Genomic DNA, 60,948 nt, shown 5'->3' with positions numbered 1-60,948 from the left:
TTTGGAGACGAATGGACTTATTTGAGTTTATAATCTCTCCAGCTGCTTTCCTGATATGTTTACTCTGCAACAAGAAACTGTTAAACACTGTCAAACCAAGTTGGAAAGCCGAAGTCAGTTTCTCGTTCGCCAGCTTCTTGCTGAAATTTTCTGACTCCGCCTTTAGAGGTGCGGCAGTTACATTCTGGATCCTCTGGCACCGTTTCAGGTGGAACAGGAACATTTGAATAAGAAGCTGGCGAATGAGGAGCTGACTTCGGCCTAAGTTGAACGTTGAGAGACGTTTTACAAGAAACTGTTCTGCTTTTGAGGAAGTTTCCTGTCCCAGATGCAAGAGAAACTGCTATAGCTGAGCTGAAGCTTATAGCTGAGCAAAGTAAGTCTGCATTTTCATTTATATTATATTTTTTAGCCTTTACTAGTACATTAGCCCATACTGAGACATATTTACAGCCAAGATGGTAAAATGGACATAAAATGTTGTGGCTCCAAAGATGGTTTAATTTTTGTTGAAAGGACAAAATTCTAAAACATTTAACTGTATTAGAACAATTGAACAGAACAAACCAACAGTGAAACTTTTTTTAGCAGACAGGCACTGTAGACTAATAACCTTTAAAAAGGTGTTCAACTGTGAGCAAAAATGTACATATTTTAGGAGGTCCTAAGCACATTAAACAAAAAATGAAGATATTAAAATTCTTTTAGCGTTTACATGCCAAATAATGCCATATCTGAGTAGGGTAACATATGGCACATGTGACTGTCTTGTGTAAATACTTTATAATTGTGACTGTACCTGACCAAAATGCCAAAACAATGACACTATTACACTATTATAATTACACACTTGATTTGAATTTGAATCAAGATTTCTTCTAATTGCCTTTCAAGCCAAACGAAGTTGTAACACAAAAATAGTCCTATACACACTAAACACTATTTCATTCATCACTAATAACTGAAAACAGAAATGGGCCAACATTTTTATTTATTCAAGGGCTATTTGTGCACCAAATGTTTGCGTCTGCAGTGGCTTGCCTCAAAATTCCTAGCAGTAGGAGGCCCAACACTGTCCTGGTCAGTAATGCCTCCCTGGCGATAAATTGTTTGCTTGGTTTATGTTGGGATTTTTTTGTACTCTGTTTGATGGAATTCAAATGATTTGTGTTTATGATTGTTGAATGTTCTAGATGTATGGATGGTGCCCATGATGCAGTCAGAAAAGCAAGTCATAATTTAATTTATCCCAATAATGATGACATATCGTCATGTTTACCAGCCCCTTAGATCTTTAAGAGCTTTTTTGCAGTATTTCTCCTCAAAGGCATGAGTGGTTTAGAGCGGGGCAGTAAGCCTTGGTCAGCAGAAAGCTGTCACAGAGTCATCAGTGGAACATGCTTTGTGTTAGCCGCAGTGACAAGTCAGTTGCACCAGGCAAGCTTGACTTCCTCCACCATCTGAGGACAGCAGTAAGGAGAAAACTACAAATGACCATATCAGTCTACATTATGATCTTAATTATCTTAATTGTTTATTTGCATTAACATTTACTTTTACAGCATTTAGCAGAAGCTTACTGCTGAGTGATTTACCATCTACATATCCCAGTCCAAACAGGCTAGAGTCCAGTAATGTCCTCAAGCTTCATCTGGCTTTGCACAGTGAAACTTTGTGATTTGCCTGCAAGACTGACTTGATGCAACTTGACAGTTACATGAAACACCAAAGTAGCAGCTTTATTTGTTTCCTCAAAAAATGAAAAATTTGGATACAGATATGTCGACATTAAACATTAAACTGTGTTGTCTACACATCACACCCACAGGAGCTTTTATGAATCCCATTCTAAATTCATAGGCATTAACATGGAGTTGGTCTATAACTGCTTCCACTCTTCTGGGAAGCTTTCTACAAAATTTTGATGTGTGTTTGTGGGAATTTGTGGCCATTCATCCAAAAGAGCATTTGTGAGGTCAGACACTGATGTTGGACGAGAGGGCCTGGCTCACAATCTGTTCATCCAAAAGATGCTTGATGGTGTTGAGGTCAGGGCTCTGAGTGGGCCAGTCAAGTTCTTCCACACCACCCTACCCAGTCATACCTTTATGGACCTTGCTTGATTAAGATTTCCCTTCACTGGAACTAAGGGTCTTAGGCCAACCCCTGAAAAACAACCCCATAGCATTATCCCTCCTCCACCAAACTTTATAATTGGCACAATGCAGTCGCGAAAATAATGTTCTCCTGCCATTTGCCAAACCCAGACCCATCCATCAGATTGACAGATAAAGTAGTGTGATTCATCACTCCCTATGTGCTTTACACCACTCCATCCGACACTTGGCGTAGTGTTTGGTGATGTGATAGGCTTACATGCAGATGCTCGGTCATGAAAAACCACACCGTGAAGCTCCCGGTGCAGTTCTTGTGCTGATGTTGATGCCAGAGGAGGTTCGGAACCCTGCAGTTGTTTACTTAACAGAGCATTGGTGACTCTTATGCACTATGTGCCTCAGCACTCGGCGGCCTGCTTTGTAACTTTACGTGGTCTGACACATTGTGGCTGAGTTGCTATGGTTCCTAAATGCTTCCACTTTCCAATAAAACCCACAGTCGCAATGAGACTGAATTAAACACCTGAATTCAATGATTAAGAGAGGTGTCCCAATACTTCTGTCCATAGTGTATGCATGACCAGTTCCACTAGGAAACAAGAAGAGCTATCATTTAAGAAGTTGACTGTCTTCTAACATTGCAGAAGTTTGTTTGACACGTGAACAAGCAGTTTCAGCGCTTTTGATTGGACGAGTGTTCAGTAGACCTGCCCTCCTGCCTGTAATAATGCTGCAAGACAAGCATAATTCACAGCATAAAAGGATGCAGTTTTAATAAGTTACATCCACTCAGCACAGCTTGAATGAAGTAAAGGATTTGCTGAAGGGTATGAGGGGAACCATTTTTATGTACTTTTAAAAAAACCTTTTTCTAATTTGATGTGCTTTTTATGCCATTTTCTAATTACAGTGAAGTAAACACATGAAGCTGAAGATGAATAGAGAGATAAACAGTGAAGAGTGGATGGATATTAGCTGAGAAAAGCTGGTCATCTACCATGTAGCTGAGGCTTATTTTACAACCAGTGCTGTATTACATTACTGCTTTTTTGTTTCAGATCACTGTAACATTGAAGACTGAAGAAATCCACCGACTCTGCATTTCCGTATGTACATTTTACTTTTGGATTTGAATGTTTGGCATCATTTTAGCCTATAATAAGTGGAGCACACAACTTGCCATGTACTGTATGAAGCAAAACCCCAGAAAAGCATTCCTTACATGAGCTTAACTGAGTTATGGAAAGCATTTCCACGCAATTACATGGCTTTCTATCAAAATAAGGCAATTTTGTTTATCCAGCATAATTTACTTAAATTAACTAATGTTGATCCAACTTGTCTTATTAGAGTTAAGTGGTCACTGGAGTGTCCAGTCAGTTAGGAGACACACTAAGCAGTGGAGAATGTAGTTGAGGCAACAATAATGAAGCTAAGCAATCAATTGTATTATAAAATTTGATCATAGACCTGAGGGAATAGTAAGTAAAACATGAGGAAAGACATGCCCAGTATTCAAATAATGAGCCAGAAGCCAAAAAAAGTTTTGAAATTTATCAAAAAAAAATCTTACAACTCAAAATAGTTGAGTAATTGAGTAAATTAGGATAATATATCCTATTGTATGCATAACAGACTTAATTTATTAGGGTTTGGGTCTCGTGATATCAGGTGGAAATCCCATCAGACTCAAATAGCACAATTCATCATTGTTTATTTGACATAGTTGAATTTTTCTTTTTAAAGATTAGCATTTCTGCTCATTATTTTCTATGGATAGTAATACTTTAAGTGCATGTTAGAAATGGGTTAATTCAATTAATATCAACTTGATTTGTTTGAGTTTGTCTTAACACAGACAAGCCATTTTCAGTTATTTACAAGAAACATTAAGATTAAGATTAAGTGACCCTTATTAGTCCCACAACGGGGAAATTCCACCTCCGCATTTAACCCATTCGTGAAGTGAAACACCACATACACTCTAGTGAGCACACACAGACTAGGGGGCAGTGAGCACACTTGCCCGGAGCGGTGGGCAGCCCAATCCGCAGCGCCCGGGGGGCAGTTGGGGGTTAGGTGTCTTGCTCAAGGACACCTCAGTCATGTGCTGTCAGCACTGGGGATCGAACCCTAACCTCCAGCCCATGACTCCCCCAACATGAAAACGAACGAACAAACAAACAAAAAACCTTATCCTCAAGGCAAACCTAGGGAAGGACTCAAGGGCCATGGATTCACAGGTTGTTTTACTCCAATTTTCCATGATAATTAGTTATTTTCATTTGTTATTACAAAATCTTGTGAAATTTATCTCACTATCATGGCAAAATGAATACTGTTTTCTCGAGATCTTGAGTTATTTGTATCATCACAACATGGTGGGCATTGTTTTCTGGAGATAACATTTGCTATGTCGTGATAATGGCATACATATCTGCAGATCTTGAGAAAACAGCATTCGTTGTGTTGTGATAATGACATAAATAATGTGAGATCTTGAAAAAAAAACAAAAACTTGTTTTCCCTTTCATATAAACCTGTATCGCAGTTTATTAGCACAAATTTTACACAAATTTTTTTTTCACAAATTAACCATTCTCCTCAGATTAGTAATAATGATATTATAGATATAGTAACCTGAATTATGTGTGAATGTATTGACTGTGATTGTTATTAATTTAGAATTATTAGAATTATTTATGAACAAATTCAATTGTTTAACAGTCGCATTTAATTATTAGTTCATGTTCCAAGAATTAAGCGTTTCATTTCAGCGAGCTGGAGGCAGGAGGATGGTACATGTAGCATTACTTTAGTTGAGCTTCTTTTTCCAGTCATGTTCAGTGGTTAAATTCACAGGTGAAAGGTAGAGTAGTAGAGTAATTATGAGCAAAGGGGACAGGATATCCATCCATCCATCCATCCATTTTCTAAGCCGCTTCTCCGTCAGGGTCGCGGGGGGATGCTGGAGCCTATCCCAGCAGTCTTCGGGCGGAAGGCAGGATACACCCTGGACAGGTCGCCAATCCATCACAGGGCAGACAGACACAGACAATCACTCACACACTCACACCTAGGGGCAATTTAGCATGTCCAATTGGCTTGACTGCATGTCTTTGGACTGTGGGAGGAAACCGGAAAACCCGGAGGAAACCCACGCAGACACGGGGAGAACATGCAAACTCCACACAGAGAGGACCCTGGCCGCCCGGCCGGGGAATCGAACCCAGGCCCTCCTCGCTGTGAGGCAATAGCGCTACCCACCACGCCACCGTGCCGCCCGGGGACAGGATATAAGAGCCTCAAATCCAGAAACTAGCAGTGAGGCTCAGTAGGTCTCAGGCTGAGGTCATAACAAGCGAGAACTGCATGGTAGAGCACAATGTGCTGAGATGATGTGTCCAGCTGTAAAATGCATCACAATTTTAATGTCAGTGTTTGTCAGTGGTCAGTGGTTGTTAGGCCCAGCGCTAAGAGGAGGCACATGAGGGGACGAGACCTCCATAGATGGAATTCTATGCCTGCAGTTTTGTGTTTGTACCATTTGTCCTGCAGCTTGGACTTTTCACCGATCAGGCGTAACATTTATGACCACCTCGTTGTTTTACGGTCCATCCATCCATCCATCCATCCATCCATCCATCCATCCATCCATCCATCCATCCATCCATCCATCATCTTCCGCTTCTCCGGGGTTCGGGTCGCGGGGGCAGCATCCTGAGCAATGAAGCCCAGACCTCCCTTTCCCCAGCCACTTCCACTAGCTCCCTGGGAGGGATTCCGAGGCGCTCCCAGGCCAGCTGGGCGATATAGTCACGCCAGCGTGTCCTGGGTCTTCCCCGGGGTCTCCTCCCCGGTGTACTTGCCTGTGACACCTCCCAAGGGAGGCGTCCAGGAGGCATCCTAACAAGATGCCCGAACCACCTCAACTGGCTCCTCTCGACGTGAAGAAGCAGTGGCTCTACTCTGAGTCCTTCCCGGATGACCGAACTTCTCACCCTATCTCTAAGGGAGAGTCCAGACACCCTGCGGAGGAAACTCATTTCGGCCGCTTGTATTCGCGATCTCGTTCTTTCGGTCATTACCCAAAGCTCATGACCATAGGTGAGGGTGGGAACGTAGATCGACCAGTAAATTGAGAGCCTTGCCTTATGGCTCAGCTCTTTCTTTACCACAACAGACCGGTAAAGAGCCCGCATCACTGCTGACCCAGCACCAATCCGTCTGTCAATCTCCCGCTCCCTTGTACCATCACTCGTGAACAAGACCCCGAGATACTTAAACTCCTCCACTTGAGGCAAGAGCTCATCCCCGACCCAGAGAGGGCTCTCCACCCTTTGGAGATACTGGATTTGGAGGTACTGGAGGTACTGATCCTCATCCTGGCCACTTCACACTCGGCTGCAAACCGATCCAGTGAAAGCTGAAGTTCACGGCCTGATGTCCCCAATAGGACCACATCATCTGCAAACAGCAGAGATGTGACCCTGAGGTCACCAAACCGGACACCCTCCATCCCCTGACTGCGCCTAGAAATTCTATCCATAAAAATTATGAATAGAATCGGTGACAAAGGGCAGCCCTGACGGAGTCCAACTCTCACTGGGAAAAAGTCTGACTTACTGCCGGCCATGCGAACCAAACTCCTGCTTTGTTTGTACAGGGCCTGAATGGCTCGTAGCAAAGAGCCATGTACCCCGTACTCCCGAAGCACCTCCCACAGAATACCCCGGGGAACACAGTCGAATGCCTTCTCCAGATCCACAAAGCACATGTGGACTGGTTGGGCAAACTCCCATGAACCCTCCAGAATCCTGGAGAGGGTGAAGAGTTGGTCCAGTTTTCCACGACCAGGGCGGAACCCACACTGTTCCTCCTGGATCCGAGGTTCGACTATAAGCCGGACTCTCTTCTCCAGTACCCCTGCATAGACCTTGCCAGGGAGGCTGAGGAGTGTGATTCCCCTGTAGTTGGAACACACCCTCCGGTCCCCTTTTTTAAAAAGAGGCACCACCACCCCAGTCTGCCAATCCAGTGGCACCGCCCCCGATGTCCACGCAATGTTGAAAAGGCGTGTCAGCCAAGACAGCCCCACAACATCCAGAGCCTTGAGGAACTCAGGGCGGATCTCATCCACCCCTGGAGCCTTGCCACCAAGGAGCTTCTTAACTACCTTAGCGACTTCGGCCTCAGTAATGGACAAGCCTATTCCCATGTCCCCAGACTCAGCCTCCTCACTGGAGAACGTGTTGGTGGGATTGAGAAGGTCCTCAAAGTATTCCTTCCACCGCCCAATGATGTCTTCAGTCGAAGTCAGCAGAACACCATCTCCACTATATACAGTGCTAGTGGCACACTGCTTTCCCCTTCTGAGTCGCCTGACGGTTTGCCAGAATCTTTTCGGAGCTGACTTAAAGTCACTTTCCAAGGCCTCACCGAACTCTTCCCACACCCGGGTTTTTGCCTTGGCAATGACTGAAGCCGCAGATCGCTTGGCCTGTCGATACCTGCCAGCTGCCTCTGGTGTCTTACAGGCCAACCATGTCCGGTAGGACTCCTTCTTCAGCTTGACGGCATCTCTCACCTGGGGTGTCCACCACCGGGTTCGAGGATTACCGCCCCGACACGCACCAACTACCTTGCGACCACAGCTACAGTCAGCCGCTTCAACAATGGAGGAGCGGAACATAGCCCATTCTGAGTCAATGTCCCCCACCTCCCCCGATATCTGGTTGAAGTTCTGACGGAGGTGTGAGTTGAAGATCAATCTGACAGGTTCTTCTGCCAGACGTTCCCAGCAAACCCTCACTATACGTTTGGGTTTGCCTGGTCTGACTGGCATCTTCCCCCACCACCTGATCCAACTCACCACCAGGTGGTGATCAGTTGACAGCTCAGCTCCTCTCTTTACCCGAGTGTCCAGTACACATGGCCGCAAGTCCGCTGACACGACAACAAAGTCAATCATTGAACTGCGGCCTAGGGTGTCCTGGTGCCATGTGCACTTATGGACATCCTTGTGTTCAAACATAGTGTTCGTTATGGACAAACTGTGGTTTGCACAGAAGTCCAAAAACTGAACACCACTCGGGTTCAGATCAGAGAGGCCATTCCTCCCAATCACACCCCTCCAGGTCTTACTGTCATTGCCCACGTGAGCATTAAAGTCCCCCAGTAGGACAATCGAGTCTCCAGGAGGAGCACTTTCAAGCACCCCTTCCAAGGACTCTATGAAAGCTGGGTATTCTGAACTGCTGTTCGGTGCATAAGCACAGACAACAGTCAGGACCCGTTCCCCAACCCGAAGGCGTAGGGAAGCTACCCTCTCGTCCACCGGGGAAAACCCCAACATACAGGCGCCGAGTCGAGGGGCTATGAGAAAGCCCACACCTGCCCGCCGCCTCTCACCATGGGCAACTCCAGAAAAGAAAAAAGTCCAGCCCCTCTCAAGGAGATTGGACCCAGAGCCCAAGCTGTGTGTTGAGGTGAGCCCGACTATATCTAGCCGGTATCTCTCAACCTTGCGCACCAACTCAGGCTCCTTCCCCGCCAGTGAGGTAACGTTCCAAGTTCCAAAAGCCAGTTTCAGCAACCGAGGATCAGAACGCCAAGGCCCACGCCTACGGACACTGCCCGATCCACAATGCACCGCACCCCTACTACTGCCCCTCCCATCGGTGGTGGTCATTGTCCATTTTATCAGCTCCACTTACTGTATAGCTCCACTTTGTAGTTCTACAGTTACAGACTGTAGTCCATCTGTTTCTCTGATACTTTGTTGCCCTGTTCTTCAGTGGTCAGGACCCCCATAGACCCTCAAAGAGCAGGTACTATTTGGGTGGTGGATCATTCTCAGCACTGCAGTAACACTGATGTGGTAGTGGAGTGTTAGTGTGTGTTGTGTGGTGCGAGTGGATCAGACACAGCAGTGGTGCTGGGTAAAGCACAGTTTACTGTTTCATTTGGTTTCCATGTATGGTTGGTGTGGGTTTGCTGTTGGGTGTTAAAGTTAAAGTTAATATTTTTATTGTAATATTTGATTTTCTTGGGTTGTGTTGTCTTGTAATGGTGATGCTGAAGAAAAGCAATAATTGTGTGTTGACAGTTATTGTCCACGGTTCATTAAATAAGGGGAGTCATGCCCCTCTCAGTCTTTTCTTTCTGCCCGCTTTCCTAACTCAGTTGGCCTGTGTTGTGTGGACACCGTGTTGTGTGTCACCGCTGCTCTGCTGAAGATGCTATACAGCACATGTGTCAGGCTTCAGTCCTTGTAGGACAAAACAGTGCAGATTTTAGCACAGTGCTTCATTAAACACACCTGATTCAGCTCTTCATCTAATTAGCAAGGCCTTCATGAACTGAACTGAACTGAACTGAGCATTAGATGAACGTAAATGCTAATCTTGGCAGCAATTTGTCCCGGAAGGTCCCCAGTTTGACATGCCTGGTGTAGAGTTAACACCCAAGATTTTTTGAGTGTAAACTCTTGATTGTGCTTCTATATCCACCTCATATGGTGGAAGGAACACGACACAATCACCCAAAAACATTTTGGGTAAATTTTTCCAATCATAGTATAAACAATCTAAACGCACCCCAACAATGGTCTTAAGGTCCAACTTAAGGTCCAGGCAGCTTTGGTCATCAGCTGCGAGAATTTGCATGTTGTATATGTGATCAGTTGCTTCACAACTCTTTAGAATTACTTAATTCATTTGAGCTGTTTTATCGTTATCATTTTATATTGTGTGTGTGTGTGTGCGTAGTGGTTGGTTAGTGTAGTGGTTAACACCTCTGCCTTCTACACTGTAGGCTGGGGTTCAATCCCCACCTGGGATGCACCCTACACTATACCAATAAGAGTCCTTGGGGAAGACTCCTAACACCGCCTTGGCCTACCTGTATAAAATAATTCAATTGTAAGTCGCTCTGGATAAGAGCATCAGCCGAATGCCATAAATGTGTGTGTGCAGCAGCTGGGCTAGCTCTCCGCTTACCTGAACATTATGCTGCTACTCTGTACCTGCACTGTACACTTTATATACAGACCACTGTTTACACTACTAGTACTTCTGCATTTACTGTACTGTACTGCAATTCACCAGCACATTCCTGTCTATATACCTGATACAATTGAATATCTGACTATGCACTAACTGTCTATACATCCAATACACCTATAACACTTGCCTACGCACATCTTGTCTACATTTGACACCTGTACCTACTGACTCTGCACATTTTGTCTGTCTTTTACTGACTTTTGTCTTTGCACTGTTTACTATGCATCTTTTATTACTGCACTGGAAAAGTAGCCCGATAGTGTTTCGTTATACTGTACTGTATTGTATAATGACAATAAAGTTGAATTGAATATATATATATATATATATATATATATATATATATATGTATATATATATATTTGTTAGGGTGTAAAGTCCATCCTAAACCATATGCTGAGAGTAGTCCGTTTAAAACTCGTGACACACAGAATTTCAGTTGCATCACAGACACTTACAGAAAACATTACATACATAATCTCAAAACAGTGAAATCACCCGCCTCTCTTTCTCTCTTTCATTACTACATTTACGAGGTAGGTCTGGTCATATTAGTAGTTTTTGAAACGAGACTGTGAGACTGTGTTTTACAACATTAAACTAATCAATATTATTAGCTGCTATTTGCCATTGTTTTATCCATTTAACTCATTCTGTGTCACTATTTGGCATTAATCATTGTCGTGGCTGTTACTGATTGGTCCAGAAGAGGGCTCTTTTCTGGACCAGGTTCTAGCTTCAACCTTTTTTCCTGGCTTCAACTAAACGGCGACTCTGGATTGAACTGTCTGAGAAGTAAACATTCCACTGCTCAGAGTAGAATGTGCTGGATGCAGAAGCTGATTTCTTTGGTGAGTTTCTCTGCAGGGTGGATGAATAATATACTGAAAAAACAAGATTATAACAGTAAGGCAAGTCTGCAAAATAAGGAGGTAGCATGTATATTATGAAATAGACTCCTAAACCCACCAATACAACAATGCTTGTGCTTGTAGCTACAGCCAATGAGAGTTAGCCAAGTAGTTAGCATCATCTACAGTAGCTGAAAACGCATAGTGAGCACAGGTGGTGTGAAGCTGTGATGATAGCCAGGCAGATTAGAAATAAACCCATGTTTTAAATAACCTTAATCATAAACAACCAGCATGGCAACCAACAAATAGCTGTAAAAGTGAATATATATATATATATATATATGATACCTGATCATGGATGCCTCTTTATAGTTAACTAAATTGAACACACCAAGCAACATTGTGCAAAAAAAAATCTTTATTTTCAGTATCAGTTAATGTAAAAAGATTGTATTTATATAATTTAGTCATTTTGGACCATGGCTGTTGGTCCAATCATAATAATCAATAAATGACAAAAATGGATATACAAGGTTTTGTCCAAACAGTGATTTTATATACACACAAACACCGGCACACACCCACACATACACACACACACACACACACACATATATATATATATATATATATGCATTTCTGTCAGAACAAAACCTTGTATCTCAATTTTTGTTGTTCTTATCTGTAAACTGTGTGTAAATTTCATGATAAATGGACCAAAAGAAATGGTCTAAAATGATTTTGGAAAAAAGTCTGATTCCTTTGACATTAAGTGTAAAATATGTTTTTTCCTTCTCCTGTAAAGTTAGCATTTTTCAGATTCAAGGTTTTATATATATATATATATATATATATATATATATATATATATATATAAAGTTAAAGATTTGAAAAGCTGAAAGAAGGTTAGTGTTTAAATATACTGTACAAATTGTACTTGAAATGTAAATAAATGGTTATCAGGGCCACTTTAATCATTGGGAACAGCCAGTTTAATCCAACTCCCACAAACAATTCATTGTTTTCTCAACATAACAACTGTTTCTATGTTATTTCAATGCAAGTTTTTTTCCTTACAGGTTTTCCTCTCAGAGCAGAGCACAATCTCAAGTCATCAGAGTAACACACAGACACCGAAAATGGGCAATGACTCCTCATGCGATGATCAGGTGAGACGGGCACAAGAGGAGACGCGTCAGCAGGAGAGGGCACGTCTGGAGGAGCTGCAGCGTCAGTGGGAGTCGCAGCGTCTGCAGTTGGAACGTCAGCGGGAGTTGGAGCGTCAGCAGGAACGGGAGCGGGAGCTTCAGCAGGAGCGGGAGCGTCAGCAGGAGCGGGAGTGTCAGCTGCAGCGGGAGCGTCAGTGGGAGAGAGAGCGCTGGAATTTGGAACAAGAGCAGCGGAGACTGCAGCAAGAGAAAGAAATGATAGAAAGATTGCAAAGCGAGCGAGAGGAGGAGCAGAGGAAAGTGATAGAGCAGCAGCGAGCAACAGAACAGAAGGAAAAGGAGAGAATCCAGAAGAAATTAAGTGCTTAAGACAGGGCTCGGCAACCCAAATGTTAAGAGCCATTTTGTCCTTTCAATAAAAAAATCAAACCACATTTAATGTCCCTTTTACCATCTTGGCTGTAAATATGTCTCAGTATGTGCTGATGTGCTAGTAAAAGGCTAAAAAATATAAAATAAACGAGAGTTACTTTGCTCTGCTTTAAGCTTTAGGTTAGCTATAGCTGCTTTTCTCGCATCTCTGGCAGGAAACTTTTGCAAAGGTAGAACATTTAACATTAAAGTTCGACTTTTTACGAGGCTGAAGACGCTTCTTATTTGCCACCTTCTTGCTCTAATTTTTCGTTGCACCTTAAATGGTGCTTGAGGTGCTAGGATGTGACTGCTGCACCATTTAAGGTGGAACAAGAAAATTCCAACAAGCAGCTGAGTTTTTTTAGTGTTCTGCAGTTTCTCAGTGCAGATTAAACGTATCAGGAAACCAGCTGGAGTGGTTATAAAAGCTTATAAAAGTCTATTTGTCACCAATTGATCAATGTTCATCTTAAATCTCTCTCTTTGCCATTTTATTAAATAGCTAGCTGAGACTGTTGTCTGAGTTGCTGTGGTGACCAGCAGTCTGGGCGCCAACCCTCAGGGTTATTGGGTGAATCGGCAGTTCTACATTAACTCCAGCGTTTAAGACCATTTATTGTTAAAACTGCATTGAAGGATCAGCAAAGCTTTATTTTACTGTAAAGGTGGATTATTTTAATTTTACATATAAGCTAATTGTGCTGTAGAGCTGCAACAGTGCAGTAAAAGAGCCTCATGTGGCTCTGGAGCCATATGTTGCAGACCCCTGATTGATTATTTTTTTTATATTATGTATAATATACAATGGCTAAGATTTGCGCAGTCCTTCAGAGTGGTTTGGCATGAAACACTCCATTCTACACAAACTCGATGAGTCAGAATTGTTCACAGTGGTGGTGATAGGAACCAGACGTCTATAGAATTTAATGCTAAGATTCAAAAATTCAGAAAAGTTTAGATGTTGTAAAAACATTTTTTTAAGATTCTTTGCTATTTTACCATCAATATTACAGATACAGTCTCAGAAGTCACATGTATGTTCACTGGTAGTTTTGGATAGTAAAGAAAATGGCTATGTTTGTGTTATAGTATCATGGAGAGGGTCCACATCCTCTCCATTGCAGGCTCTACTCTGGTGTCCCACAAGGCTTGGTGCTGGGTTCTCTTCTATTTTTACTTTATACTCGCTCTCTTGATGATGTAATTTCCTCTCATAGCTTCTCTTATCACTGCTATATGCTATGCTGATGGCACGACACCTTCTGACACCCAGGTTTCCAGTCCCATCTCGGCATGTCTGACTGGCATCTCTTCATGGATGGCAGCTCACCACCCAAAGCTCAATCCTAGCAAGACTGAGCTGCTATTCATCCCTGCAACTGCCCTTGTGACCCTTGTTCCTCTCGGTTTCTCAACAATGAACCATTTCACATCAAACCGCTCAGAATGATCTCGACTATTGAATGATTCAGACCAAATCTGACAAATCGCCCTTAAATGATTGCTCTGTGTTGTAAAGTTTTGCTGTTTTTCAGCACTGCTGTCCACCTACTCAACAAAAACGCAATAAACATTTACTTTTACATTCATAAACGTTGAAGTGTGATTTATTGTGGCAAATGTCCAGCATTAAGGTCTACTTGTTGTGTGAAGCGTCCAGACATACACGAATAAAAATGATGGTTCTTCCAGGGTTCTTTAGTAAAGAAAATGGTCCCATTGCATGATTAAATGGTTCTTGGCATCATGAAAGCGCTCTTGGGATTGATGGAGAATGTTCTGTAGATGGTTCTATATAGCACCAAAAAGGGTTCTACTATTGTAACAAGCTTGACATTGTAACAATAGAAGAACCCTTTATGGTGCTACAGAGAACCCTTTTCAAGAAGGTTCTTTATAGACTCATCTACAGCACATTCTCCATCTATCTGAAGAACCTTTTCATGATGCAAAGAACCCTTAAAATCATGGAAAGGAACCATTTTCATTACTAAAGAACACTACTGCAAAAAATGCATCTTAGCAAGTGAAATGATCTTAATTCTAGTCAATATATCTCATATTTCCCATTTTGGGATTGTTGGGCACTTGATATAAGATTATTGAGCTTATTTCTAGACACTTTTTACTTGTTTCAGGTAATTTTATTAAGAAAAATGATCTCACTAAACTGGCAGATCATTTTGCTGGTTTCAAGTACATTTCTCTCTATATTGGCAGATCACTGCCAATATAGGTTTTACTTAATACAATTACTTAAAACAAATGAAAATGTGTCTACTAATAAGTTAATTAATCTTCAATTAAGCTTACAACAAGCTTTATATATATTAGAGAAATATTAGATTTATTGACTATATGTAAGAATGCCATTTTTTTTGGCAGTGTTGAAGAACTATCATTTTTAACCATGTAGTCGAGAGGTTTAGCTGCTGTTGGACCAAACATCAGAAAGGGCAGCTTTCACCATGATGTGATTACTAGCAGGGTGGTTCTCGACCTTTTCAGGAAGGCTTCATGCCAAATCCATGCTTCCTGAAATAAACTGAGTTCCTCAAAGTTTGCCATCAGTTTCTTTTTTGCTTTTACTGCGTCAATAGTAAACAACCGGAAAACTGTCAGTCTTTTACTGCCCTTCATTTTGTAACGTCATGTCCATTACTTGTTGTGTGAATGTGCAGATTCCTTTCCATAGCATTTTAATTTTAAACAGATTTGACCCCATTATCTTTACCACAGGCCTACCAGCCACACAATCACACACCAGCTACACAAAACATATTTTCTCATAGTGTTTCTCCTCCATGCAATCAAAATAATCACTCTGTTCAGGAGATTTGTGTGTTTTGTCAGAGAACGGTCGATAGTTGCTTTACTCAGCATCCATTTTAGTAGCCAACGTACTTGGTTTTATTTGATGGGGCGACATTTATTAATAAGACCAATAATGCTTATCTGGTATTGGTTGTTTCAGTGACGTCCCTCTGCAGTGTGTAGCAAAATAAAAACGTTTGCACCCATAAAACCACAGCAAAGGCAAAAGTGAGTCTGGAGCTGACTCGTGAGACTGGACAGAACATGGTACATGTTCTTTTGTGTATGAATTTTTAAAGTATATACATAAAATCTTCAGGGAGCGCCTGCCCCTGTCACAAAAGAGGCAAAAAATGGAAAAAACAGAGATCCCAAAATCCCAGCGAATAAATGAATAAATAAATAAATACATGAGTAAATAAATAAACAAGACAATATAAGTGGTATGGGGAGGATCCAGGATTTAAAACTGACCAGAGTGATGCCTGGATATTTAATGTAGTTGCAGATGCTGCTAGAGGTAAAATTTCACATAGTGCACCAAATAGGATTTTCTCTTAACCTTATAACCTTATTGTCTTTCTTATTGTGTTGAGAGTAGCTCTGGAGTTTGAAAAGTGAGTGAATGTGCCCCTGAATGAAACCAAGGATGATAGAGGGGGATGTGTTGGTTCGGTGAAAGGTCACAGCAGGTCTTTCCTTAAGCATTTCTACAGTAGCAAAAGGAACTTTAGCAAAGCAGAGCCAACAGCCACTGGTGGATGAAGTACACAAACCTTGTACGTGAGTTAAAGTAGAGATACCCAAGGTCAAATATTACTCCAGTAAAAGTAGAAGCTCCTCCCTTTAGACCTCCACTTGAGTATAAGTACTAAAGTATTTGCCTTCAAAAGTACTTAAGTATCAAAAGTAAAAGTAATTATGGCTCTGATCTGGTCCTCTTATCATTTTTATAACAGGACTCGCTTCATGAACTCATTTTAGATGAAAATACTCCAGTGTCTCTCTTGCAACACATATATTTGAATAGAATGTCATTAATTAGTGATGCTGATGTCTATTAAAATGATCAAAAGAACTGATGATTAGTGTTCTTGCTTCACTCTTCTTTCGTTCTGACGTTACGTTTTTATGCACACATAAGCCAAAAGGAACGACAGATTTCGCATAATGTAGTGGACTAAAAAGTAAGATATTTGATTTACTGAAACTGGTAACTGAAATGTAATGGAGTGAAAGTAAGAAGTAGCCAAAAATTGAAATACTTCAGCAGAGGTACATCCATCCATCCATTTTCCAAGCCGCTTCTCCGTCAGGGTCACGGGGAGTAGAGATACACGAAAAATCAATTTAAGTACAGGAATTACATTTACTTCGTTACTGTCCACCACTGTCAACAGCTGATCAGAGGAGGGTACGAATAGCAGTTCCACGAAAATACACTGATAATAAAGATTGTTTCTGAATTACAGATCTGTAAAATGCTTGTTATTCATAGCATGGCATTTTCTGTCAATCAACCCAAGTACCTAGTAACAAAGCAAAGCTCTGTACAATTATACCTGAGACAATCCTCCTCTGTTAGGGCATGCTAGCCAGTTAGGTTCAGTGAGGCCTCAAAGCTGTGGGTATGCAGTTTCAGTTTGAATCAATAGAGTAGGATTAAAGTTGTGTTTATTAATTTAATGACATCTTTTCCAGTTGTGTTTCAATAATATAATGCTGACTAATCTAATGTTTCAGGTCTTTGTAGCTAATCTGCTATTTGACCCAAAAGATGTCCGACTCAAAGACCTTTGAATTAGCTGTTCTTGGCCGACCTTTCCAGTTGGGAATGCTGTATGACTGCCGCAGAGATGCCCTCATTCCAGGTACAGAAAAGCATCCATTCTCCATTAAAATCCCTGTTTAAATAAGAGTACTGTTACTGTGGTGATACTTATGTACAAGTAAAAACATTAATAAAGTACAACCCCAATTCCAATGAAGTTGGGACGCTGTGTAAAACAGAAATAAAAACAGAATGATGATGATTTGCAAATCCTTTTCAACCTATATTCGATTAAATACACTACAAAGACAAGATATTTAATGTTCGAACGGATAAACTTTATTGTTTTTTGCAAATAATTCACTCATTTTGAATTTGATGCCTGCAACACCACTTCTTCCAAAGAAGTTGGGACAGGGGCGTGTTTACCACTGTGTTACATCACCTTTCCTTTTAACAGCACTCAATAAGTGTTTGGGAACTGATGACACTAATTGTTGAAGCTTTGTAGGTGGAATTCTTTCCCATTCTTGCTTGATGTACAACTTCAGTTGCTCAACAGTCCGGGGTCTACTTTGTCGTATTTTGTGCTTCATAATGCGCCACGCATTTTCAATGGGAGACAGGTCTGGACTGCAGGCAGGCCAGTCTAGTACCCGCGCTCTTTTACTATGAAGCCACGCTGTTGTAACACGTGCAGAATGTGGCTTGGCGTTGTCATGCTGTAATAAGCAGGACGTCCCTGAAAAAGACGTTGCTTGGATGGCAGCATATGTTGCTCCAAAACCTGTATGTACCTTTCAGCACTAATGGGGCCTTCACAGATGTGTCAGTTACCCATGCCATGGGCACTAACACACCCCCACACCATCAGAGATGCTGGCTTTTGAACTTTGCATTGATAAAAATCTGGACAGTCCTTTTCCTCTTTGGCCCGGAGGACACGACGTCCATGATTTCCAAAAACAATTTGAAATGTGGACGCGTCAGACCACAGGACACTTTTCCACTTTGCGTCAGTCCATCTCAGATGAGCTCGGGCCCAGAGAAGCCGGCGGCATTTCTGGGTGGTGTTGATATGTGGCTTTCGCTTTGCATGGCAGAGTTTTAACTTGCACTTGTAGATGGAGCGACGAACTGTGTTCACTGACAGTGGTTTTCTGAAGTGTTCCTGAGCCCATGTGGGAATATCCGTTACAGAATGATGTCGGTTTTTAATGCAGTGCTGCCTGAGGGATCGAAGCTCACAGGTATTCAATGTTGGTTTTCTGCCTTGCTGCTTACTTGCAGAGATTTCTCCAGATTCTCTGAATCTTTTGATGATATTATGGACTGTAGATGATGAAACCCCTAAATTCCTTGCAATTGCATGTTGAGAAATGTTGTTCTTAAACTGTTGGACTATTTGCTCATGCAGTTGTTCACAAAGTGGTGAACCTCGCCCCGTCCTTGCTTGTTGCCTTTCAGGGATGCTCCCTTTATCCCCAGTCATGACACTCATCTGTTTTAACCTGTTCACCTGTGGAATGTTTTTTGAGCATTCCTCAACTTTCCCAGTCTTTTGTTGCCCCTGTCCCAACTTCTTTGGAATGTGTTGCAGGCATAAAATTCAAAATGAGTGAATATTTGCAAAAAAAATAAATAAAGTTGAACCATTTGAACATTAAATATCTCGTGTTTGAAGTGTATTCAATTGAATATAGGTTGAAAAGGATTTGAAAATCATCGTATTCTGTTTTTATTTATGTTTTACACAATGTCCCAACTTCATTGGAATTGGGGTTGTATAAGAGTAAATATTTTCAACAAAACTAAAGCCAAATCTGATATTACATGAGACTGATCACAGTATGCCCTGCTTGTACATATTAACACATCACATATAAGCTTCACAGTTTGCATTGAACTAAACCACTATGACAACTAAACACCATTCCTATGTGAACTTGTTGGACAGTCAATTATAAAACCATGAGCACTAATATAGAGTTGCCCCCCTTTTCTGCTAAACAATGCATTGTACAATAATGCTTAAAAAAATTGCTTCTCAAAAATTTGCCCTATATTTTTTTTTGTTTGTCTCTTTGTGAATGTTTCGTATCATTTCTTTATCACAGGGATCACACTCTGGGATTCGGAGACGCTGATGAGAAATGTAAATGTGCGTCCACAGCCCAACACTGAATTCAAAATCATTGCATCAGATTCCTCTGAAGAAAAGTTGTCAGCTCTGAATGTGAATGCGTCTCTTGAGGCTAGCTTTCTGTGTGGGTTAGTCAGTGTGAAAGGTTCAGCTCAATATTTGAATGATAAAAAAAAATCAACGCGCCAGTCTCGAGTCACCCTACAGTACAAATCTACTACACGCTTTGAGCAGCTGACCATGGAGCATCTTGGGATAGGAAACGTTAAGCATTGTAATGTATTTGAGGAGGGCTCCGCCACACATGTGGTCACTGCCTTGCTGTATGGAGCCCAGGCATTTTTTGTTTTTGACCAAGAGGTTTCGTCCAATGAAAGTCACCAAGAAATACACGGGAACCTACAGGCATGTATCAAAAACATTCCAACAATATCAATTGAAGGTCAGGCTTCTTTGGACATGACTGATGATGAAAATCAGCGCACCAATAAATTTACCTGTACCTTTCATGGAGATTTTGCTCTGGAAAGTAATCCAGTTTCTTACCAAGAAGCCATTAAGGTATACTCCCAAATCCCAAAGCTTTTGGGGGAAAATGGAGAACATGCAGTGCCTGTATCTGCATGGCTCTACCCCCTGAGGAAACTGGACACAGCAGCGGCCCAGATGGTCAGGGAGATAAGCGTTGGTCTGGTACGGGGTGCCCAGCGCATCATGGATGAACTGGATGATGCTGATATGCAGTGTCAGGACCTGATGAAAGTTGACATGGCTATTCAGTTTCCAGAAATCAAGGCAAAGCTCAGGAAATTCAAAAGCTTGAGTTCGGAGTATAAACTGGTGTTCCAGAAAAAGCTCAGCAAACTTCTTCCATCTATAAGAGGTGGAGGTAAGGAGGAACAAGATTTGGTGACCTTACTAACCTCGAAGGAAAGATCCCCATTCCAAAGTGTCCTGATGTCTGCTTACCTAAATGACAGAGAACGGGAAATGAATATCATCAGATCCTACTTGGAGATCATGAGAGAAGTCCCAGTCCTTTCCTCCAGCAAGGATTTGGACAAAGCAGTGCTGAAGGCCAACACTGACTATGTAGTGGCTTTTGCATTCTCCTCTCTAAAAGAAGAAGAATCATACCTTTTGGACCTGGAGAACTATCTAAAGGAAGTGTCAAGGAGTGGTGAGGAACACTTTTCCTATGAGGCAACTGCCCCAAAAAAGTCTGAACAATGGTTTTGCTCAAAGGATGTGTCTGCACTTACCAGGCAGAACATCCAGCTATTTCTAGACTTCAAAAGATCCAACAATGGAAGACAAAATATAGATTTCTTCATTGTTTCCATTCCAGACAATCATGTTACAGCCTCATCAATCCATGTTTATGAGAAAGGCATATGCCTCAGCTCTGAGTTTGAACTTCCATCTGAGCCCCATGTGCCCTCTTTCTTGAGAGCTGAGCATGACCAAATCCACTTGCAAATCAAGCCCCCAGCTCACGGCATTAGTAGTGTGGAGTCCTATTGTGTCTCCCATCAGACGGTGCAAAGCTCAGACTGGACTGAGGTGACCACTGAGGGGAATTCTCTCAGTGTTACAATCAAGCAGCTGGAGCCAAATGAAGAGTATCGCTTCAAATGCAAGGCTGTGTGCCGACCAGGGGTGAGCCTCAGTAGCGAGGAAACTGCATTTTTCAAAACTCATCCATGCGGGCCTCCTGGACCACTCAAATTGAAATCTAAGGAGTCTGATAAAATAACAATCACATGGGACATGCCTACATCTATTGGAAAGGACATCCAGGTCATCGGGTATGTGGTGGAATTCCAGGAGCAACCGAAAAAAGAGCAGATAGCCGAAGTGTGGGAGTCTATAAGGATTGCGAACAGACAGTGCACAATTCAGGGACTGAGAGCAGACACCGATTATAGGATCAGGGTTTTGGCCAACTGTGCTCCTGCAGGAATGAGCCTTCCCACCCCTGAATCTATGTTTACGACTACTAAACTGTCTGACAAATCGGTGCAGATGAAGTCAGCTGAGGCCAGTAGTCAGCTATTTTTGGAGAAATCCTTTCTCCTGAAGAAAGGCAATCCTTCCATCTATGTTCTGAACCAGGAAAAAAAATTTCGTGAGAATGAGCAATTTAATCAGTATGCCTTTGGAAGAAAAGTAGAGCAAGGGCAAAACAAAGTGCTCCTGCTGTTAGGGTCTACTGGTGCTGGTAAAACTACGCTTGTAAATGCTATGGTCAATTACATTCTTGGCGTGAAGTGGCAGGAACATCATCGCTTCAAACTGATCCATGAAGTCACCAATCGCACACAAGCAGAAAGTCAGACATCTGAGGTGACATCATATGAGCTGTATAATCAACCAGGCTTCCAGGTCCCCTACTCTCTGACCATTGTGGACACTCCAGGATTTGGAGACACACGTGGAATGGACCAGGATAAACTTATCATTGAGAAGATGAAGAGTTTCCTTTGCAGTCCTTTGGGGATCAACCATATTAATGCCGTCTGCTTTGTCGTTCAAGCCTCCCTTGCCCGCCTTAGTGCTGCCCAGAAGTACATCTTTGACTCTGTCCTCTCGATCTTTGGCAAAGATGTTGCAGAGAACATAATAATACTGGTGACATTTGCAGATGGGAAAGATATCCCAGTCCTTCAGGCCATCAAGGCAGCAGGTTTGCCATGCCACAAAGATAGCAAGGGCTCTCCCACTCACTTTAGGTTCAACAACTCAGTAATATACACCCAGAAGAAGGTGAAAAATACCTCTGAAAGTGATTCGGGTGAAGATGATGCGGAGGAGGAAGACGATGAGAAGCTGAAGGAGATTGTTTGGACCTCCAACTTCAAACAAATGAGCAAGTTTTTCATTAAAACTCTTGGAGTCCTCAACAGCAAGGATCTGACATTGACTAAAGAGGTCTTGGAGGAGCGAGAGCGTCTCGAAAAAGCCATGGCTGACCTGACCCCACAAATCACTGCTGGTCTTTCTATGCTAAATCGGATCAAAGCTTTCAAAGAGGGCTTGAAGAGCGAGAGCTCAAACATGAAGCAAAATGAGAACTTTGAGCAAGAGGTGCCAGTTCTCAAGGCAAAGAGAACACCAGTTAATTGCTACACCGTGAACTGCAGCAAATGCCTGTTCACATGTCACTCTAACTGCTTCCTCCCTGAAGATGATCCTTTAAGCACTTGTGCCGCAATGGACGAGGCTGGACACTGCACCGTCTGTTCTGGCTTATGCAATCATTCTGCTCACATAAAGGAAAAAGCCTTGTGGACTTACGAAACAAAAATGGAGAAGCAAACCATCGATGAGCTGAAGGAGAACTTCATGAAAGCTAAAGGGAAATTCATGAACACCAAGCAAATGCTGGATGAGCTTGAATCTGAATTTGATGTAATTGAGGAAAAGCTCAGGCAGCTCATTAAACTGTCCTCCAGTTGCCTTCAGAGGCTAAATGCGATCGCGCTGAAGCCAACATCCCTGTCCACAAGGGAGTACATTGAAATTCTCATTAAGACAGAAAAGGAGGAGAAGAAGCCTGGATTCGAGGACCGCATACTTGGGCTGGAAAAAATTAAGCAAGAGTGTATCATTTTGGACAAAATTGCAAAGGGAGAGGATCTGCTGGAAAGTGAGCAACAAGTCATTGCGGAGAGAAAGAGACGTCTGAAGACGGTCGCAATGAAGGCTAAAAAAATCAAGGATGTTGTAAGACAGTGGGAGAAGGTAACTAAGCCCGAGTAAAACACAGGGTGATCTGTAAGGGTGCAGTGGTGAAAGAGTGGAAATAATCATTCATTTGCATATTCATACAGTGTCTGAAAATGTAAGCAGCAAATGAACCTTGCTTGTAATTTCTTGCTTGTGAAACGTCCTTGCAAATTGGGAAATTCTTGTAAATCACTATTTTCTGAGATTATTAGCTGGTACTGGAAGGACTTACACGTTCAAGATATTTTTTCATATGTTCATTGCTAGGAGGGGGATTTATATATCGCTGCTGTCGGAACAAAATAGTTTTTGTCGTTTTCACTTTTTTGACATAATTTAAAAATGCTTGTTTCCCTTTATATTGTGTGCAAATTTCATGATGAAGTGACCTAGAGAAATGGCCCAGAATAACTTGGAACAAATTCTGGTTCCACTGACTTACATTAAAAGTAAAGTGTATTTTTTCCTTTTCCTGTGAAATTACCATTATGGAGATATGAGGTTTTGTTCCGACAGCAATGACATCCAGGAAATATCAATGCTATACCATTTGCTATGTATGTTTGATTAAGCACAATTGTAAGACATTTATATGAACTTCTTTGGATGAATAAAGTCCAATTGATCTGAACCTGTTTGAAAATTCTGTTCATATCACAAAAACATCAAAATTTCAGCCGTAGCTCTGACCAAGAATATGATTTTGGCTTTTTGTTTAGTATGTAAGCATACCAACATAATTGAATAATTTCTGATACATTTCCAGCACTTCCGGTTTGTCAGATCAACCTAAAAGCATACTTTATGTAGTAACAAACAATTGAACTAGTTTTATTCAAAGCTGAAAATAAATATCTCAACAACAATATCTGAGTCTGAGTCCAGACTGAGACAAGTCCAAATGATGTCCAGACTGTTAATTCTAGCTCTCTAGCTAACAGAGACTGGAGTGCTACAACTCCGCCTCCATTTTTTAAGCCTTACATTGTGCTTGTGTACATTGTGTTCTGCCAAATGCGACACCTCGAAAACAAAACTATAAGTCATACTTCCTCTGAAATGAAAACTCAGGAAAGAATAATCAGATGTCAGTGCATTTATTTGTTTGTTTGTTTGTTTATAATTAAACCATGGTTAATTCTGTAACACTTCCGATTCGGCATTAAAAAAGTCTTGTTTGAACAGCTGCAATGTATTCTAAATATCATTGAATCTCAAACAGCTGGAAACATCACAGGTGAATCTTCGCTTATTATAAAAGTGGTATATTTTCACTGCATTTTAAAGTCTTAATGAAAGTGTTCTGTGATGGCACTGATTGATTTTCCCATTTAAATTTAGAATTTAGACAATAATAAAAAATAATAAAGTCATCAAACCAAATTAACTGTTAATGTGATCTGCACAGTATGACTTCAGTTTCTCCAGTTCTTCTTGAATGTCTGTGAACAGAAAGAAAACACTTTTAGCTTGTACAATATGCAAATTCTCTGGTCATATGTTTTTTTTTTTTTTTTAAATCTTGATCTCAGCATACGTTAGCTTAGGTTTGTGCTGGATTACATACTAAAAACAGACCTAATATATTGCTACATGACCATTTTCCAGCCCCTCTTAATCCTTTGGAGCAAGGATGTCCAGAAATCTTAACCCTAAAAGGACAGCAGGTTTTCCAACAAAGCAGGAGAAGACGTCTGAAAACTGAGATCTTACGTTAAGATAAGATTTTCACAAAATTTGTATTAGACAAGTAAATCATTTCTTAATTTAGGGATTTTATCTTATCTTACAGAATTATCTTATTTCACATTAGGAAATCCTGAACTACTCAAAGTCGAAAATCACATCTGTTACCTAGCAACTGATCAAAACTTCATCAAATGCTTCATCAAAATAACTTTAAAAATGCAAGTTGCAGCTACTGTTACCATGTAAAAAGGGTAAAAAAAACAAAACAAAAAAAAACATATGCCAATAAAATGTAAGTTCTGAATATTGTGTGAGCGCCCTGTGCTGTTTATTTGCTGAGCATTGTCGCTCCTCAGTTTCAGTTTCCATTTCTCAAATGCTTTAGCTATGGTTATTCTTCCTAATAAACAGACACACGTTCAGCGGTCTCCTCATTATTCATCACTGTCCCTGTAATATTTAATCTGACAAGTTTTCATCAACATTAACACACAACAGTAATTGGAGGGGATGGTGAGGTAATTGGAGGGGATTTTAATATGTGAGTTAGAAATCTCACCATTGAAACCACCATTCATTATGCTAGTAGTGAACTATGTTGCCTGTAACAATCTAAAAGTGATAGAAAAAAACAGAACTTAGGTCATGATTAGGGTTGTCCTAATGTTTTCACAGTATTTAGGAGATTTAGTCTAGTTGAATTCTAAACGTGATACTTGTGCAGCTTAGCTGAAATATATGAACTGAGTGGGTATGCTTCAAAACTATAACAGTGAATGTGCTTACATGTGCTCAATAATCTGATCATAACCAGATTTCTGAAGTTATCTAAGTGGTCAACTGCACACTCTGATTTCTTTTCTCTAGAAATATGACTAAGAAATCCAATAAAGGGAGCTGGACTCAGCAGTCAGATTTCTCAGTGCGTATAAACTCTTACTCTGATTTATTCTGGATTTCTGAGTCTGCAAATGTACGAAAACTGCGGTACCAGAAATAAGCACACAGAGTAGCCACGAGCTGCAGCAAAACACTTTTGTAGCAACGCTGAAACTGACTACATGCTTGACGAAATGAAGGATTCAGATATTCTTCTAGAAAAAGTGTTGCACTACATTAACTAGATTCAAGTGATTCCTTCATTTCCGCACGAATAAATAATATTACATCAACACAGTCTTGTCTTTGAGTTGACTTACTGTAGAAGTGGTGTACAGATCTGAATCACTTAACTCTAACGCATCACTTTTACCTCCTTCTTGTCTGCCTTCAGATACAGCCAAAAAGAGTAAATACCATCTAAATGTAATAAATGTAATCTATAATATTTGAACAGCTTTACCTCCATTTGATGATCTTCTCCCCATCAGTCCAACAAACATCTCTCCTTTATTTCCTGACAACAAATAACAGATAAACTAAAGCTGAACAGACCAGAGGAAACAAGAACAAAGCAGCTGGGAAAAAAGAGAGAGGGGGAGAGAGGGGGAGAGAGAGAGAGATAGTGAAGATATGAGAAAGAAAGACAGACAGAACAAATGAGGAGAAAAGAGAGAGATAGAAAGATGAAAAGAGAAAAGAGACTAAAAGAGAAAAGTGGAGGAAAAACATGAGAAAGAAAAGAAAAACTGGCAGAAAGAGTGTGTGTGTGTGTGTGTGTGTGTGTGTGTGTGTGTGTGTGTGTGTGTGTGTGAGCATGTGTGTGTGTGAGAGAGAGGCGGGGGGGGAGAAGAGAAAGAGACAAATATGAAGAGAGAGAGGAAAAAAGAAAGAGACCAGAGAGAGAGACAAAAAAGACAGGAAAGCGATAGAGAATAGAGAGAAAGAAAAAGAGGAAAGAGAGAAGAAACGAACAGAAAAGAAGGAGGAAGAGAGTGAATGAATGAGACAAGAGAAAAAGATCAGTATAGTATAGTATATATAAAATAGAGAAAGAAAAAAGATAACAGAGAGAGTAAGAAAATAGAGAGAGAGAGAAAGAAATAAAAACACAGAAGAGACAGACATGGAGAAAAAAAAAGAGAGAGAGAGAGAGAAAGAAATAAAAAAAAAAACAGAAGAGACAGACATGGAGAAAAAAAGAACAGAGAGAAAGATGGACTGAGACATAGAAAGAGAAGGGCTGAGACAGATGGGGGGAGAGAGAGAGAGAGAGAGAGAGAGAGAGAGAGAAGGAGAGAGAGAGAGAGAGAGAGAGAGAGAGAGAGAGAGAGCTTACTTTTCCTACCGAGTCGTGGAGGCTGAGAGAGTCCTGAGTGAAAATAAAGTGGAGTTAATTTAATGAGGTGTTTAGATTAAACAGAATGAAATATGAAGGTGGGAGTGCAGCGCTGGAGGGGTGTCTCTCCAGAGGTCATCCTCACCTGAGCTCCGGCCCATCAACCCGTGGAACTGCTGTGATTTGGAACGCTTCAGCAGGTCAGTGAAGTGCAAAGTTAAGCCGCTGTCCTCTGGCTCATCCTGAAAGAGCAGAGCGTGAGCTGCTGTAGGCTTATCTGGACGGAGATCTATGGTCAAAGTAAAGTGAGAGTGAAAGGCTCACCTGCCAGTTATCCATGGACCACATGGTCCTGTCCTCGCTGGGAGCAGACACAGTGGCATCCATCTGAGCGTAGAAGACCACCACCAGCACACACAGCCTTAAAAGCACCATCATGGAATCGGAGATAGAAGACAAGGACAAACAGAACTTATTTCCTCTGGTCTGCTGGACGGTATCGGAGCTAAACCTGTTGCTGAACCTGATCACAGGGTTTATTTTATACACCAGAGCCCCTCCCACCCCACCACCCACCACCCCACGCTCCTTTTATTACAGCACAGAGCTGCTATACCCTCTCACATACACATACATTTATGTCTGCTTTGTTTACAGTGTGAATGACATCTGTTAGAAATGGATTTTACCGTAAATCTCTTCCTGATATCAGAAGCCACTTTTCCCTTCATTCCATGTATAATCAAAACAGCAATAACTTTTCAACAGATGTGTTTCTGAGAAGATTAGATATAACAACCCATATGCATAAGGAAGGGAAAAGCCAAAGGAAAACAAGTAAAGAAAAAAGTTTGATTGAAAACAGAAAAGTTCTGTTTTGAAGGTAAATGGTGGACATACATATAAATACTGAAAAATACAGATTATATAGATTACAGTTGTCAAGGTGTCTGTGTATTTTTTTTGGATAAATATAAGTTTTCTGCTTTTTCTCCGATACTGAAAATGAATAAATTATACAGCTGTGTTGAGTGGAGATTATATTAATGAAAGTAGGGTCAATTCAGTAATTTGGGCTTTAAGGGAAAGGTTCAGCTAAAAAAACTTTCAAGCAGCTCATCTGAGGACGTAACCACTTTTGCTCCTGTTGCCTTGTCCTTAGTTATGAGGTATGAAGTTCTTTTATAAATTAAACACTCTGATTAACCAGTCACTTTCAGTTCACTGTGGCAAGATAATGTTGAATGACTGTCGCGGTGAAATTAAAACAGTAAAAAATGTGTATGCCTTCCAAATGTTCTTTAAAAGGTTTGAAAATGCCAACTTTTATAATCCAAAATTACTTTGAATAATATCTGGTTACATTCATTTAGATTAAGCCCCTAAACCCCCAGGCATATTTCATCGGAAGGCTTTTTAGATCTGAAGGACCTCATAGACCTGGCAACCAACAAACCCACTCGCCATTCACTCAACTCACTCACTGAATCACTCACTCATTCGCTCACGATGAACAAGATTGCCCACAAGGGGGAGCTACTAGTACTTTAGTAGGGTGAAAACAGACTTGTGTTAGCTGAAATGGCTGTAGAGTGTATTGAGCATTGTGGATGAGATGTGGGTGGTCTCTAGGTCTTTAGGGGTACTTCATGCTGGTGCTTTGCATCAACAGCTACGTTTGCATGCAGCCTAATAATCTGTTAATAATGTGGCAAATAGCTCAATTGGAACAGAATATATCCATGTATACACCTCAATCGGAATTGACTAGTCCGATTGAGGCCATTCGGGAATACAGTCTCTATCCGATTGATTGAGGCGGGTAATCCTGTAAATAATCCTTTAAATAGAAGAATAATAACCAGTATCTGATAACATTCCCAATAGGAACGTTATTGAAAGTAATTAGTCTCATGCTGACTGGACTCACGTGATGCTTGATGTCATGGTAACGTCTACACTAAGTGGTACTGGACACATGTGCAGTATTGGACGTATTGGACTACATGTAGTTTGCCTGAATACTGAGATTTATCACTATGTTGAGTCGAATGTATATAAACACCCCAAGACTGGCAAAAATCTCTGCATGTAATCACAGCCAGTGACTATTCTTCAGTTATTGGAGCAAGGAATGAAAGTCTGGACTTACTGGGGTGTCCTAGACATTCAGGTGTTTAATACTGCATTTATATTGCAAAACCCATTAAATTCTAAGACAAGAAACATACTTTCCAACTACACAAACACAAATGCTTGGAGTTATGTGCTGAAAACTAAGTATATGAGATGAATAAGTTTCAGAGCCAAGCTCAATCCAGCCCCAAGTCCCAGCAAACCACTACCCATCCTATCCAATCAGCCCAGTCCAGTGCTGCAGAAGCCTAAAGTGTTCCTGTCCAGTCCTCCTTCTGTCCAGATGAGGTGATGCCCCTCTGATGCAAACAATTCCATCCTCACTGACCGTCCACACTCAAAAAGGACAAGAGGTCAGTCGTGAGGGGTTTTTCAATCTAAAATGCTATTACGTACACCTCCAGCAATCTAGGCTGAAGAACCCTTATTACACATCATACAGTACTGTACAAATAGGCTGGACTTCAGGTGGCCTTATTTAGATCTTTCAGCTGCATTCAGAGAGTGAGCTTCTGTTTCCTGCACAGTCTCAGACTAAATAGCAGCATCAAGTGGAAATTCTACATTAAAAATATACGCCTTAACAGTGTTAATGTTAGTATTTTTAATCTTTATAAGAAAGTGCTTCAATAACTTTCATATCCTAATAAGTCAGTCATCGACTGCAGAACATTCAAAAGCATACAATCTCAAAAGAAGATGCTTCTTAGTAAAGGCAGTGGTTGTATTTAGAACCATGAGTTGTAAATCGAACCATTTCATGCTTAAATTATTATTTGCATGGTGAAAGTGTTCTTCGGATTGACGGACAATGTGTTGTGTATGGCTCTAGGTTCTTGGTTCTATACAGTACCATTATTGGTTCTGTTATTGTTACACTGAGTGTGTTTACATGCACTCAATAATCTGATCATAACTGGTTTCCTGCAGTTATCTGATTATTCAAATGGTCATGTAAACACCATACTCCCATCTAGATATCCGATTAAGAAATCTGATAAAGAGAACTGGATTTTAGCTCAGTAGTCAGATTTCTCAGTCCAGTTAAAAGGACTGCTGTACCAGAAAGAAGCAAGCAGTGTTGCTGCGGGATACAGCAAAACACATTTTGCAACCAAATGCATGCGTGACGAAATACTACTAGATGATGTATGTTCATATTTTCAGGTAAAGAGCCTCAATATTTATAAAAAAGCCACAGCATGAAGTTTCAGTTTTCCATTACATTTACATCACGTCTTCTTCTGTGAGTTTATTGGCTGGCTGTAAAGTAGAAATCTGATTACTGTCTGACTCATGTAGACTGGGAGTTTCCCCATTATCTGAATACCCAAGTGCATGTAAATGTTTTGATTGGATTGCTGCCAAAATCAGATTTTGTTGCAGTTATCGGATGATGAATTAATAATAATAATTAAATGAATGATAAAATAATGATAATCTAATAATTGCATGTAAACACACTCTATTTTAAGCTTGTGGCAACAGAAGAACCCTTCTAGGTGCTGTATAGAATCACTGTTCAAGATTCAAACTCTGTTTTCACGCTTTAATGTGTTTCAACAGTCTGAAGGCACTTTTCGTTTAGCCAAGCTACCAAGCCTTGTAAAGAGCTTGTTGCTGAGCTTGGGCACAAAAACATTTTTATTGCTTATCCCACATTCATCAGCTGCATTGACTGGCTGATGCAGATAACCAAATCAGTGTGCCATTTTCAAGAAGGAACCTTTTAAATTTTCTACAAATACAGACTATTTGCTGCTTGTCTTTAATCACCACAGCAACAATGAACAGCATTAAGTGACTTATTATACACACATAACTCCACACAAATGCCACAGAAATGTAAAATGGAACCTTATAATTCTAAGAGCATGATGTACAAACCCAAGTGGGTGAAACGCTAATAAAAACAGAAAGAACTAATGAGTAAATCACTGTTATCGGTGCAAAACCTTGTATCTCCACTTTTGTTTTCCAGTTTTTGACATAATTTGAAATATCTGTTGTCCCTTATATTGTAAGGGATACAAAATTATGTATATTGTATGTACAAAAACAGTACAAAAACTTTTAACCCCCTTTTCCCCTCATTTTATGCCTGTAATATGTTCCAAAAAATGTGCCAGGAGTACGTTTACCACTGTGTTACATCACCTTTACTTTTAGCAGGACTTAATAATGGTTTGGGGACTGAAGACACCAACTGATCCAGTTTTAAAAGGCTTCTGTTATACAAGTCTCTGTTATACATGTCTTCGTTTGTGTTGTTAGTCCTCAGGTGAAAGGACGCTGCCCATAGGAGGCTTTTGGCCGGATAGTTTTGGTTGGTGGACTATCCTCAGTCCAGCAGCGACAATGAGGTGTTTAAAAAGTCCAGCAGCACTGCTGTATCTGATCCACTCGTGCCAGCGCAACACATGGTAACCCACCACCACCACCATGTCAGTGTTACTGCAGTGCTGAGAGTGATCCACCACCCAAATAGTACTTGCTCTGTGGGGTTCCTGAAAGGGGGCTAACAGATGGACTACAGTCTGTAATTGTAGAGTTACAAAGTGCACCTACACAGTAGGTGGAGCTCATAAAATTTGTTATGGCTGATCGGTGTAAATAAACAAATGAATCTTCTAGAAAGAATCTACTTTTTCTAACTTAAGCCATATTCAACAGATTTAATGTGGAGTTACATCAGCAGTATTTGCAATTTTACACTCCACCAACTGAAGGGACTGCAAAAATTAGCTTTCAATTAAGGCGAATTAAAGGTTTATCATCACCTTCTTGTTGAATGAGAGCTTTTTATAATGTTTACAGATTAATGGAAGTCTCATGCATGATCACCGTGGTCAGTGCACTTTGGTTTAGGACCATGTATTGAATCCTGAATGGCTTTTATAAAATATTTAAGCAAACCGGGTTAGGAAAGAATGCCATTAACTCATGAAGGAATGCAATAAATTGCTTTGTATAGCCATTAGGGAGAACAGGCTGTTAGGGTGTTTACTACTGGGCTCTGTTCAGCGTAAATTAGTGAACCATTTTCAGTGAAGTGGCTCCTTGTTGAATGCGTTCAGGGTGGGAATAAAAGGTGGGCAATTCATTTCAGAGTAAACGGCTGCTTTTATTAAAGGCTGTCTGATTAAACACTGCAATATTATCCTGCTCTGTGTTTATTTATAAAGGCACTCTACTTTCTGCTCATCAAAGTGTAATTAAGTTTGGCTTTTAAGCCGTTTGTTCACCCACCAACATCATCATCTTCGTTATCATTATCATCATTTAAAGACACAGTGTAGGATTGTGGAAATTTGAACTCCGCAACAAAAGAAGTACTCCCCTCTCTCCAGTGCTCCTTCAGGAGCTCTGCCCCCCAAAATTCATGGTCAGTGTCAAGCCAAACCACACTCGGCCTTCATGACCATAAAACCCTTCGCAAACAAATACCATGATATAACGTTAGAGCAAATGACGCTGCTGCAAGTAATGTAACTAGCATTAGAGAGGTTGGGGGTTAGAAAGCTGGCACTATATTGCCACTGTGAAGCTAACAGGTTGATCACAAACATTAGGAAACGGGATAAAACAATACTGATGTACTGGTTCTGTGAAACAGCAAGTCTTTTAAGTTAATGTTACCAATCTGTCAAGCAGAAACAGAGCAACCTCCTCACTCCATTTCAAGCCTTTCAACTCTTGATGAGGAAGAAGTCAGCTTCTTTTTCACCAGCATTGTGCTCAAATGTTCCCGTTCCACCTTAAATGATGCAGCAGTCACATGTAGGTGCCTCCAGTGTCAGCCTGGAACTGCTGTATGATTTAAGGTGGAACTGAAAATGCAAATAGGAAGCCAACTTCAGCCTCATGAACCGATGTTAATACAGATCTTCTCCCTTGCTTGATAACTTTTCTCAATCTTTGTTCTTAAGATTGTCTCCTCTTTGACTGCTTGACTGACTGACCCATCTCTCCTTCCTGCGTGGAGCACAGCACTTTGCCCCTCCCCTTATCCCTGTCCTGTGTACAAGAACAAATGCCCCCTGCTGCTGATTAGCTGGAACAGTGTTGTCCAAGACACGTTCTTTATTTCCCATTTACAGAACCAGGGTTGTGTATGAACACTGGATTTTTGTCCAGCACACAAAGAACAGATTGCCATTAGTTAATCTACCAAAAATTTAATTGAATTAAAATCATATACTTCACTTTTACAGCAAAGCACAACCTCAGTGCCGACAAGCTGATGAAATGATGATGCAAGTTCTCGAATTCTTGTTATATAACTGTATCAGCAGTGTTTATGCAAGTTAGTAAAAATTAGTAGTTACTTACAGTTACTAGGTACTTCTTTCAAAAGTAATTGAACTACTTTTCCAATTACTCCCCATTAATGTAATTCATTACTGGGGAAAGTAGTTTTTACATCACTTTTAAAAGTTTGCTTCAGTTCTCTTATTGATGCATACATAGCTACAGGATAAATGTCTTCAAAAACATGCCTGGCAGTCCATCTGTTTAGTTCTGGCTGGCTTATAGACTGCAGACCAATTCTTATGTTTAAAATCAGCCTTGACTGTATGGAAGTAGTGGCTCCTCGGTTAGCGGCACAGGCATCTTTCACGATTAGCTTTTACCAGGTGCTTCAAAAGAAGTTCTTGCACCTGCACATAGACTTGAAAAATAACGGCAACACATGCCAACCAACCCCAGGAAGTATATTCCTTAAAAAAAAAAACACATTCTTAATTCACAGAGATGTAATTATAATGATTAGGGGGGAATTTTTATATCATGGGAAGATCTTTTACGTATTAAGAATACTGCCTTTGAATATTTAATAGCAGATGTCCTGGTTTTTGCTGAGGTCTTATCACAGTATATCTACAGAGCGACTGAACACTTCATCATCTCTCACCTGCTTCCACCTGGTGAGATTCTGCACAGATGGAGCTTCTTTCACCACCTGTCGGATGCTCCAGCCAGGTACATACTCCCCGACTCAGCCAATGGGCTTCTGAAAAGGTTAATGGTGTGAATATGGACTGATCTGCGCTATCACGGCTTCTGATGTGTTAATTGCCTCTTAATTCCATCCTGCTACCAATGATATGACACCATTAATCAGCCTGAGCTGCAGCCTGGAGCACTAGAAGAGAACATTAAACAGAAAGCACTTCAGTAAATGAGCCAATCATACACACAGAGTACAGATAGACATGCTAATATAAATTTAATATGCTGTATTAGCATTATTCTTCAGCTCTTTTCCAATGTAGACTTTCATGTGCACTCACATATAGCATGACCCATAAAGTGTCTCAGATCTTAAACAATTTTCCTGTAGAATTAAAAGCCTGTTAGACTGAATCTGTGTACACGATTAGAGATGATTTTGAACACTTTCAACAGTTCTGTTCCTCTCACCTCTAGAGAGGCAGCAAAAATTGCTTGTCATTCAAATTAATTAGCTTTGGGCTTTTGGAATTACTAAAATGCATTCAAATCCACTACGAATAATCAGCATGGACATCTACTGCACCTCCACAGTTCTTAGAAAGCTAAGTTTATATAAGCAGCTTTCTTCATATATGGGCTCAGAACAGAGACTCTAGTGCAGCCACTCGTCATACAAAACACCTATATGATGCCAGTGGTGAACCTTCAGGGCATTCTAGGCCTTCAGAGAAGGCCTAGTGATATTTTGGAACTTAGAAAATACATGTCTATAATATTCAGGTTTTTTTCCCCCCCAATAGATTAATGTTTTAAATTATGCAAAAAATAAGTCCCGCACCAACAAATATTATGCAAATCTCTACTTCACATGACCATGTTTAAGTACAACTCTTGTTAAATTAGGTTTTGGATAGAAACAAAAGGGTTATTTTCTTGAAATGCCTGGTGGAAGGTTGGCCAGTCCTGTAGTATCTGTGTGACACAGCTGAGCGAGCTCTCCTATTGGTTAGGAGTTCAGGAGCTGAAAAGAAGTCCTAATGTGTTAGATTAACCATTAGCATGTTTATGAAGTGAAGTTTCAGCCAATCATGTTTTGGTTCCCAACAGACGGGACGAATTTCATGAGGTGAAAAGCATCATTTTAGGCCTGGAAGTTGTAGACATGTTCAAACTGAGCACCTAGGCCTGCAGACTACTTCTACAAACATTAGTGAAAGAATGGGTCGTTCTCTGGAGCGGAATTCCAGCGTGGTACCAGTCATGAAATTTCCTCACAACTAAATATTCCACAGTCATCTGTCAGTGGGATTACAACAAAGTGGAAGTGATTGGGAATGACAGCATCTCGGCCATGAAGTGGTAGGCCAAGTAAAATGACAGGGTGGGGTCAGCGGATGCTGAAGTGCATAGTGTGCAGAGGTTGCCAATTTTCTGCAGAGTCAATCGCTACAGACCTCTAAACTTCATGTGGCCTTCAAATTAGCTCAAGAACAGCGTAGAAAGCTTCACGGAACGGGTTTCCTAGGCCGAGCAGCTGCATCCAAGCTTTTCATCACCAAACGCAATACAAAGTGTTGAATGCAGTGGTATGAAGCGCTGCCACTGGACTCCAGAGCTGTGGAGAAGTGCTCTCTAGAGTGATGAATCACGCTTCTCCATCTGGCAATCTGATGGATGCCTCTGGTTTTGGCAGGAGAACGGTACTTGTCTGACTGCATTGTGCCAAGTGTAAAGTTTGGTGGAGGGGGGATGATGGTGTGGGGTTGTTTTTCAGAAGTTGGGCTCAGCCCCTTAGTTCCAGTGAAAGGAACTCAATGCTTCAGCACCAAGAGATTTTGGGCAATTTCATGCTCCCAACTTTGTGGGAACAGTTTGGGGACGGCCCCTTCTTGTTCGAACATGACTGAGCACCAGTACACAAAGTGAGGTCCATAAAGACATGGATGAGTGGGTCCTGATCTCAACCCAATGGAACACCTTTGGGATGAATTAGAGTGGAGACTGTGAGCCAGGCCTTCTCGTCCAACATCAGTGTCTGACCTCACAAATGCACTTCTGGAAGAATGGTCAAAAAAATTCCTATAAATATATATCACTGCTGTCAAAAGAAAACCTTGTATCTCCAAAATGCTAACATTACAGGAAAAGGAAAAAACATACTTTACTTTTAATGTAAGTCAATGGAACCAGACTTTTTAGGTTGTTTCTTCTGGTCCATTCTTCCTGAAATTCACACACAATGTCAAAAGAAACAACTTTCAAATGTCAAAAACTGAAAAATACACAAAAATAGAGAAAAAGGTTTTCTTCTGACAGCAGCAATGTATTCTTTTTCTATTCATTGGGAATGAGAGTTGGCTCAGGGGTTTTAAACAGAGATGACTAGTTTCCTGTTGAACACCTTCTGATGTTAAAAAACCATCAGGAACCAACAGAAGCACAATGGTTTATATGTTTTTTTTTTAGTGGGGAGGTTGGAATTCCAGCTCCTTAGTGGATTTCATGTTACTCTAACACAACTAAGGGTCTGAAATAACTCAGATAATAACTCCGTTCATGTGCTCAGTGGTTGGTACCCCTCATGGCATAAATTCATAAAATATTAATAAAACATGGCCAAATCATCTATACAACAGCACTAGCTCTGATGATCTACAGTGTGGTCCAGAGGGGGCACCTTCAATACCCTTTAAATATTAATGGCACACAATTACACACTCACATCTCTCTGTAAGAGGTTTATTAAAGTCATGTATTACCGTCTGGTGTAAACGAACCCAGCAGAAACACTGTTTACGCAAACTGAAGCGCCACAGAGTCAAACTGCAGCTGATCTCATCTGTACAGAATAACCTCATAACAGTTTAATCACTCAGAATAAACAAAGAGTCTTTTCTTTACACAATTATTTTGCTTTGCTTCATTCTATCCAAAGTATTTATTTGGGAATAAAACTATTTAGTCCTCAGAGATCTTTTGCTGCAAAATTGTTGAAAGCTCTCATTTCTGACCGAATGTCACTAAAGCAGTCTGCACTCCAACCTTCATCATAGCATCATTAGTAGTGAAAACATTTAATAATCTGAAACTCACAGCACACCAGCATCAGAACGCTTGCCTCCTACTAGTGTCCTTGCTGTGTCTTGGAGCTAACTTAGCAATCTTTTAAATTAGTGTTTGAAATATGTACATCAAAATAATATAGATTGAAACTGAGGCATTTAGTAAAAATGAATGTTGTAACTACTGAAGTAACGGCTCCATCCATCCATCCATCGATAGATATGTCCTTCCAATTCCCTTGACCATGCATACACCATCCAGCCTCACGCTGATAAAAAGGTTTTGAAATTGAAACATAGATGACAAAACTGAACCAAAACAACTTAAGAAGGGAGGGTAACAATACTGTTTTAACCTAACCACCAAAAACAATAAGACATCAAATTTAATCTAACCCCTTAACCAACTCAATAACCAGGAGAAAACATAGAAAACAAACTGTCCTCCCTCCCTAAACTGAGGAAGTAGAGATACTGCAGTGATTAGGCCTCACAGACTTTGATGGAGAACATACAAACTTAAAAGGATAACATCCAGACCATATGAGCTGAAGCACATATTAAAGTTTCAACACCATTTGAAACACAGGTTTTACATACCACACTGAAAACCTTAACACCTTGTAAAACTACTCCCCACACAAGTAAGACAGCCATCCCAGCCTACAAGTTACTCTAAGGAAACACGAGCATGACCTCTCACTGCCACCTGGCTGTAATTCAGCTTTTATAGGTTGAGCCCCCTGCTGGATTGGAGTCATCATGACACTGCAATACATAAAAACAAAGAACAAAACATCATGACCCCTAGGGTCATAACAGGTGTTGTGGTGCAGGGAATATATTACAGTGCTAGGTTTTGGTCTTTCCTATTGTAAACCCAATTCCGGATAAGTTGGGACAGTAGGTAATAAATGAAAAAGATTCAAGAGTTTTATTGTCATGTGCACAGCAGAACAGGCAGTTGCACTGTACAATGAAATTCTTACTTTGCTGTTCCTCCATTCACCGAATATAATCTTAAGAGAATAAAAAAAAGAAAATAAGAATAACTCAAAAAACAGTAGTAAAAAAGTAAAGGCACAAGTAAAAATGTACAGTATGTGCAAAGTTGAAATAAAATTAGTTACACGTGCGTATGTGCAAATATGTAGAACAGCTGTTCATAAAGTGCATCAAGTAACAGATGTAAACAGATGTAAACAGTAAATAATATTGTTCTGTGCAAGTAATAGATGTAAACATTATTGTTCTAACAGCAGCAGTACAGTACAAACACAAAGCAGTGATTCTAAATCTACTTTGGCTTGTATTTTAATAAAAACAGTACAAAGCCGTTGTTTTTCTCTAGGGTAAGTGGAGCTGATAATATAGGCACTGAGTGTAGATACAAGGATGTGGACTTCATACATACATACAAGTGAAGTGCCCAGTACATTCATACTGAAATATAGAATAAATCAACTGTTTATATGAAAATAATACAAACTCACATCACACTGAGAACGTTCTCCATTCTTTAAAAGCCATAGCTACAATAGTGCAGAAATAAAGCATACCGCGATTGGACTCTGGACCAGTGGAAACGTATTCTATGGAGTGATGTTTCTCTATCTGTCAGTCTGATGGACGAGTCTGGATTTGACGAATGCCAGGAGAACCTCACCTGTCTGACTGCATTGTGCCAACTGTAAAGTTTGGTGGAGGAGGGATAATGCTATGGGGTTATTTTTCAGGGCCTAAGCCCCTTAGTTCCAGCAAAGGGAAATCTTATTGCTTCAGCAGACTGAGACATCTTGGACCATTCTATGCTTCTAACTTTGTGGAACAGTTTGGGGAAGAACCTTTTGTGTTCCAGCATGACTGAACCCCAGTGCATAGAGCAAGGTCCATAATGGCATGACTGGGTAAGTTGGGTGTGGAAGAACTTGACTGGCCTTCACAGAGTCCTGACCTCAACTCCAACAATTTTGGGAAGAACTAGAATGGAGATTGTGAGCCAGACCCTCTCGTCCGACATCAGTGTCACAAATGCTCTTTTGGATGAATGGGCAAATATTCCCACAGACACTCTCCAAAGTCTTGTAGAAAGCTTCACAGAAGAGTGGAAGCTGTTTTAGCTGCAAAGGGGGACCAACTCCATATTAATGCCTATGGATTTACAGTGGGATGTCATAAAAGCTCCCGTGGGTTTGATATGTAGGTGTCCCAACACTTTTGTCCATATAGTGTATGTAAGTTTGGAAACTCTTACTGCATCCAGATTGGTGGTCCGAATTGAATCGGTTTATATTTTGTTCCCCGCGTTGAAATTTCACAAGAATTTGGGGTCATGCATCACAGTGATGAGGAGCACTGCACGTAATGTACTGTCAGCAGGAAGTTTTTAAACTGAATGAAGATAAAAAGCTGCAGACAGGATAAACACTCCCCTCAGCGTCCCCCCCCAGGGCACAAATAACTTCCCATCTAACTTCCTCTAACTCCATTTTTACACAGAAGTGAAGCATGGGGTAAATTACTACAGCACAGGATGGGGGGCTTGGGGTGGGGGGTTACACCTGCAACAGTTTACTTCACAAACAGCCAAATCTCAAAAGTATAGCCTGCTAGAACCTTATGGGTCCCGGTCAATAAACAAAAATATATGCAACACGGCTTGCTTTGAGTTTTTCCGAAGAAACCTGCAAGGATATTTTTCCATACCTCCAAAGTTCAGTCTTAGAAGTTGGTTGCATTCCTGCTTCTCACAATTCATGTACATTCACATCCAATAAAGTTAAGGCCTGGACTCTGGGGTGATCAGTCCATTGGTCTGAGAACACCAACAGCTTCTGTGTTTGATTTGTAAATGTTCTCCTTTCCTCAGTGAGGTTCTTCTTGACAGCTACACATCCTTTCAGACCCACAGCACAGAGTGGTCTTCTCACAGTGGAAGGATGGACAGAAACACCTGTGGATGTTTTCAGATCTGAAGCAGCTTGATTTTCTCCTCCCTCTCAAAGATGAAAGCTTTAAGTGCTGTTTATCTGATGGGGCCGTTTTGGTGGCCGACCAGATCCTGGTCCTCTACACCATGTCCCCAGTGTGATTGCCCGCCCCACTCCCTCAAGTAGTTACGCCACTGGTTTATATGAATTATGGATGACCACATGATGGAGCTCAGATATACATCAAGCACTAAAGCTGGGAAAAGCAGCGATAATCCAATATGAATTCATAATTCAAAATGCAGCTCAGGTAAGAGAATGACCAGCAGAGGGCAGCAGATTTCTTAGAACTGATTGTTCTAGAAAGTGCATGCTGTCTGATTGCTGGTTATTTGATAGGAATATTCCTATTTAAATATATTAAGATTTATATAATTCACATAATTCTCCACTCAAAACTAATGTGTCCTATTTTTATAATTAGAGTTCATTTTCCACCATGGCTATTATAAATCTCCCATCCAGTCATACATGTACTTCAGTAAGTGCTGCTTAAGAGGGAAAAGCTGCTAAGTGTTTTGTTTTGTGCGGCGAGATGCAGCTGGCTGTATTATCTGGGACTAAATGGAGGCAGATTTTTTGTTTTACCAATTGAAAGTCTTGGCTGAAACAGCTGGAGGGTTTGTTCACGGCCAGAGCAGCTGAAGAGGTTTCTCCGTCATTATGAATCTCCTGCAGGAACTGAAATCACTGACAGACGTGTTCTGGCACTGCCGCAAGTTTGGCAAGTGTGGAATAATGCTCCGATGATCACTGAGAGGACGTAAACAAAACAAGCTTAGCATTATTCACATCTGTTTCACTCCTGCTGAGATTAGTGACACTGAGGGTGTTTGTACATTTTACAAAAAAGGCCTGAAAAAACTGAGGCACTGAACTGACTCAGTTCAAATCTGTGCATCATTCACATATGAATAAAAAAAAAGTACACTGAAAGACAACATCACGCTGATATACAGGACTGTGCACTAAAGTCCGAGACTACAATTTCATTTGTTTAATTTCTAATCAAAATCATTTTTTATTCATTTGTATTTTCAGGTTTTGAGCCCACTATTTCTGACACAGGAGGGATTCTGGATTGAACTATTGAACTTCATTCACTTTTATGCCAGCTGTAAATTTAAGATTAAGAGACCCTTATTAATCCCACAACAGAGAAATTTCACCTCCTCATTTAACCCATCTGTGAAGTGAACCACCACAAACACACTAGTGAGCACACTTGCCCGGAGCAGTGGGCAGCCCTATCAGCAGCACCCGGGGAGCAGTTGGAGGTAAGACACCTTGCTCAGGGGCACCTCAGTCACCTACTGTGAGCTCTGGGGATTGAATCGGCAACCTTCCGGTCACAGGGCTAGTTCCCTAACCTCCAGCCCATGACTACCCAAGGTGAACACCTCCGATTTTCCAAAATTATTTCATTCAAAACTGTCATCATTCAAACTGTTCGGAGCAGAAATGCACCTCTCTAGAGAAATTCAAAATTGTTTACTGTTGTAGTACTGAGAACCAGTATGTCTACACTATGAATATCATAATTTTATCTGCAATTCAAAATAACTCCTGAACTTACATGTGTCTTATAAGGTTTTATATATCATGCTAATAATGGTAAAATAGTGCTAAATTCGGAAAAATAAAAGTGTTTTTGGGTACTATTTTTTCCTTACAGTGCCCTTCATGTACACCTCCGCCCTGAGTTTTGGATTGTTTATATACTTTATAATGAAACATGTTTAGGCCAACACCTTCTAACAAAACTATAACAAAACAATGTCTCAGGTGTCAAGCAACGCATTCATAACCATTTTGTGTAGTAACTTAACAGGATGTAACTTTCAGAGCCATTCAATTCTTTGGATGTCTGGTTCCTAGTACGATGATGGTGAACAATTCTGACTTGTTAACTTTCTCTAGAAAGGCACATTTCACACCAACCCACTCTGAATGATTTGTTTACATCTAAACCACTAAACGATTGAGTCATTTTGCAAAATCGGTGGAGTTCTCCTTCAAATTCCAAACGTATTGCCTCAAATACATTAAGTAAGGTTACTGAACAGGTTCAAGCTTATACAAATATGTATGAGTCAGAGTTACTGTCGAATTTTCACACTTCTGCAAGTAAGGTTGACTCAAAAGCCCAAAAATTGGTTTTCCACTGAGCTGACAGCGCTCTACTTTTTCAAGTTCTGTTTACTCCTGACTTAATTACATTAATAGGAAGCATTTATTGTTCTTTGTGTGATGTATTGGCATCAATTAAACTCCATTATATTGACACAGCATGACATAATATCGCTGCTATCGGGACAATTTCTCATTTTTCTCTTTTTTGACATAATTTGCAAAGGCCAATTTGCTCTTTATACTGGTTCAAAATTTCATGATGAACGGACCAACAGAAATGGTCCAAAAGTACTTGGAAAAATTATTAGTGAACACCATTGTTATTCGATTTACATTCTTCTTCTTATTATTATTATTTTTTGGGTTTTTGACAACTAATTTGTCCTGCACTTTTTGAGGTATTGACACCGGCCCAACTCTGAAATGTTCAGTATGAACAAGAATGGGGTGCTTGTGTACAGCTTTTTGATCCAACATACGGTTTACGTACAATCTTCGTTGAGTTTTTTTGCCATAGGAATGAATGGGTTGAAAAATTGCCCGCCCATCTTCTGTACTTCTGCTCGACTGAAAGCCAGCATTTTGCATATGCTAATTCAGGGCAGGGCCCCGAGCACGAATTCAATATTGTTCTGACCCACACTTGTCTGTTGTTCTTTCCTTTTTTTTTCCCTCATCCCTCATTTCTACCATAGACTCCCATTCATTTTTTAAACAAGCACAGTTATTTAATTGCCTCACAGCCTCCAAACTGCAGGTGTTCATTCAGGGCAGGCCCTCAAACTCAACTGTCGTAGCCATACTGACCTGCACTCATCTATGTGTCTTTTTCATCCTTCATTGCTCCTTTAATGTCCTATTCCTTTTTACATCTTCACATTTTTACAGTTCTGAGTGTCCTTAGAAAAATGTTACCAGCATTAAAACAATAATCAGGATATCCTGAGAGCCTAAACCAGTTTATCAGCGGTGAGCAGTGATTATTAAGCTGAGTCTGTACTGGATGAGCCCGAGTGCAGGTATGTTTGTAGATCAAATCAAGCTAAAAGGAGAGATCTATCATGTTTCAGTGAGCATCAGATGAAGAACAGAGAACTGCAGGGAAACTTACACTGTTCACTGCCACTGTAACCCATTTAAAGAGGCTGCCAGTTTAATGACGTGAATTCAGTGCGAAGTAACTTTAGCTCACATGTAGCAATATTCATATTTCAACTCTTTAGCAACCTCATAATTCAGAGGATCCAGTGGTATTTGAGAGAACAATGTTCACAGGACAAAACGTATCAGGTTCTGAACATTTGTATTGAACACAGGGTGCAATAGAGGCGACTATTTGAAAACCCTATTCATTCTACCCATAGAGAAGTGAAGCTTAGACCTGGAGATCCTAATATGGGCATAACAACATGGCACCGACTACAAAATGACGACACAACTGCAGTGGTCTACAGGTGAAACAGGAAAATTTGAACATGACGCTGGAGAATAGCTGTCTTCAGCTTCATATCAGTGAAGAATTACAGTGGGTGGTAATAAATAATTGTCCAACCCCCCATTTTTTAAGGCATATAATGCATATCATGGTTGTCGGGAAGAAAACGTAATCCAAAATTCTAACTTTACAGGAGAAGGAACAGACCTACTTTACTTTTAATGTAAGTCAATGGACCCAGACTTTTTTCGAAGTAATATTAAGCCGTTTCTTTTAGCCTATTCATCATGAAATTTATATATAATGTAACAGGTAACAGATACATTCAAAATATGTAAAAAACTGAAAAACGTTAAAAATGGAGATACAAGGTTTTCTTCCAACAACAGCAATCTAAAGGGCAAACTAATATATTTAAGATCAGAAATATCTCAGTTAAGAAGAGTTTAGATAGTTGCTTGTGTGAGTGTTATTGTCTTTTTTGAAGGGAACATAATGGTAGTAACTCCTTTGGGATGCTCCGGCTGGGAGGACTCAACTCAAACTTTTTGGTTTTAAGACTGAAGGAATGGGGAAGGCAGTAAAAGAGCACATGAATATAAAGAGTGGACGATTTAAACGCTGACAGATTTGATTTTATATTGAATCTTGTGTCATTTTTTCTTAAATGTTTCCTCCTTTTTCCCCCCTGAATAACTTGCACTGGATGTCTATTTTGATTTGATCTGACTTTTGCACGGCACTCTTTGTCTAATTAAAGTGGAGATTTCCATTGAGTTGATTCAGTGCAGCACTTTGTTTGGTACAGTCTAGACCATTTGGATCCATGTGCTTCAGCTAGAATTCACAGTTTCGATGTTGTTTTGTTTCGAGCTCAATCTCATCACATCGCACATTAGAGTGAAAAACCTTTGCACGGCCTGATGTAAGAGATATGAACAAAGCCTGCTGCAGTACTTGAAGCACACGCTGACACGGAGCCTCAAAGAGAGCTGCGCTAGCGCACATGCTGGAGCAATCAGCCAGATCAGAATCAGATCAGAGCACTCCAGGGGCATGCTGGGAAAGGCACAGGGCCAAAGCCATGTCATACACTCTCTGGTGGCTGCAATGGCTGTGTCCTGAGGGGAGTGATGGAGCTTTTGTAGGCCCTCTCCTCTCAAGTAGCCCCATCGCTCGATTAACTCTCTCTGATAACAGAAAACTGGAGGCCTCTATATTTCACTCCTTTTATTTGATCTTCTTTTTGATCTACAACGTTAATCAAGATGTTTAGATCAAACACTAGGGGCCAAGAAGTGTATGATTTCCAAAAATAGATGGGAAAAGGTGGAATTCGTACGTTTACAAGAAATTATTACATTACCGATTTTATCAGCTTTTTGTGCAAAATTCAGAGACCATCTTTCATTTATTTCCCATCAAAATGTCAATAAGCTATGTTATTAATTTTTCAGGAGATATTAGGGAATTAGATATAAGATAATCCACTTGCATAAAGAAGGAAAAAGTCAAATTAGAACTAGTTTACAAAACTATATTTTTAAAAAAATTATAAAGAGGAAAACGTACTCCGAACAACCACACAAGACCTGGCAGAGCACCAAAACTGTCACCGTCAAAAATTTGCACTAAAATACTGAAATTAAAACGCGGAGATAGCGTTTATGGAGTGATAATTCTCTAATGAGTCTAAAAACTCATTTATAATATTAAATTTGTAATTGTGACTGGACTTTGCAAAATTTGCAAATCAAACTAAGAAGTTGTTGGTGTTCTCAGAACACCAGACTGTCCACTCTAGAGTCCAGACCTCAGCATCATTGAATATGTTTGGATTTACTTGGAGGGTGAACACCCGACAATGTAGCCAACTCCTAAGGCCCAATCCCCTGGCCCCTACCAATTAACCCTTACTCCTCTGTTTTGTGCATTCACGATTAGGGCTAGAGTGTCCCGATTTTCATTTAGATAGAGGGGTAGGGCGAGGCGTTTGGGCTACATGCTGCACCATTAAAGGTGGAACAAAAATTTGCTGGTGTATAGCCGACTTCAGCTTCATATCACAGAAGAATTAATATTCTTATCCCCTAAATGTAACTAAAGCCCAGCAGTGAGGAGCTGAACTTCACCCTCCTCTGCTGTCACTGCAGACTGGCAGGGTTGCCTACAGAGCAGCGCTAGTAGCTGTTAATGAAGTAATGCTCTTTTTAACTTGAGGGTCCCATTTTGTAGGGGAAGATTACAACCACTACCTCCCGTAATACAATTCCAAGGTGCAAAGTGACACTCGAAAGCAAGAGGTAGGGGTAAAAATTAGTAATGAGATTGGGCCTAAGACTGAACTTTGGAGGTATGGAAAGGTATTGCTGCAGATTTCTTGAAAAAAAAAAATGAAAGCAAGTCTCTTGAAGTCAACTGAAAAATGTGACAATTAGCTACTGAGGCTTTTGCTTTTTTCCGATATATTGAGATTATGTATGTAACTTTATGAGCAGCACTTTGCTCACTATTGTTATTAAATGTGCTTTATAAATGAACTTGACTTGCATATTAGTACAGTCCGCTACTCTGCAAGAACACACACTGTTGCACTGCAGGGTTGGAAAAAATTAAGAACCATTCCTTGCTTCAGTGCTTAGATGCTCTATGATAATTTGCTCCATAATGTGGTGGGTCAACCGCAATTGGGAAGCAGCATGGCAGCTGTTGCAAATTTTGCAAGCTGGAGAACACTTATCTGTCATGGTCAAGCGCAAATAATGGTTAACTGTTGTGGCACATTAGGTTTGTGTGGTACACGCCGCTTCCTGATTTCAACTCGGCCTCAGCAAACCAAGCTGCTTCTCCATGTCAGCTAAAAGTGAAGCTTTGCCCACAAATGAGCTCCTTTGCTCCACTGCAGTTTTTCTGACAGCACCATGTGCATCTTACATAGGGCAGTATGTTTATTTTTTTAGGTGTTGGTACTGGAGCTAGCAGGCTAAAAATACAGCAACACAAGCAAGGACAATTTCTGAGGCTACAGATGAGCTAACACTAGAGGTAACACTAGAGCTAACACCAGCTGTGCCTAGGAATAACATTAGAGCTAACACCAGAGTTAACATTAAAGCTACCAATGGGGCTGACATAGGGCTAGCACTAGAGCTAACATTAGGACAGACTCAAGAGATAACATTAGAGTTAACACTAGAGCTAAGATGAGAAATAACATCACAGCTGATTCTATAGTTAACATTAGAGCTACCTCAAGAGATAACATTAGACCTAACACTAGAGCTCAGACTAGAAATAACATTAGACCTAACACTAGAGCTCAGACTAGAAATAACATTAGACCTAACACTAGAGCTCAGACTAGAAATAACATTAGACTTAACACTAGAGCTCAGACTAGAATTAACATTAGACCTAACACTAGAGCTCAAACTAGAAATAACATTAGACCTAACACTAGAGCTCAGACTAGAAATAACATTAGACCTAACACTAGAGCTCAGACTAGAATTAACATTAGACCTAACACTAGAGCTCAAACTAGAAATAACATTAGACCTAACACTAGAGCTCAGACTAGAAATAACATTAGACCTAACACTAGAGCTCAGACTAGAAATAACATTAGACCTAACACTAGAGCTCAGACTAGAAATAACATTAGACTTAACACTAGAGCTCAGACTAGAAATAACATTAGATCTAACACTAGAGCTCAGACTGGAAATAACATTAGAGCTAACACTAGAGCTCAGACTAGAAATAACATTAGACCTAACACTAGAGCTCAGACTAGAAATAACATTAGACCTAACACTAGAGTTAACAATAGAGCTACCAATGAAGGTTTCATGATAAGTGGACAAATAGAAGTTGTCCAAAATTATTTGTAGAAAACAGTTTTTCCTTTAACTTCCATTGAAAGTTAAAAACATTTTATTGTTGTCCTGTAAAGTTTTTGGGGCTATGATTGGGGTCTGAATGGTTTTATTCTGACAGTGACAATATGTTGTGTTTTGGTTGCTGATATGCTTGTTAACCAGCATGACCATACTGGGTGACCAGTTAACCAGCACCCGACCAGCACTAGACCTGTATATACCAGCATAAATCAGTTTAGGCCAGCACGGGAGGCTAAAGTTAACAAGATTATACTTACACTCTAGGTGCAATTAAGTTGTTCTATCTGGACATTTACCTCAATTTGGGTCTTTCTCTGGCCGAAAGGGTAAAACCATTCTGCGTCTCTTGAGTCCATTTTTTTGGATGAATAAAAAATAGAATCACTGTTTTTTGTCTGATGACTCAGGTAAAAGTTACATTATTGCTAGCTTGGGTGTCTTTACTAGCCTATAGATCAGTGGCTAGGTTAACAGTCAGGATTGGTTGTCACCACAAGGATTCCTAATAGCTGTTTGATGCATAGTAGTGTAGTGAGAGAGCCATGAATGAAGACTTGAAAACTATTTAAAAACATGAATTCTGTCAAAACTATGTCAGATTAAATGATAAATACACATTCAATTTTAGTTTTGGGCCACAGTGCCTCTTTAATAAAGCAGCATGCAGAAATTGAGGCCTCCCAGGAAGGGAGCCTGAGACATACGTGTTAAGGTAGTAGTGTTTTGTAGTAGCAAAATAACAAAATCAGAAAATCAGACATAATATGGTGTCTTGTAGACATAATATGGTGTCTAGCTGCAGGGTAGCTCATGTTTGCTGCTTTCGCTGACTTACCAAAAGCAACAGCAATATAAAGGATTTATTTTAGCGTCGAATATTTTTTTTATTATGAACATGTAAAAACAGCCACGCTCTGGTCTTTCTGCTGCAACCGCTGTCAGCCATTAGCAAGTCTTACAATGATGGGGCCATTTATCTTAGTGACTGTGGTGTGACCGAACTTGGACCAGCCAATACCAACCAATGGTGGCAGTGAGGTCAGAGGGCACACAGGTTGCAAGTTTTTCGGGTATGGTAGACTTCCTGGGGAACATTTGCAGGTGTTGGAGTAGGGAAAATGAGAGAGAGTGTGTGTGTGTGTGTCTGTGTGTGTGTGTGTGTGTGTGTGTGTGTGTGTGTGCATGTGTGTGTGTGTTTTACTTCAGTCTGTCCATCTGCTGAGGGCTATTAGTGAGCCTGAGTGTCGGCTCCAACAAAGAGAGTGCTATTCTAGAATGGAAAGCAGAGCAGGGCAAGAAAATAACCCAAAAGTGATCCTTTAGACAGAAAATCAGCACCAACTGACAAAAAAAACCCTTTTCTTCTGGAACAAAATCATTGTCTAATTTTCGAAGTATCTGGAAAGCCACAATGCAGGACAATCAGATGGTAATTTAGCATCAACTTTTAGTGACCATAAAAATTAATGTGTTTTTTTTAACGGCCATGTGATTTCGATTCAGCAAATCTATGGATGTTATAATGGGCTGTCTCCTGGTTAGTGACCCAAAATGGTTCAAGTGAATAAATTTGTAGGTATACTGTGGTGTGCAAAAGTGTTGGCACCCCTGGTCAAATTACAGGCCTCGTTGATTTTCTAAGGGAAAATAAATGAACACGTTCTCTACAGACAACACACTTCCACGCATTTGAATGCACAGTTGCTGGTTAGAAAATTTAGATCTAAATTTGTAACTGGGATCACTTCGATGATCATGAGAACCAGGAAATGCGACCAACTTTCAAGAGTGAACTTTGGAGGTGTAGAAATATATCCCTGAAGATTTCTTTGAAAAGCTGAAAGTGAGTCATCTGAAAAGAACACAAGCTGTAATTATGACAAAGAATGGGCACAGTTAATAGTGAAAAAAGTTGTATATTACAGTCATGTGCAAAAGTGCCCCAGGCAAATTGTTTTGTTGATTTTCTAAGTGAAAATAAGTAAACAGATCCTTTGACGCATGGTGAATTTAACATGTGCTGAATTTAACATACTGGGAAAATTGAAAGATAAAATGTGGCCTGTACAAAAGTTATGGCATAGTTTTAATTAGGTGTTTAATAATATGTTCAATAATATGTTATATGTTATAATATGTTAAACTCAGCAAATAAATAGAAATGGTGCACTGAAATGCACTGCAATTCACAGGAAAATGCTGTTTTTAGTTTAAGTTTGTTCCCTGGAGAGAATAATTTTACTTCGCAAATGATGCAATTTGACCAGGGGCGTTAAAATGGTTGCATACAACTGCACATGAGCTTTAACTAGTGCCAACATTACTGAAGAATTATTTACAGATTGTAAGACTGATTATTCGTAATCATCACTAATCTACTTGCCTAAATTTGCAGTCTGATGTAATTTTACAGATTTTTCCAAAATTGTCATTAAAAAAAAAGAAAAAGTTTCTATTGTTCCAATAATTGTGAAATTTTCACACAGTGTAAAGAACAGCTGCTGAACTCAAATTATACATAAAACTAAAAATGGCCAAAAAATTGCGCTATTTTTAATTTTAGGCAACAGTGTCTTATATTATGCAATGTTAGGGGTGGGAAATGCTTAAGCAATTGTGCTCATTTACTATATTTAAATATTACTTTGGAGAATATGCATGTTACATGTTATAACTGAATGCTTATATTTTTTCCTGAATTATATTTCTAAGAAAACATTACATTTTATATTCTCATCTAGACCCTTTAAACATTTGCTATATTTGTTGTCTCAAAGGCTGAAGATTCTTCTCTTTTTCTCGTATCAATGAATCAAGTTGCTGTGCATTCAAATTTTTTGTGTTCCAACCAAATCTAGATTGGGGCAAAATTTAACCGCCCATAACTAAGTTCATGTGAGTGCTGGATTAGTACTGATTAGTCACCAGGCCACACACCAGCTTTATGACTTAATTTATCGGTAAGAAAGTCGACATTTTATTTTTAATCATTTTATGTGTATTTAAGAACATTACGTGTGCAAAATCAGAGATTGTGATTTATCATTTAATGTCCGGTCAAAGCAGACTTTCAGAATATTACACAAAAGCCTCAACAACTAAGCATAATATCAAACTTTCAGCATTTATTGTGTCCACTCTACTTTTGTTACAGATTCCATTCTTTTCAGGATGCCTGCTTTCAGAAATCTGCACAAAGTTCAGTCTTAGAAGTTGGTTTAGCTTTTTCTGCTTCTCACTTCCAATGAATCCAAACGCATTCAGTAATGTTGAGGTCTGGACTCTAGGCTGGTCAGTCCATTATTCTAAGAACTCCAGCAGCTTCCTTGTTTGATTCATCTCTATCTTTTTCTTAGTAATGTCTTCTTAACAGCTACACATCCTTTCAGACCCACAGCACGGAGTTGTCTTCTCACAACGAAAGGTTGGCTACAGATATTTTTCAGATCTGAAGCAGCTTGATTTTCTCCTCTCTCTCTAAGATGAAAGCTTTTAGTGCTGTTTGTCTGACGGGGACAGTTTTGGTGGTCTACCAGGTCTTTTTCTTTGACATTCCCCTGCCTTTTTCAAGTAGATTATCCTATATCTCCTAAACACTTCCAATTTTTCTTTTAAAAATGTAATATCTTATCAGTGATGTGTATCATTAAATTGAGTGTTGTATAATAGCTCTTTTGTATTTTATGTCTACCATTGTTTCTGTTGCACTGTATTATTAAGTGTAAATATTGTTTACTTCTATTTACATGTAGCATCCAGGACAGGAGGGATGAAGCAATGTGGTTTGTTGTACTTGATGATAAATATATTCTATTCTTTTCAATTTTAAATGTCCGTTGGACTGGAAATACAAAAGGACTTAAACACAGAATCTAAACGGTGGTTTTCTCAACTGGATTATTGACTAAATCATCACTGAAATCTCCACAAAGCCACTCTGTGCACGCAAGGTAAGACCTGCTGAGCTGTGATGTGTGAATTGCATCACTGCGTTAATAAAAGAAGGCTGGTCTTTGACTTTTGAGCCGTGCTTTATATTTTCCATATTTCTATGTTTAATTGTGTGAAAATTTCACAAAGTATTCACATTTTTTTCTCTCAGCTACAGTTTCTTAGTTCTTTCCACCCCTGTGCAGCGCTTCTTCTTTTTTTGTGGTGTTATTTCTTACACCAGCGTCTGCGAGGCTCGGTTTTAGCTGCAGGTGAATGCCTGAGGCTATAATTATGTGCTATTAACTGAACGCTAGTGTGTGGTGTGCATGTGTGTGTGCGGTTGGTTGGGTGTGAGCGTGTCCTTTTGTGCATGCATTTGGCAACAACAAACTTTTTAAAGCATTCTGATTACAAATTAGCATGTTCTGTTTGTTGGTTTCCTACATATTACAGCTTGATCAGATTTATTAAGACGGAAATGTATTTCACATGGATCACTTTGTGCTGCACACACTTTCTTTATATGAATGTCTGTAAAATACACACAGCAGTTAGAGCTGTTTCAGGTGTGTTTTTTATATACAGTTGTGTAAAATGATAAATGCTTACCTCTATCACACCTGAGCTGCTTAGTCTTTTATATGTTGAGATATGGCATACAGATAAAGAAAGCCTGCTCCTTTATTGAGAAACTTATTTTATTCCTTTATTTCTTTATTTATTTGCCACATTTTTCAAATGAAGGTACCATAGAAGAACCCTTTGTGGGTCTGTTTGAAAGAAATATAGGTTTTAGATTGAAGAACTTATTAAGGGGTTTTTGATGTAATGAAAATATTTCTACACTTAAAAATCACTTAATCATTCATCAAATTGGTTCTTAGAATTTAAAACACATATCAGATTTTTCACTGAGTTGGACTTTTTGACTAAAATCCTTTTACCTTGACTGACCCTGTACCTTAATATGCTTACTTTATTAAAACAAATGACTGAATAGTCCATTCGTTCTCTACATAACACTTAACCAAGCTACCAAATGTCTCAGTCATGACTGTTTTGTCTGTGTGTGTGTGTGTGTGTGTGTGTGTGTGTGTAATATCTTTGTCTCTGTGATTTTGCATACAGAATTCAACACCTCTTTTCTAAAATAACTGTAACGTATGACTGCACAGTTATTTTATATTGTCACAGCAATAATAATCTGCCACCTTAATGAAGAACCGGATCCGAGCAGGTTGAGAGAAGTTGAGCGAAGAGGGATGAATTTTTGTTCAGACTTCAGTGACTTCTGACTTCTAGCGTTTGTCATCAACATCAGCCTCATAGCTCCAGTTCTAAACTAAAGAAGCATTTTACAAATTGTATGAATTGTATGAATTGTATGAATGTGAATTTCATTTTTCAACCCTTCCCTTTGAGAGTGTAGGTCTCCCAGATCTTTGACGGCTGTGTGGGTGCTTGTGTTTGCAGGTGGACCTTCACTATTCAGAAGGCCATGGTCAAAGTCTTTGAGAGAGGTCAGGGGTCGTGATCCCCGAGCTTATCCCACAGTTTATTTTTAGTCCAAACAAGGCTGCTATTTAAAGCATCACATGGAGGAGGTGTCCTAGTAATTACAGCCATTCAATTCAGCCCACCTTCTCTGCTCAATTGCAGCCATGTGTGGACCAGTGAGGGTATGGGGTCCACACGCGCACACATATGTTTATGTATATGCTTATCCCACACAGCGGGCTACATGTTTGTCCAACGCGCAGCCTTATTTGAAACCTGTCCGTCATGTGCAAAAAAGCAGAACAAAATATTTTCTCTGGGCCGTCTTCTTCATTATTCCGATGACGGCCTTTCAGGAGTGCTTAAGGCTCTGTGCCCATCTTCTCCTTCCAGCTTTTGCAGAACCCTGGAGTGCTGTATAATCCCACAATCTGCAGGTCATTCATTACGGTCTCCAATAAACTCCAACTCTCCGAGTTACAGACTGCCCTTCGTGGGCTTGAAAGTCTGTGATTAGGACGAAAATGACCGGAGTGGTACCGGGACAGCTCACCCACTGAGCAGCATGAATGCTGGATCCCAAATACCCGCGTTCCCCACACGAAACTGAGCGATGACGTCTGTGATGTGTTTGCTAGACAGTGCTTTGAAGCGTCTTAAATGCTATTCTTTTCCATCACACCATAAAACATTTCATTACGGCCTAATTAAAACCCCTGCTGGTTCTGAAATGCACCCCCACCACACCAATCATCCTCTGTCACCATGCCTCGGTGACAATGTTCTTTCCATTGGTGTAGAAAAAAGAAAAGGTACCTCGAGCTGTATGGCTGCAATGTGGAGGAATCTAACTCCATCTAACTCTGATAACCCCTTTCTACTGAAGTTTACATTTCCTGCCCTGAACGTTCTCGATTCTGTGTTCTACGCTCCCCTGCCCTCCGATTCCTATCTGAAAAATGGACGGCTGGCGCTTAGTAGCTGGGCTTCCGTTGCAATTTGCAGACCCCAGGGGACACCAGAGGCCTCGGCTTGGAAACAACTCCCTTGTGTTACCCTGAATAAATTGTTCTGAATTAGATATAAACTGTGGCACTGAAGCTGCTCTGTGAGACTTCCTCCTTTCCACACCGAGGCGTCTTCTGCCTGAAAAAGACGATTGTGTCAGAGCGAAATGGGAACCATCCTGAGGTTAAATAGCCAAGGCGACCCAGAAGGTTTTCTTTTCAAAACCCAAAATTTCTACCATGCAGCAGTTAGCACAGCTGCATTTTCGGGTCAATTTCAGGATTAAGTCTAAATTGTTGGGTTTACGAAAGTCCCAGTCGAGGATTTCGAAAGCTGCATCTGAAGCACAGTCCCATCCCAGTGGTGAGACTGGGCTGGGGGGGGAGCAAAAAAACAAGAAACGGGAAGAGAATGAAATGTGTTTTATTGATTTAGCCATTCGAGTGGATGACACCATAAATCATAGCTCGCCATGTGGCTGTGTGTACGTGTTTTTGTGTTATTTTAGTCTGAGAAAGCTTAAAGCAAAGCAAAGCTCAAGGATAAGATAACCTCCGCCATGACACATCTGGTAACACTTCGCTGTAATTGCAGCGAAACCCTGACGATCTGAGAAAAAATTCCAACGCGCTTTTTTCCCTTCTCATTTTTTTAAAACCTGTGTTTGCCTTGTGTCTGAATTTTTGGTCCTTTGCTTTCTTTTGTCATGTAGAAGCTTGAACAATCAGATCTACCTACTCTTGATTTTAAAGGAATATTCAGCAGAACTCTTCTCGACTAGTCCAGACCATTATTTCTCATACTGTACAGGAGAGTAAGAATACTGTAAAAGTGCAACTGGGTTCAGAGTAACTATGAGTAACACTGCTGATCTACACATATGAAATGATATGTATTTCCCTATTTCCAAATATGATATCCACTTTCAAACACATTCTAAGTGCATATACAGTGCTGTCCAAAAGTCTTAGACAGCCATGGAATTGGTAAAAAAAAATGTATATTGTGTGTCTCAGCAGTAAGTTTGCCTGTGAAAAATGCTAAATATTAGAATAAATACAAATAAACACAAAGACAATCAAATTTAACCAGAATGTCTTTTTTTTAAATAGTCATTAATATGTTGGTTAGAAGAATCTTGCATGAATCTGTAAAATTCCATCAGCAGCACAACTAATTTAATTTAATGAAGTAGTCATAAGGTAAACTGGACAAACTGGCTGGTGAGCTTAGAATAAATATCTAATTATCAAAATGTATAATACTACAGTCTTTAGCTCATATGTTTTATTACATCTGCTCCAGTGATCCAATCAATGTCTTGCAAAAAAAAAACATATTTCTTGAGTAGCTGACTAGTCAGTGTTAGGGTGTCAGTATTAGCCTGGCCTTAAGCCTGAATTAAGATGGTCTCATAGCCTAGAGGAGGTTTGATGTCCACAGTGTCTCCTGATGCATGAAGGTATGTTAAAAAGTGACTCCAGTCTTTTGTGCTGAAAGGAAAATTATTGATAGAAATAAAAAAGGACTGAATGGTACAACTAGGTATATTAATCTGATGTATTATTGTGACAGCTCCTGCCAGGATCCCCTTGGCCCTGGGTTCTGGTGTGCTCACACCTCATTATTTTTGGTTCCTCTTTTTGACTCCGACGTGATTCGTTCTGGTTACAGTTTTGACTCGGACTTGACTCTTTGTGGTTCCACTTTTGACTCGGGTTTGACCCTTTGTGGTTCCAAATTTGACTCTGACTTGACCCTTTCTGGTTCCACTTTTGACTCGGACTAGACTCTTTGCGGTTCCACTTTTGACTCCTGCTTCCAAATTCGACTCAACCCTCTCTGATTCCAGTTTTGATTCCGTCTTGTTTCTTTCTGATTCAATATTTCGACTCAAATGTGACTCCTTTGGTTACATTTTTGACTCAAACCTGACCCCTTCTGGTTCCAGTTTTAGCTTAGTCTTAACCTTTCAGTCTCGGTTTGGGCTGTGAAATGATTTCCTTTGTGGACAGTGAATTTCACATCCTTTTTATTCAGAAAATTTATGTCATTTTCTGATAATGCTTATAAAACATTCCTCTGAGCTCTGGAATCAGTAGACAGTCAGTTCAAAGAGTTCAGCTGGGGCCACTGCTGTGCCAGTCTGGCACCGCCCCACCCCCCCACCCCCTGCTCTCCATGAGCCTGGGTGTCCTGCTGCCTGTGGTGACTTGCGGGTCCCCCGTGAAGCCTAGACGCCCACGGCGCACTGATTACAGAGAGTAATGAACCACAGCCACAGGAAGGGGCACCGCCAGTGGACCACCGGCTCCCATCTGCCCCTCCCCACTCCCCAGAGCTCTGGGGTAAAAAACATGCCACAGGTAAACACGCAGCAGGGATGCAGAGATTGGCATCTCCCAGACTCCACAGAGGGTCCAGTGCAGAGACATGAGGGCAGAAGTTGGCAGGGATGCATGGTCATCTTATCTCTGAAAGATATGTCCAGCCTCTCTCAGGCTGCACAAACGGGCTGGGTTCTGAGTGTTCTACTTTACTTACTAGAGGTCTGCACAAACGTTAAACTGAAGCCTGAACTCAACCTGTACCCACAAACCTTGTGACCCAATCAGATAAGACCCTACGGGTACTGAAAATCAGAAAAGGCCCAATAATTTCTGTAATATAAAAATGCCATTTTTTAAATATCATAATTTTGCTTGCTGTGTTTAAACCTTCATTCCATTGTTAAGCTATGAGGTTTGGAAACAAATGGATTGCATTTTTACAACACCCAACAAAAATTGATCCAGTTCTGATTATATGTAGCATCAGGTGAGCTCTCCCATTGATTAAGCATTCAGGAGCTGGACTGAAGGCCCAAAGTGTTATAATGAACCAATAACATAATTACCAGTACTATTTTGAAAGCAGCTATAGACTATGATGATACCAGAGAAAGAGAGGGAGAAAGAGAGAAGGAGCACAAGAGATGAAATGTGTAAGTGAATAAAATTTATGTGCGTATTCCTTCAAATAAAAATAAATCACCTACAGAAAAAAGCCCAAACTCGACCGAAACTGATGTTGTACATGAAACCCAATATTTGTCAGGCTCCATTGGGTCGGGGGCCAAACCTGGCCAAAATCTGATACTTTGTCAGGCCACATCAGTCTTAGGTCAGAAGTTAAACCAGGTCTCAAACATAATATTTTGTCAGGCCCCATCGGACTCAGATCAGGGGCTGAATCTGGCCTGAATCCTCATATTTTTTTGGCCCCATCAGACTTGGGTACCTAAAGCCTGATATTCGTTCAGACCCCATCAGGCTTATATTGGGGGTTGAACCTGGAGCAAAACCTGATATTTTGTCAGATTCCTTCTAGCTCACGTCATGGGTTAAACCTGGCCTCAAGCCTGATATTTTCTCAGACTTCATCTGGCTTGGGTCAGGGGCTAAACCTGGTCTGAAACCCAATATTTTGTTGGGCCTCATCAGGCTTGGTTTAGGGACTAACCCAGCCTGAATTTGGATATTTTATCAGGCACTGACAGGCTTGGGTCATGGACTAAACCCACCCTGAATCTGAATATTTTATTAGGCCCCATCAGGCTTGGGTCAGGGACTAAACTCAGCATGAATCTGAATATTGTATTAGGCCACACCAGGCTTGGGTCAGGGACTAAACTCAGCATGAATCTGAATATTTTATCAGTCCCTGTCAGGTGTGGGTTAGGGCTACACATAGCCTGAAACCTGATACTGTGCCGGACCCTATTGGTCTTGCGTCAGGGGCTGAACCTGGAGTAAAACCTGATATTGTGCCAGCCCTTATTGGTCTTGCATCAGGGGCTGAACCTGGAGCAAACCTGATATTTTATCAGACCCCACTGTTCGGGCTTGGGCCAGTGGATAAACCTGGCCTGAATCCCAATCTTTTATCAGGCTCTGTCAGGCTTGGCTTAGGGGCTGAACCTGGAGGGAAACTTGATATTATGCTCATGTTGGGGGATGAACCAGGCCCAAAACCCCAAATTAGTCAGACCCCACTGGGCTTAGGTCAACAGCTGAACCCAGCTTGAAACCTAAATTTTTGTTGGGCACTGTCAGGCTTGAGTTGGGTAACAGATCATTTAGATATACCATGTACATGTATTCTGGTAGATAAAACCACGCTGGTTTGGTACAGTGTCTAAAATGTGAAGCAGATTTAGTGCAGGTAGAAGGGTGAGAGTAATAAAGCTGTTTACAGCATTATTACTCACTAGAAACCATTGTTTAAGTGGAAACAGATATGTCTGTCTTCATGTGGCGCAATGAATCCTTCTGCTAACACAATACAAATACTTTCACTGAAACTTTGTGGTGTGGCTATAATGACAAACTAAAGGTTTTCATAACACAACCTGCTGTGATTTTCCATAATTAAAATGCATGTCTCTTCAGATAAATCCTTGCCAATCCCTTAAGTGGCTTTCTTTGTACCTACTGTGCACTACTCAAGTGTCTCTGAAAGCAGATCCTTTAAGAGAATTCCAATGTCTCGATAAGTTTATCTGGTGTTTTCTTTGGCATTTGCTGTGTTTGTGTTGTCTTTTGCTCTGATACGACAATTAAAGATGCTTTAATACTTTCATCTGATGTCACATGTTATGTCCAAAAACACATTCTCTTGGGTGGTAATCCCGTAAAAAGCTAGTGCAGGAAGAAGAGGAATCTTGCACTGTTTTAGAATACTTAACGGCATTACTATTCGAGTGAAAGGTAAATCTATAGTGAACTAAACCATATACAGCTTTGAAATATAATTGCAATACGTCTGCCTCAGTATGAGCATAAACTAATGCAGTTCTTCAGTCCTAAACTATGAAGTACTGAATTATTGCCAGATCCTCCCTTGGTTGAATGCATGCTTGAGCAATGAGACCACTTTTGTCATTGTAATTATGAATCATACTGTTCATATACAGTACTGTGCAAAAGTCAGATACAACCCTTTCATTTGTTTAATTTGAAGTCGAAACAGCTTGTAATTATAAAGAAGCCTCAGCAACTAAATATGCAGCCATATGCAAAAGTTTGAACACCCTTAGTCCAATTCCATGAGCTGTTTTTCTAAGTGAAAATCAGTTAATATATCCTCTACAGGGAACACACTTAACACTCTATTGCATTAATTATTACTTAAACATGATAAAAAAGTGTTTTTGATCATTAAAATTGGTTAAATAATGGAAATGGGCTATTGTAATATATATAATATATAATGTATCATACCACTATAAAATCTAAAATTTTTCAAATTTTTCTCAAGAAACATATGTTTATTGAAAACAAGACCAAACCAAAATCCAACTTATGCTAAGTGAAATGTAAGACCTAATATTTATAAATACTTGAAAATGAATACAATTTCAATTGGTATTTGGAATGTATGGTAATAACAACATCATATTAAGAATTCCTGGCCATGTGATGTCATAACGTATTTGTTTCAAAGTAAAAAACGCTTTTTTTCCACAATTAAATAGGAAAACACAGCTTTAATATTAATGCTTTTTTAGTAAAACTGAGATCAATTAATTGTTAACATGCAATAGAGGGTTAAATATGGCACATCATTTACAGCACGATTTCTCAAATTCCTTTAATTTGCTTTATACAACCCCAGTTCCAAAAAAGTTGGGATGCTGTGTAAAATTTAAATAAATGTCCCAACTTTTTTTAGATGTGTTGCTGCCATCAAGTTCTACATGAGTTAATGTTTTTATGATATATATATATATATATTGTTGCTGTCCAGAAAACCATTTTTGTTGATTTTTATTTTTGATTTATATATATATATATATATATATATATATATATATATATATATATATATATATATATTATATATTGTTGCTGTCCAGAACCATTTTTGTTGATTTTTATTTTCCTACATCATTTCAACACATTGTATGAATGTGTTTCATGATGAAGGGACAAATAGAAATGCTTCAAAATCATTTGGAATTTTTTGGCCTTTCCTGTAAACTATTTCGGAGATACTTGTTTTCTTTGGACAGCGACTACGTGCCACACCTTACGCCCAGGTCATAGTTTATGTTTTCTTTTTCTCTCAGTATGTTAAATGTAACATACTGTTGTATGTTGTCTGTAGAGGATGTGTTAACTTACTTTCACTTAGACAATCAACAAAAGCAGGTCATTTGACCAGGGCTGTCCAAACCTTTGCACACAACTGTATTTTAGTTTTATCATTTAGCGTGTCCACTCATTGCCTTCATTATAGCGTTACAGGAGACTTGCATTCAGTTTATCCAAGAAATCTGCAATATTTGTCCACACCTACAAAGTTCAGTCTTAGAAGTTGGTTGCATTTTCTGCTTAAGGCAATATAAGTAATCCCAATTTCAAATTTATCAGTCCATAACAGATTTTTTTCAGATCTGAAGCAGCTTGATTCTCTCCTCTCTCTCAAAGACGAGAGATTTAAGTGCTATTTATCTGATGGAGACAGTTTTGGTGGTCTAACAGGTCTTGCAGGTGATTGTTAAGGAGCTACATTTTCTGTGCTCTTTGATAAGTTTTTTGAACTCTGTTGCTTTGACTTTTCCTGGTAGTTATGCAAATGGATTCTAATCTGCTTAGAAATATCCCCAGCAATAATGAACAAATTACTTAACTAGAAATGAAATAAGCAAAAGATGGTCTCTGACTTTTACACAGTACGGTATTTAAAGTAAACGAGGCAGTTAGTATCACAAATGGCAGTGTCTCTGATTTTACAGTGATTGGCAGTTTTATACCTAAATGCAATGATTTAGACACGTTGTAGTGGTGATCTAATAGCTTCTTATTCTTGGAATGACATTCATCTTTTAGTGCTAAAATGTAGCTTTTCTGTATCTTACTCATTTTGGAA

General features: G+C 40.1%; 3 protein-coding genes across 5 annotated transcripts; 2 read left to right on the top strand and 1 right to left on the bottom strand.

Moving 5' to 3' along the window:
• Positions 1 to 240: 240 nt before the first annotated feature.
• On the top strand, positions 241 to 23,708 carry LOC108412730. 2 transcript variants are annotated; one of them, XM_037544781.1, is made up of 4 exons: positions 241 to 376; positions 3,176 to 3,223; positions 17,178 to 17,305; positions 19,323 to 23,708. In XM_037544781.1, exons 3-4 carry the CDS (start codon positions 17,212 to 17,214, stop codon positions 23,108 to 23,110), a joined length of 3,882 nt encoding a protein of 1,293 aa, XP_037400678.1. In that variant the 5' UTR covers positions 241 to 376; positions 3,176 to 3,223; positions 17,178 to 17,211; the 3' UTR covers positions 23,111 to 23,708. The 2 variants fall into 2 exon arrangements, with proteins under 2 accessions (XP_037400678.1, XP_017540373.1); XM_017684884.1 differs by lacking the exon at positions 241 to 376 and adding an exon at positions 2,881 to 2,944.
• LOC108412731 (putative uncharacterized protein DDB_G0271982) lies at positions 10,562 to 12,640 on the top strand. Its single transcript, XM_017684885.2, has 2 exons — positions 10,562 to 11,034; positions 12,117 to 12,640. The coding sequence occupies exons 1-2, from the start codon at positions 11,005 to 11,007 to the stop codon at positions 12,573 to 12,575; spliced, it is 489 nt and encodes a 162-aa protein (XP_017540374.1). The 5' UTR covers positions 10,562 to 11,004; the 3' UTR covers positions 12,576 to 12,640.
• A 450-nt stretch (positions 23,709 to 24,158) lies between the features above and the next one.
• Positions 24,159 to 27,485, bottom strand: tac4 (tachykinin precursor 4). 2 transcript variants are annotated; one of them, XM_037544783.1, is made up of 5 exons: positions 27,309 to 27,485; positions 27,130 to 27,226; positions 26,985 to 27,017; positions 26,109 to 26,162; positions 24,159 to 24,519 (listed from the first exon to the last, which is right to left on the bottom strand). In XM_037544783.1, exons 1-5 carry the CDS (start codon positions 27,420 to 27,422, stop codon positions 24,461 to 24,463), a joined length of 357 nt encoding a protein of 118 aa, XP_037400680.1. In that variant the 5' UTR covers positions 27,423 to 27,485; the 3' UTR covers positions 24,159 to 24,460. The 2 variants fall into 2 exon arrangements, with proteins under 2 accessions (XP_037400680.1, XP_037400681.1); XM_037544784.1 differs by having other exon boundaries at positions 26,994 to 27,017.
• Between the last annotated feature and the right edge of the window lie 33,463 nt (positions 27,486 to 60,948).

The sequence above is a fragment of the Pygocentrus nattereri genome, chromosome 14, assembly GCF_015220715.1.
Source record: "Pygocentrus nattereri isolate fPygNat1 chromosome 14, fPygNat1.pri, whole genome shotgun sequence".
Classification (NCBI taxonomy): domain Eukaryota; kingdom Metazoa; phylum Chordata; class Actinopteri; order Characiformes; family Serrasalmidae; genus Pygocentrus; species Pygocentrus nattereri.
The sequence above is the reverse complement of the archived record's forward strand: the minus strand, read 5'-3'. Positions and strand labels throughout refer to the sequence as shown.

Coding starts and splice junctions, on each gene's coding strand:
- LOC108412731 (XM_017684885.2), top strand. CDS start 11,005: ATGTGCTGGATGCAGAAGCTGATTTCTTTG. Junction 11,035..12,116: donor TGCAGAAGCTGATTTCTTTG/GTGAGTTTCTCT, acceptor TTTTCCTTACAG/GTTTTCCTCTCAGAGCAGAG.
- LOC108412730 (XM_037544781.1), top strand. CDS start 17,212: ATGTCCGACTCAAAGACCTTTGAATTAGCTGTTCTTGGCCGACCTTTC. Junction 17,306..19,322: donor CAGAGATGCCCTCATTCCAG/GTACAGAAAAGC, acceptor TCTTTATCACAG/GGATCACACTCTGGGATTCG.
- tac4 (XM_037544783.1), bottom strand. CDS start 27,422: ATGATGGTGCTTTTAAGGCTGTGTGTGCTGGTGGTGGTCTTCTACGCT. Junction 27,018..27,129: donor GTTGATGGGCCGGAGCTCAG/GTGAGGATGACC, acceptor ATTTTCACTCAG/GACTCTCTCAGCCTCCACGA. Junction 24,520..26,108: donor GAGAAGATCATCAAATGGAG/GTAAAGCTGTTC, acceptor TTCTGTTCACAG/ACATTCAAGAAGAACTGGAG.